We start from the raw sequence: 69493 nt of genomic DNA on the forward strand, positions 1-69493 counted from the left end.
GAATGGTGTTTTGAAAAATCGCATTGTCAAGATTTGCCAGCATACAGGTCTAAACTGGATAGTGGTGCTCCCTTTAGCATTAATGGTGTGTCGCTCAAGTGAGTTGCGTGATCTACGTATGACACCCCATGAACTGGTTACAGGAAGAAGGATGCCTATGCCTTGTTTGCGAACAAGCGGAAAGGGTCCAAGTTTGGCTCTTTTGGAAGATGAAATGAGCGCGTATGTCACATATATGGCCAATTTTCATAAAAAGTTGTCCACATATGTTTCTGACAGGCAAAGAAAAGAAGAGGTGCAGGAGAAGCTCGATGAGCAAAAACGGAGTACAGTGCAACCTGGGGACAAGGTGTTTGTGAAGGTATTTAGAAGGAAGTGGTATAACGAACGCCGTGAGGGACCATTTGAAGGTGTTCGTAGTACTGGAACGGCTGTCCAGGTTAAAGGGTCTCCAACGTGGTATCATTTGTCACATTGTGTTAAAGCGCCTAGAGAAGAGGTGGCACGCGCATAGAGCTAAGATATTGTAGGCTCAAGAGAGCAGGATGAAGATAGGGAAGAACAGACAGAAGGAGAGATTGTCCATGCTGTGGACAACGTTGATGATCGTGTGTACACTTCTGATGATGCCAGAGACGACTCTGCAATGGATGGACAGGAAAGGAGATTTGGGGACATTGATTTTCAATATGTCCCAGAAACAACAGGGAATGAAATGAACTAAACATCTGGGAGAGTAGAGAGCAGGGCCTCCCTCACCAAAAACTTCTACCTCAGAAACTATAATTGTTTCACTGAACCACCCGAACAAAAACTCTACCAACTTCCACCTTTAGAAATCAGAATTGTTGTGAACCACAGCGGTTCAATGTTTAAAGGAATAGACTCAACCCACTTTATTCAGCTAGCTAACTATGACACCATAGCTAACTAGCATGCTAGCATCCAAAAACACACAGTTTAGCACCAACACTTGGTCACAACAAACCACCAATAGTGTGTTAACACACTAAGCAGATAATTCGTGTCCGTGTCTGTTGGCTAGCTAGCAATGGCCACTGTGTTGACCTTGTTTGAAGAACGGCTAGCTAGCTAGCTTTGTGCTACCCCGGCACCGCCCGAACAACAATGCCAACCCACAGTAACTACCCACAACAGCCCACGATGCCTAGCTATGACGCCATAGCTAACTAGCATGCTAGCATCCAATAACACACAGTTTAGCACCAATACTTGGTTACAACAAACTACCAAGAGTGTGTTAACACACTAAACAGATAATTCATGTCCGTGTCTAGTTCCTTTCGTAACGCAGCAAAAATTAAACGTTGGCTAGCTAGCACATTAACATTGGAAACAACTCTCCACCGTTGCACTAAACAGATAATTACCAATAAACGTTACCAGTAGCTACCCGCTAGCTAGCTAGCATACCAAGAGTGTGTTAACACACAAAACAGATAATTCATGTCCGTGTCTAGTTCCTTTCATAACGCAGCAAAAAAATTAAACGTTGGCTAGCTAGCACATTAGCTAGCACATTAACATTGGAAACCACTCTCCACCATTGCACTAAACAGATAATAACCAATAAACGTTACCAGTAGCTACCCGCTACCCGCTAGCTAGCTAGCCTCGTGCTTCGCCGGGCTCCGCCGTAACAATACTTAAACAATACGTAAACAATACTTACCTACAATAATTGCCTACGGAAACCTACAATAACTACCTAAATAACTACCTAAATAAACTACCTACCTACGATCTAAATACATGGTTTAAGCTGATGATGGACCAGGTATGTTTATGGGAATATCAGAGTGTGATGATTATATGATGACTTTGGGTAAGCATGAACGCAAGGTTAGTGATGAGAAATATAAAGTAACTTTTTCTGTTCCATTTAGTAAGAAGAGCAGGACTTTGATGGTAAAAGATCGGCTTTTGCCTGGCAATATGACTATAGGGAATTTTCGAGATATTTGGTGGGTTTGTGGTGATAAAGCCTTTATATTCTTACCCTATGGATGGACAGGATGTTGTTACATGTCAACGTTGAAGCTTCCATATGAGGTTTTTACCATTCAGAAAGGGGAAGCACCGGACACAGCTCAATCTGATTCTAGTTCTGGAAATAGGGTGAAAAGGGACATGGCGCAATTTCATAATCTGGATGCCTACCATTGGAGGATACAGTGGGGGAAAAAAGTATTTAGTCAGCCACCAATTGTGCAAGTTCTCCCACTTAAAAAGATGAGAGAGGCCTGTAATTTTCATCATAGGTACACGTCAACTATGACAGACAAATTGAGAATTTTTTTCTCCAGAAAATCACATTGTAGGATTTTTTATGAATTTATTTGCAAATTATGGTGGAAAATAAGTATTTGGTCACCTACAAACAAGCAAGATATCTGGCTCTCACAGACCTGTCACTTCTTCTTTAAGAGGCTCCTCTGTCCTCCACTCATTACCTGTATTAATGGCACATGTTTGAACTTGTTATCAGTATAAAAGACACCTGTCCACAACCTCAAACAGTCACACTCCAAACTCCACTATGGCCAAGACCAAAGAGCTATCAAAGGACACCAGAAACAAAATTGTAGACCTGCACCAGGCTGGGAAGACTGAATCTGCAATTGGTAAGCAGCTTGGTTTGAAGAAATCAACTGTGGGAGCAATTATTAGGAAATGGAAGACATACAAGACCATTGATAATCTCCCTCGATCTGGGGCTCCACGCAAGCTCTCACCCCGTGGGGTCAAAATGATCACAAGAACGGTGAGCAAAAATCCCAGAACCACACGGGGGGACCTAGTGAATGACCTGCAGAGAGCTGGGACCAAAGTAACAAAGCCTACCATCAGTAACATTCTACGCCGCCAGGGACTCAAATCCTGCAGTGCCAGACATGTCCCCCTGCTTAAGCCAGTACATGTCCAGGCCCATCTGAAGTTTGCTGGAGTGCATTTGGATGATCCAGAAGAGGATTGGGAGAATGTCATATGGTCAGATGAAACCAAAATAGAACTTTTTGGTAAAAACTCAACTCGTCGTGTTTGGAGGACAAAGAATGCTGAGTTGCATCCAAAGAACACCATACCTACTGTGAAGCATGGGGGTGGAAACATCATGCTTTGGGGCTGTTTTTCTGCAAATGGACCAGGACGACTGATCCGTGTAAAGGAAAGAATGAATGGGGCCATGTATCGTGAGATTTTGAGTGAAAACCTCCTTCCATCAGCAAGGGCATTGAAGATGAAACGTGGCTGGGTCTTTCAGCATGACAATGATCCCAAACACACCGCCGGGCAATGAAGGAGTGGCTTCGTAAGAAGCATTTCAAGGTCCTGGAGTGGCCTAGCCAGTCTCCAGATCTTAACCCCATAGAAAATCTTTGGAGGTAGTTGAAAGTCCGTGTTGCCCAGAGACAGCCCCAAAACATCACTGCTCTAGAGGAGATCTGCATGGAGGAATGGGCCAAAATACCAGCAACAGTGTGTGAAAACCTTGTGAAGACTTACAGAAAACGTTTGACCTGTGTCATTGCCAACAAAGGGTATATATCAAAGTATTGAGAAACTTTTGTTATTGACCAAATACTTATTTTCCACCATAATTTTCAAATAAATTCATTAAAAATCCTACAATGTGATTTTCAGGATTTTTTTTTCTAATTTTGTCTGTCATAAATGATGTGTACCTATGATGAAAATTACAGGCCTCTCTCATCTTTTTAAGTGGGAGAACTTGCACAATTGGTGGCTGACTAAATACTTTTTCCCCCCACTGTAAGTCTAGGAGAGAAGTCGTGACTTGGACTTTTTCCATTGTATGGTATAACATTTTTGGCAGATCATATTGATAATATTACCCATACTTTGCAGGCTTTTGCAAACGAAACGATACAAGGGTTTAACCTTCTGTCAAATACTCAAAGAAGTCACAGACTGACGCTGTTGAAACATGACATGGCTCTTGACTATATTTTAGCCAAACAGGGTGGCTTATGTGTGGCTATGAACTTGACGGGGGACGATTGTTATACTTTGATCCCTGATAGTTCCGATAATATCACTAGTGTTATAAATGCATTGAAGAGTATAAGGGATGCGTTTGGTCGATCTGAAGGAGCTGAATGGTCAGCGAAGGCTTGGTTGCAAGATCAGTTAGGCCCAGTGGGAGCAGTGATAGTTCAGATTTTAGTAGCAGCTCTTGTAGCGCTGTGTGTGATGTTTTGCTTTTGTACTTTGTTATTGACTTTTGCGAAGGCTATGATATTGAGATGGGTTGGAGTTGTGATGCCTGGAGACAACACTCAGATGCCATTCTTAACCGTGACTGATCTAGACGGAGATGAACGAGTGGTACTGGATGGAGTGTTGATGGATAGATATCCATTTTAAATATCTGATTGTGTGATAATTTTCGCATTCCTTTGCATTTTGTTGTGATATTTAGTATTTTCTTATGAATCAAAGGGGGGAAATGGAATGTGATTCATATTATATATCATTTTTATATTATTTTTGATATTGATGTTTTAAGTTGCATGTGTTGCTTTGCAAAAGATACTGGTTGGTGTTTTCTTTTCTACCAGAAGCATATGGGGGAATGTGTAGAGGGGATTCAAATACTCAAACATGGACAATATGAAGGGACTGGAGGAAGTTGAACAAGGACGGTGTGGAAATGTTCAGATTCCATCATCGACGTTGCATTGAAAGTCGACACTGCTGAGGAGATGCAGTGTAGTGGACTACATTTCAGTGTCTGCAATGATTTATATACATATTTGCATGTGTAATGCATAATTTGTCTCATATTCTTTCTGTAGTAATTTTTTGAAGAATAATGTTTTCTGTTGTTGGGTACATGTGGGGACCTCAGATGTTTTTGTTTTTTTCGTGGATGCTTAGGGATATTGGGTCTAGGCAGGGACAGAGAGAATCCACAGGAGGGTCCGATGGGTCGACCAGCCTGAATGTGGACACGTTTTATTGTACTTTGTTTTCTGAGGCGTTCATGTGTATTCAATTGCATCATAGCTTAAAATGCATTGATAAAGATTTATAAATTGATCTGGAGTACTTAGGTGGTCACCTGGGGCAGAGGGGCCGTGAGAGAATTTTACTGTCTTGATTGATTGATGGATATTTGGAAAGAAAGCTGCCAGACAGGTTTTTCGCTCTTACACTCCATAACGATTTGTTTACACTTCATAAAAATGTGTTCACACTACATACATTTTGTTTTATTGTTAAAGTTACACAAGATTTGTCATAATCCTATTCTTTTTGTTTTCGAGACTTAATTAGTCTCGAAGGGGGGAAATATGTAGTATCTGAACATTCCAGAACTTGGCTCTGTTTGCTGAAACATCTGGAAAGTATTACTATAGGGGTCCCCTAAGACAGAGGAGATTCGGATGTGTAAAGGCCAGGGATTGGTCTATCTAAAACCACCCATCTTATGTTACATAGGATATAAATACCATGTTTGAACAAAGGACGGGGAGAATAATAATATTTGAGATTGGCTTTGTTGTTCTCCAGACTCTGCAGAAGTCTGTAAATTGATGCTGTAATCTTTGATGTAATAAACCTTTATAATCAAAGTACAGTGTCAGCGGATTCCTTGTCTACACAGCATATCAGCATCGTTGTCTCGGACACCACAAATGCTCAACAATTTTCATTATGAATCTTTCCTTTAAACTTACCCGTGAGTCTCTGTCATCATCTGGTGCAGTCAGTCAGGCTTTTAGTTTTGGAGTATTCCTTGATGACAACCCCTCCACCAGGCTTTTTCTTCAGTATGCTCTCTATTAGCTGTAAAAAACAGCAGTGAAAAATCCATTTGATGGCAAGTGAATTGAAAAATGAATTACAAACGTACATTTTTTGCTTAGTCATCAGATCTTTGACGCTTTCGTGAGGGGCTTCCATCCTCACTCAAAATGATTGTATCATGGTGTGAACCACCCATTACAGAACTGGCAGAGACAGGACTCATCAGGCAAGATTCTGAAATACACAAAGATGACAATACAGGCATGTCAAATGTATCGTTATATTGAAAGTAATGCCACAAGTAACCAAGACTTGAAATCCAACACATACCTTAAGCATCATTTTTCAGGTTGAGCTTGAAAACACCAAGATCTGGCCATTTCACCACCTCCTCAAACACATCCCCATCAACTTCAGTTCCAGACCCATCATACAGTTTTGCCTCTGATAAACTAGTAAGTGGGATCTCAAATTTCAGGAAAGACATTAAAACAACAACCTACAATTAGAATTGCAATCGTAATGGTAAGAGTAATCAGACTGACTTGTAAATGTATGAAAACAATACATTTATTTCCAATCACAAATTAAAAGTTTACCTCCAATCAAAAGGTTTTCAAGTGTCAGGTCAATGATCTTGACATATTTTTGTTCACCATTGAATTTCACCCTGATGAGCATGACTAGGTCTGAAAGCAGTTAACGGTACGAGATAAGGCCAAAATGGATGAAAAAGCAATACATTTGTATTTCAATCATGACACATTATAAGGATGACTACAAACGTTTTCACCAATACTCCTTTACTTAGCAATGCTAATTTCAAAGTATATTATGAAAATATTGGATCATGACCACAACTTGTCTGATATTACTTGAAGCAGGTCCCAAACTACAGCAAACAGACTATTCAACTCACATTCACTGTCCCGAAATATGGACACGGCCTAATTAGTCCAGTAAAATACACTCATAATTCCAGCTAGTCACTATATTATGTTGTCATGTTCTAGGAGCAATCTTACAAGACCGCCAAAATGAACTGGTGATAAAGTGAGTAGGAAACGCAGTTAGCTAGACTAGCTAGCTGCTGATGCCATGGCCACAACATTTTCTAAAAGCATTACCCACAAGTCAAAAATGCAGTTATAATTTGGCTAAATAAACAACTCACCTTAATCAGATTAGTCCTCAATATATAGTAAACAGCTGAAATATAGAGAACAAACTAGCATGAGGATAAAAAAGCTAGGTGCTGAAATGAGACACCCGCCCATGGAACCACCACGTGGAGCAGACTAACTGCACAGGACAGGGGCGAGCTAGTTAGCTAGCATGCTGGCTATCTAGCAAAGACGTGCAAAAAGTGAAACGCAAGTAACTCTAACATTAACTGCACACACACAATCAAAACTGTTAGACTTTTTATGTTACACTGCAGTCTGACAATCTATTATCAAGCATTTAAATAAAAATAGCTAAATCATATCAGTGAAATAACTGTTTAAAACTCACCTTTGCGTGGAACAAATTGGGATTTTGTTGATCCAACAATGGCGTTGAGAAAATAGGAAATTTGAATGCAGAAACTGAATTTATGGGCGGGGTTGTGATGATGTTTACACTTACTGAGTAAAAGTCGACACTAATAGAGTAAAATGTTATACCTTAGCAATTAACACCAGTTATCAGCACTGACACTAGGGGTCATTTGGCACAGCCATTTGCTAAAACAACTCTATGGGAGTCGATCACTTTTGACACAGAATTTAACACAGGTGATTTTACTACAGACCTTAATTTGTTGTGAACCTTTTTATCTTGCTGATAAATTTGTTAATTTACTCTACATAGTAAGTATAGTTTGTATTTGCAGTTATAGGCTACATCCTCATGTTAGTGAGTTTTTAGTGAGTCTGGGAATATTGAAAAAACAGACTCAATCAATACTGTAAGCAGCCACACCTCGCTCACTTTCCTGTTTGCTCTCAACACGCAGGTGTTTCTCTAAACGGTACTGTAAAAAAGGCAAGTCCTGCTCCTCTCCTCTCTACCTAACTTCCCCTCACAGTCCCTTCAGTTTCCCTTAAGTCCAGTTAGTTTGGATGCTCAGCCTACCTAAGTTATCCCTCACCCATCATAGCCCTGCCATTCCCAACCAATCAAAGCGCTTGGAAATGCGAATCTGGACACTGCATTAGCCCGCTCAGGTCAGAGGGTTATCATCGTCCGAAGGGAGAAGATGCATGTTTCTGGGGACTTTTTATTGTCGACAGTAACACGAATGTCTGAATGTTGTGCGTAATAATAAGTAATTACCACTAATTAATTCATGTTACTTTGATACGTTTCAGCCATATGTTCTACTGTATGGCTGTTAGTATTCTTTCATGTTAGAGTTGCCAATGCTGCTTTGCGCATTATTTATCGAATGTAGTATTCTTCCGTTCTGCCATAAGGGTTATTATTGCATTGGTTGCACAAGTACATTAGTGGAAGTGGTTTAATTGTTGTATTGGTAAATATAGTATTTTGCATGCTCACGCTACCACAGTGTTTGCTATAGTGGCCTTTATTAAGGTGTTGTATGGCACTGCTATGGGCAAGCTTCTAGAGTCATCCCAGACTATTTGATCCCCTGCTGATTTTGTATGTTTTCCCACGGACAAAGACATGATCAGGCTATAATTTTAATGGTAGATTTATTTGAACAGTGAGAGACAAAATAACAACAACAAAATCCAGAAAAACGCATGTAGAAAATGTTAGAATTTGATTTGCATTTTAATGAGGGAAATAAGTATTTGACCCCTCTGCAAAACATGACTTAGTACTTGGTGGCAAAACCCTTGTTGGCAATCACAGAGGTCAGACGTTTCTTGTAGTTGGCCACCAGTTTTGCACACATCTCAGGAGGGATTTTGTCCCACTCCTCTTTGCAGATCTTCTCCAAGTCATTAAGGTTTCGAGGCTGACGTTTGGCAACTCGAACCTTCAGCTCCCTCCACAGATTTTCGATGGGATTATGGTCTGGAGACTGGATAGGCCACTCCAGGACATTAATGTGCTTCTTCTTGAGCCACTCCTTTATTGCCTTGGCCGTGTGTTTTGGGTCATTGTCATGCTGGAATACCCATCCACGACCCATTTCAATGCCCTGGCTGAGGGAAGGAGGTTCTCACCCAAGATTTGACGGTACATGGCCCCGTCCATCGTCCCTTTGATGCGGTGAAGTTGTCCTGTCCCCTTAGCAGAAAAACACCCCCAAAGCATAATGTTTCCACCTCCATGTTTGACGGTGGGGATGGGGTTTTTGGGGTCATAGGCAGCATTCCTCCTCCTCCAAACACGGCGAGTTGAGTTGATACCAAAGAGCTCCATTTTGGTCTCATCTGACCACAACACTTTCACCCAGTTCTCCTCTGAATCATTCAGGTGTTCATTGGCAAACTTCAGACAGGCCTGTATATGTGCTTTCCTGAGCAGGGGGACCTTGCAGGCGCTGCAGGATTTCAGAACTTCACGGCGTAGTGTGTTACCAATTGTTTTCTTGGTGACTATGGTCCCAGCTGCCTTGAGATCATTGACAAGATCTGGGCTGATTCCTCACCGTACTCATGATCATTGCAACTCCACGAGGTGAGATCTTGCATGGAGCCCCAGGCCGAGGGAGATTGACAGTTATTTTGTGTTTCTTCCATTTGCGAATAATCGCACCAACTGTTGTCACCTTCTCACCAAGCTGCTTGGCGATGGTCTTGTAGCCCATTCCAGCCTTGTGTAGGTTTACAATCTTGTCCCTGACATCCTTGGAGAGCTCTTTGGTCTTGGTCATGGTGGAGAGTTTGGAATCTGATTGATTGATTGCTTCTGTGGACAGGTGTCTTTTATACAGGTAACAAGCTGAGATTAGGAGCACTCCCTTTAAGAGTGTGCTCATAATCTCAGCTCGTTACCTGTATAAAAGACACCTGGGAGCCAGAAATCTTTCTGATTGAGATGGGGTCAAATACTTATTTCCCTCATTAAAATGCAAATCAATTTCTAACATTTTTGACATGCGTTTTTCAGGATTGTTTTGTTGTTATTCTGTCTCTCACTGTTCAAATAAACCTACCATTAAAATTATAGACTGATCATTTCTTTGTCAGTGGGCAAACGTACAAAATCAGCAGGGGATCAAATACTTTTTTCCCTCACTGTATTGGAGCTTGCTCATGTGCAGAGTAATATAATACCTTGTGGCGCCAGGGCAGATCTCATAAACTCTCAGCCTAGCAGATTCTCACACAAGGCAGGAAGAGTGAGGGTGCCATAAATCTTGACCTTGTTGTGGAAATTCTACTCAGGGACACTCAAAGTCATAAATGAATCATTGTTTATTATCAGCGTGCTGGAGAGGTCAAAGTCAAACTTAGATGCAAAAAGTACCAGTCTGAAGTGAGCTCTCCTCTTCGGGGCAGTCCTGAAGAGAAGAGTATTCAGACCCCTTGACTTTTTCCACATTTTGTTAAGTTACAGCCTTATTCTAAAATGGATTAAATTGTTTTTTTCCCCTCATCAATCTACACACAATAACCCATAATGACAAAGCAAAAACATTAGTTTTTTTGGTGCAAATTTATCAAATAAAAAAACGGAAATATCACATTTAAATAAGTATTCAGACCCTTTCCTCAGTACTTTGTTGAAGCACCTTTGGCAGCGATTACAGCCTCAAGTCTTCTTGGGATGACGCTACAAGCTTGTCAAACCTGTATTTGGGGAATTTCACAGATTCTTCTCTGCATATCCTCTCAAGCTCTGTCAGGTTGGATGGGGAGCATCACTGCACAGCTATTTTCAGGTCTCTGAAGATAGGTTAGATCGGGTTCAAGTCCGGGCTCTGGCTGGGCCTCTCAAGGACATTCAGAGACTTGTCTCGAAGCAACTCCTGCATGTCTTGGCTGTGTGCTTACGGTCGTTGTCCTGTTGGAATGTGAACCTTTGCCCCAGTCTGAGGTCCTGAGCGCTCTGGAGCAGGTTTTCATCATGAATCTCTCTGTACTTTGCTCCGTTCATCTTTCCCTCGGTCCTGACTAGTCTCCCAGTCCCTGCCGCTGAAAGACATTCCCACAGCATGATGCTGCCACCACCATGCTTCACCGTAGGGATGGTGCAAGGTTTCCTCCAGATGTGACGTTTGGCATTCAGGCCAAAGAGTTCAATCTTGGCTTCATCAGACCAGAGAATCTAGTTTCTCATGGTCTGTGAGTCCTTTAGGTGCATTTTGGCAAACTCAAAGCGGGCTGTCATGTGCCTTTTACTGAGGAATGGCTTACGTCTGGCCACTCTACCATAAAGGCCTGATTGGTGAAATGCTGCAGAGATGGTTGTCCTTCTGGAAGGTTCTCCCATCTCCATAGAGGAAATCTGGAGCGCTTTCAAAGTGACCATCGGGATCTTGGTCACCTCCCTGACCAAAGCCCTTCTCCCCCGATTGCTCAGTCTGGCCGGGCGGCCAGCTCTAAGAAGAGTCTTGGTGGTTCCAAACTTCTTCCATTTAGGAATGATGGAGGCCACTGTTCTTGGGGACCTTCAATGGACTCCAATGAAGTTGTAGAAACATCTCAAGGATGATCAATGGAAACAGGATGCACCTGAGCTCAATTTCGAGTCTCATAGCAAAGTGTCTGAATACTTATGTAAATAAGGTATTTCTGTTTTCTATTTTTAATACATTTGCAAAAATGTCTAAAAACCTGTTTTCGCTTTGTCATTATGGGGTATTGTGTGTAGATTGATGATAATTGGTATTTATTTAATCAATTTAAGAATAAGGCTGTAATGTAACAAAATGTGGAAAAAGTCAAAGGGGTCTGAATACTTTCCGAATACACTGTACTGGTTACAGGCACGTGACATAGGCATAGTTCATAGGGTTGGTTCCGGCATGTGTCTGGCACCGTCTCCTATCTTAAATTAAAGAACATATTCTGGGCGTTCTGCCAGATGGTTGTAAGGAGGGGGTCATGCCCCCCCCCCCCCATCATATATTTACCAAGCACAGACAGGAACCAAGGATTATGTATGACACTAAGACAAGATTAACATTTTCAAGTCTCTTCACATGATGACATTTTCCAACACAACCCTTTGTTAATCCAAGTAATTTGTTTATCTCTCTCTCCAAGAGGTGAATGTTTATATTGATGCTGTGTTTATAGCCCTCTATAGACATGTTGTAAGTGTAATACAATTTGCCATTTATTAAGATACATATATGTACAGTACCAGTGTTTTTCTTTATTTTTACTATTTTCTACATTGTAGAATAACAGGGGGACCTTGCGTGCGCTGCAGGATTTTAATCCATGACGGCGTAGTGTGTTACTAATGGTTTTCTTTGAGACTGTGGTCCCAGCTCTCTTCAGGTCATTGACCAGGTCCTGCCGTGTAGTTCTGGGCTGATCCCTCACCTTCCTCATGATCATTGATGCCCCACGAGGTGAGATCTTGCATAGAGCCCCAGACCGAGGGTGATTGACCGTCATCTTGAACTTCTTCCATTTTCTAATAATTGCGCCAACAGTTGTTGCCTTCTCACCAAGCTGCTTGCCTATTATTGTACATCATATTGTACAATTTTTGTCTCCCCTTCTCGTAGGCCTAGATTAGATGGTTGCAAGATGAGTTCGTTTTTATTGATACGTTTGTCAGTGTCAGCAGAGCAGGCCTAAGCTACCCTGTGATTTGTCGTATAAAAAAATATTTTTCTAATGTTTCCAGTCATATGAAGTGTAGTAGAATTGCATGACATGTGTTCATCAAAGTCCACATTTTTCCCATGCAAAGGAAAGAAAATAAATGTATTGAGTTATATTAATAACCTAAATTATGACTATCTAATTTACTCATTACATTAGGATTATTAGGCTTACATTAGTCTGCACATGCAATGATAAATGCATATAATGCTTTATTAAAATGGTGAATTATTATGGTGAAAAAATTGCTTCCCCAAAACCTTGAACTCACACGCAGCCTATGAGAGAGACATATGCTAATAGCTAGACTACAAGCTATCTAGCTAGCTAATGTTGGCTAACTTAGTGTTGTTTTTAACACCTGGTTAGCATAACAGCTAAACTAAACTCAAAATCGAAGAGACCCTGTACTGACTGCTGTCTGGGTTTAGGTCTTGACGCATTTCTTCACTTTTCTGACAGTTATTTTTATGACGGAAGTTAGGGTCAGCGAAAGTATATGGCAAAGCAATAAGGCAATTAGTCTGGATACAGTATATAAAATAATAAAGGTTGCTGCTGAAGAAAATGTATATTTTCTCTGAAAGCTGCTGACTTTGTGACAGGAGGTGTACTGGACTGTAGCACTAAGGTACATGATGAATAAAGAGTCTATTTTCCCTGAAGTCAGATGACTTTGTGACAGGAGGTGTACTGGACTGTAGCACTAAGGTACATGATGAATAAAGAGTCTCTTTTCTCTGAAGTCAGATGACTTTGTGACAGGATGTGTACTGGACTGTAGCACTAAGGTACATGATGAATAAAGAGTCTATTTTCCCTGAAGTCAGATTACTTTATGACAGGAGGTGTACTGGACTGTAGCACTAAGGTACATGATGAATAAAGAGTCTCTTTTCTCTGAAGTCAGATGACTTTGTGACAGGAGGTGTACTGGACTGTAGCACTAAGGTACATGATGAATAAATTGTCTCTTTCTCTGAAGTCAGATGACTTTGTGACAGGAGGTGTACTGGGCTGTAGCACTAAGGTACATGATGAATAAAGTCTCTCTTTTCTCTGAAAGCTGCTGACTTTGTGATAGGAGGAGTTCTGGACTGCAGCACTAAGGTACATGACATAGAAATAGGATCATAAACAATTTAAATAAAGTTACATTAATTCAAGTAGACATGGTCTTTCAACCCTGTGCATCACTCTGAAGCCCCTTCCTTTCTTTGGTCAGCTGATTTCACAGAATAGGCCTGTATCCTGTATTCTCACCACCAGCAGTATTTACCTAGGCACTGCTTTAGCTGACTTGGTTCTGGGTTTTGACAAGAGACAAACAAACAAGTCCTTCTCTTAGGAAGTTGTTCACAAATGTTACCAAAGAACATTGGAAAAACTGGAAAATGTGCCTAGACTGATATCATATCATTGTAGTTTATTGATGCATGGGGTAAACGTTGCATGTTATGATGTGAGGTACTGAAATTTGGCATTTATCTTATCTTATTTATATTAATGTAAATATATCTGTATGTTTTTGAGAATGTGTTAACCACAAAACTATCTTTGTTTTGTTGTTGCCCTTTATAGTTTTAGTAGTAAATCATATCTTTGTAATCACAAGTTCTATGTCACCACCTGTTACATGAGTCTATTCACTTCTTGCCTACTAAGCAATCTGATAACAAAAAGCATAAATGTGTGTTTAAAAACTGTTTGCCGTTGTGCCTAGAGATTAGCTTGCCCATATTACCAACCCTATATGGCCTAAGGAAAGGGTCCCTGGGAGAATAAGTGGTGTGTCTAGCTGAGACTCCATATTGCCAATTTAACATACAAACTCAATTCATTCAAGTTAATTTCGTAATTCCTCACTTTCATAATACATTAATAATCACAATTTAAATAGCAATATGAGATGATGATATATTCTAAATGGGACAAAACAATTAAAATAACACAAATAAAGAATAGAGAATTTGGCTCCAACTGCTTCTACTGAAGAAATCTCATTTATTTGTTTGGAATCGTGCCACCTATCCTGTACCCTCTGCTGAAGAAATGATATCTCTTCTCTGAAATCAGCTGACTTGGTGAGAGGGGGAGTACAGTACTGGAGTGGTGAGGTGAGGTGGGAGGAGAATGCTGGGCTGTTCCACTATAAGACCTGCAACACACATCGGCTCTTTCTCTTTCTTCTTCTCTATTCTTCTGACTGCAGAACTGAAACAAACCATCTCCAGGAGCAGAGGTAAATTAAAAGGGATGAAAAGATGCTAAGATTTTACTTAGTCTGAATCTCAAACCGAACACTTTGAGCACTCGACCACTCGATATGCGCTAGTTGTCGAGTCACCAAATGGCGCAGTGGAAGGATCTTTATCGAGTGGGCATCCTGTGCTAGTGGTGGAGAGTCGATTCTAATATAATCGATTCCTCGACTCGTTGTTCGTTGACTCCCTGTGTCGACTCCCATTTCTGGGTGTCAAACTTCGATTCCAATTCAGTTTTTGTGCAACTACTCAGTCTCATTTATAAAAAAATGAGACTGAGTAGTTGCCATAGGCTACTTCCGAGAACACAAACTTTCGCATCTACCTGGCAGAGTCAAAACCGTGCATCCACTAATCAGAAGCTGTATATCGCAATACTTTATTTCACAATTTCTTGACTTGCAATGTCTCGCAAGTTAACTAAAGTAGGGGCAATCAATGAGTAGGCTATTCTACACGCAAACGACTGAAGACTGAAAACACACAACTTTCATGGAGAAGAGATTGAGAAAGTGAAGGCGAGGGAGAGAGAGGAGGGGCAGGCAGACAGACAGTCGGAACCTTGCGCATAGGCTATAGCTTGGTAATCAGTATCTCGCAATGTCTTGTCTTGCAATGCCTCGTAAATTCATCTAAAGTATATCAAAGTATAGATTTGGCTATTCTATAGCTTTTCTTTAGCTATTTGATAAAAGTTTATTGATAGGCCTATTTGGTCGTCAAACCAAACAAGGTGTATGTCTGCTGGCTGGCGGAAAAGTTTAATTATCCGACTTGTTCAGTAATTAAAGTTGGAAATTCAAACATTGCAGATTGTAAAATACATTTTCGATGCAACAGCATATTAATCAGCTACCAATATCTTTTTCTTGGAATATACAACTGTCTTAGCCTACCTAAACCTGGATGAACATGAGGCTTCTTTGCGCTCTTGCCCAGTTTGGATAGAAAGTTGTTGGCATAAAACCAGTCTATTAATGCCAAATAATACAGCCTAGTCTCAGAGCATTTCGTATTATTCTGTACGTAAATCCGAGAGACTCCATTTAGCAGGATATGTTCCGTTTGGTATGGTTACATAAGACAGATTCAAAAACAAAAGTAGGGTGGCTGGTCGGGGTGGATCGGTAGGCATATAATGCGAATGTCTGGCAAAGGTTTCGAGAACGAATCTCATCATGGACAACAAGTTTAGCAACCCAAAGGTTGAGAGTTCAAATCTCATCATGGACAACTTTAGCTAATTAGCTACTTTTTAACTACTTACTACTTTTTCTCTACTCTACATTAGCTAACCCTTCCCCTAACCCTAACCTTAACCCTTTTAGCTAACCCTTCCCCTAACTTTAACCTTGACACTTTTAGCCAACCCTAACCTTAACCCTAGCCCCTAACTCTATCCCCTAGCCTAGCTAACGTTAGCAAGCTAGCTAACGTTAGCCAACTAGCTAGAATTCGTAACATATCATACGTTTTACAAATTTGGAACATATCATATGTTTTGCGAATTTGTAACTTATAATACAAATTGTAATTCGTAAGATATGATACAAAATGGGTGATGGACATCCACAAATTAATACATTCCTTACGAAACATAACATATTATACTGAAAGGAGTTTCTCGGATTGACATACATAATAATACGAAATGCTCTGGGACCAGGTTGAATAATACAGTCAGTCCACCCTCAAAACACTAGCTTACTAGAGATTGTTTCATTATGCAGTGTAGCCTACAATCTATAGCTATATAGCTATATATATATGGTCCTCTGTAGCTCAGCTGGTAGAGCACGGCGCTTGTAACGCCAAGGTAGTGGGTTCGATCCCCGGGACCACCCATACACAAAAATGTATGCACGCATGACTGTAAGTCGCTTTGGATAAAAGCGTCTGCTAAATGGCATATTATTATTATTATACCGAATTTAGCTGCTATTTATACACTTTTTATAAAAATTACACATCAAATAGCCTAACAATTAGGAAGAAAGTAGTGGCTTGAGGATAAATTCAGCCACTATTTATTGTTGAACTCGGCAGGTTTTCTCTGGCTAATAGTTTATACAAATGGGCTAGAATATTCAAGGTAAATTAAATCAAATTAAATCAAATCCAACTTGAGAGACTCCCCTGTGTAATGTAAAAATCTTCCCAGTGTGAAATAGTTCCCAATCGTTCTGATCGTGTTCTGATTGTGACTTCATGCTGTAAAATTTCTCCCAGCGAGAAAATGTTCCCAGTTCAATAATTGCATGCGCTTCTCTTTATGTGGATGGCTGAGCTTGTGCGGATGCCTCCCTCTCACACCCTCCCTCGACCTTGAAAAACTATTCTGTGGGCACGCGCATATACTTCACCCATCTGCCAACCAATGTTGATCAGGAGTATTGACACTGACCAATCAGAAGCTTGTTGGGGTGTGAGGTCAGTGTATAAATACCCGGATTCACGCATCAAAGTGCTGAGGGTTGATGCGATTGAAAAGATTTGGACGCTTCTTTTTCGATTGACAGTGCATATATTTGTTAGTCAGTTAGTTAGATAGCTAAATCAAGGGCGAGGGAATGTGTGAGATAAACAGTCTTTCCTGAGACATTGTGCATTATATGTCCATTGCTCTGCACCTAATTTAAACTTAGTCTTGAATGATCCATACCAAGATATACCAGAGATAAGGGACTGTTGATATTGCAACCACACAACTCAAACGCCGGTTCATCAGTATTAACGAAATTGTGCCTTTTCTCATCCATAAACGCATCTCAAGTGCAAATACTGTTCAACAGCTCAAATCAGTAGGATGGGGGACATTTGTATTAGGAGGGACGTCTGCCATGGATCGCTAAAATAATGATTATGATCACACTTTCTCAATTTAAATATTATTGGGACACCTGTACATGTGGCAGCAAAGCACGAGTTATCAGTGTAGTCTATCGTCTAGACCAGTGGTTCTCAAACCTCTCCTCGGGGACCCCCGGACGTTTCACAATGTTGTTGTAGCCCTAAACTAATTCACCAGATTCACCTAGTCAGGGCTTGATGATTAGTTGACAAGTTGAATCAGGTGTGCTAGCTCTGGAACAGATAAAATACATGGAATGGCTGGGGGGACCAAGGAGAGGTTTGAGAACCACTGGTCTAGACACGATGTTGAAATATCTTCACGCCTAGAATAAAAACCTCCACTCCAGGCATCCATCAAAAGAGTAAATTGAATGGAGAAAAAAACCCCAGCAATTTGCAAATCTAATCCTGTGAGAATTATCCTCTGGAATAACACACATGCTTGGATAATTAAGTAATAAGGCATGAAGTGGTGTGGTATATGGCCAATATACCACGGCTAAGGGATGTCAATAAGCACGACGCAACACGGAGTGCCTGGATACAGCCCTTAGCCATGGTATATTGGCCATATACCACAAACCCAAGAGGTGCCTTATTGCTATTATAAACGGTTACCAACGTAATTAGAGCAGTAAAAATATTGTTTTTTCATACCCGTGGTATACAGTCTGATATACCACGTCTGTCAGCCAATCAGCATTCAGGGCTCGAAACACCAGTTAATAATAATTACATAACCAATGTCTCTAGTAATACTTGTCCTGTCTGAATAGGGCCATATAACACAGCAAATAGCTTTGGGACACAACATCGGGAGTCTGTGTATTGGTTGGACTCCCTGAGTTGTGTATCGTTCTGGTGGGTGGCGACAGAAAATAACCCTACCACGATATAGCCGGCGTTCACTGACTCCTGATGTTGTGTCCCAAAGTAGCCAGCAGATCCGACCCTCTTGCTCAAAGCTGCACTAGGGTCGGACAGCATTCCTGTGTAGATTAAGACACTGCAGAGCCGGCACGGGATATGGCTCATAAAACATACCTCAATCCAGGGATGACAAATATATACTCAGAATTGTCCAATTAGCCCAACTGTTACACAGATAATTTTGTATTTATTTTATTTAACCTTTATTTAACCAGGTAAGTCAATTAAGAACAAATGATTATTTACAATGATGGCCTAGCAAGAGGCAAAAGGCCTCCTGTGGGGACAGGGCCTGGGATTAAAAATACAAATAAACTAATAGAATGCCTATTTTGTTTGAAGATAGAAGGTGATGTGTAAGTACTAGAAAATGTCTCTGCTGTGCGCAGCCTTGACAGATCCCATGGGATTATGCAGCACAATCTCTACACCGATTGGGCAGCATCATGCTCATGCCAGTCCTCTCTAGAACGCAAAATGTGTCTTCCTAGTAGGACTCCGTTTCAGAGCATATTGAGAGTCGAGCAAGAGTCAACTCCTTTGATTCCAACCACAGGAGTCAGAGTCGACACCAAAAATCATGGAGTCGTTCACCCCTGTGTTGACTCAGTGCCCTTGGTAGCTTCTTCCCAGCAATCTCAGTGTGTTGTTACCTACCAACAACATAGTCACAACCAATGTTCCCTCTAAAGCTTACTACAAGCTCAGCGCAGCGTGTTGCAATGTCGTTTTTCTTCAGAAAAGGGGCGGCTTCTTGTAATACGCTCCGGCTTTCAACATACTTTTTTACTACCTGAAAATTGAGACACACCTTATCATTCCTTCTGCAGCTGTGGGGGCAGTGCTGTCACTTGGTTCCTTGATCTGATCTATAGGCTATATAGGCTATTCATCAAAGGAGCTTATTTTCCATTGATAACCAAATATAATCTCAGTGACTGTTCAAACAGTAAACCAAACAAGAAGTATCCACCCAAAATTGTATTTTGTTTAGAAGTAATAACTAGTGATTACAGGCTATTGTGAAATGGTACAAACTGCTGTAGCTAATAGCTGGCCATGTGCTTTTTTCTCGGTTACCAAAACATTATGAAATTCTATTTTTAAAAGACTTTCGCTCTGCAATATTACTGTTTGCCGCTCTTGAGACGCAGTAGCCAGTATACTTCCTCAAAATAGTCTGAATTAATCTGATAATACAAGAAATCTGTAATTAATTTTGACGTTTTTGCCAAAGAGGTCTTAGTCGTGTAATTTTACATATAACTATGATGTTTGGTGCAGTATTTCTCAAGTGAAAAATGTGCATGAAAACGAGTTGTCTATCGTTGAATAACAACAATACTTTATTGAAGAATCCATCCTGTTGACCAATCACTGACGAAGGGGCATACTTTGCCTTGCCTCAAGAAACATTTTTGTGTGCACGAACAGCCAAAAACACCCATGTGTGATATATATATATATCACACACAAAAACGGATTGGAAATCATGTAGACACCATTAGGGGCCAAGTGTTCGGTTTGAGATTCAGTCTTAAAAGGCTTTTCCAAACTCCAAGAATTTGTTGAGTTCTCACCGTTACTGAGATTGTTGATTAGTTGTATTGTTTCATATACAGTATAACATTCCTCAGTTGAAATGCCATGTACTCTGTCTACAGAGATAACTCACCTGTCAACCTTATCTTCCTTGGTTGGATTACACAACTAAAGACCATCATGGAATGCAAGTAAGTGTCAACAGATTTCATTGTCATTTCAAATGTTATTGAATGTTTAAGATTAATGACGGACACAATCATAAATATTTGGGCATGGTTTCCTGGGCCTTGATTAAGCCTACTCCCGGAGTAAAAACATTCTCAATGAAGAATAGCTCAGGCTTAATCTGAATCAGGGAAACCAGCCCTTAGTCCACTTAAAATCAGTTTAATCCCATCGGTCACAATAGTGAGAAGAAAATTTTTTGGGGGACTTTACAGGCTTTAGAGAAGTTAAAGTTAATAAGTCATGTTATGCATTATTAAGGTGTCTAGTATGATTCAGAGATGTTTCATAAGATTTCTCAAAATGGTCACAAGACCAAGGTGTACTTTTACATACTTTTTTCTTCGAAAATATAATATTTAAAGGGTCTACACTGAGTATACCAAACATCAGGAAAACCTCCCCCCTCCCTTTCGATATTCAGAACAGCCTCAATTCCCCGTTCCACAGGGATGCTGGCCCATGTTAACTCCCAACGCTTTCCACAGTTGTGTCAACTTGGCTGGATGTCCTTTAGGTGGTGGTTCATTCTTGATACACACAGGAAACTGTTGAGCATGAAAAACCCATCAGCGTTGCAGTTCTTGACACAAACCAGTGCGCTTGGCAGCTACTACCACACCCTGTTTAAAGGCACTTTAATCTTTTGTCTTGCCCATTCACCCTCTGAATGGCACACATACACAATCCATGTCTCAATTGTCTCAATACTTAAAAATCCTTCTTTAACCTGTCTCCTCAAAGTGGATTTAACAAGTGACATCAATAAGGGATCATATCTTTCACATGGATTCACCTGGTCAGTCAATGTCATGGAAAGAGCAGGTGTCCATAATGTTTTGTACACTCAGTGTATATAATATGATCAGTTCAATAAGGGAGACCAGAATGGACACACAGACAAACAATTAAACACATAAATGATAAAAGACAAAAACAACTTAAAGAAAATCAACAACAACCAAAATCATTGCAACATAAAGTATATTGCATTATTTGCCAGTGAAGCAGTGATTGATTTCAATAAATAGAGACACAGACAATTCATATAAATCTCAAGGGCCAGCAAACAATAGCCACATAGGAAAGTCATTGAGCAGGACAATGCTATCTCCCATTTGCAAGAACAAACACTGTTTAATAAGTTCCTTGGAAATAGCATGTGACCAGTTGGCCAGAGTTTTGGGTTTGGCCCCATACAATCTGGCAGTAGACCTCTTAAACTGGGCGATGTCAAAGAACACAAGTACCCAAAATCTACACAGGACAATATTTGGTTCGAACCAGCTCCTCAGATTTTTTTTTGCCTGCTGTTATAGCAGCCATAACAATTTTCCTCGCTTGATAGGTCAACGAAATGCTAGGACTGTAAGGAGGGGGACCGAGTGGCGTAGCGGTCTAAGGCACTGCATCACAGACCCGGGTTCGATCCCGGGCTGTATCACAACCGGCCGTGAACGGGAGCCCCATAGGGCGGCGCACAATTGGTCCAGCGTCGTCCGGGTTAGGGGAGAGCTTGGCCGGGGTAGGCCGTCATTGTAAATAAATAAAAATTCTTAACTGACTTGCCTAGTTAAATAAAGGTTAAATGAAGGTTAAATAAAAAACAATAGGAGAAGGGATGGGCAAACAGGGAGGCTCGTGTCTAGAATGACTATATGTCCTGGATGGGAATTGGTGAAATATCCACATAACATCATCCATTGTCTTATAACACTACCTGTGATCTGGCTGTAAGTGGAGAACATCATGGACGAGCACAATGCAATAATTGTGTATGATCTTCTATGTAGAAAAACACCCATTCACTTCCATTCATTTTGCCAAACAGTCATTTTGTGCTGAGTTGGGAAGTGGCCAACCATACCTTCTAACGAGTCCTGTGTGACCTGTGAGCATCATAGAGCAAAACAGGCGACATGTCTGTGTAAGTGAGAACCTTTCAGAATGGGGTCATAAGCTTTTCAGAATGGGGTCATAATAGTTTGTAGCTCAAACCGTTCAGACTTTACAGATGTTCTTGCGAGGAGAACTGTTTTCAGGGATCTTCCCTTGTCACAAACACCGCTCTAGCTCGCCCCATCCACTGCACAGACTCATAGTGGGTGTCAGTGGACCTTGGGCGGACACTTTTAATGTACTTCTATGTCAGCAGCCAAGGGGTCTACAGCTGCCTGGAACTCCCAGTGAGTGCTGTACCCCCTGAGCACACAGAAACCAATGACGTGCAACCAGAGAAAACCAAGGGCTGCCCCCTGGCAAGTCCCTCCACAACAGAGCACTGAAGTCAGCCTGAAACAGCTGCATTTGGGAGCCGCCTTACAACAGCACTGAAATCAGCCTGAAACAGCTGCAAATTAACAAAACAACAATAAAACATATGCTTTATTAGCTCAAACAAGATCCGTGCTCTACCCACACAGGACCTCATCATATACAGTTACCATCTTATACTCACTTTTAAATGTGATAAGTTATCTGCCTATGTTCAGTATAATTACACTTTTGCATCAACTATGATGGGCTATTTCTCTCTCTATTAAATCAATCTATAGGTTGCATTCTCTGTTCTAATGTGATGAGAAAAAAGTAGATATTCCTCTTATGCAACACTTCCTTACTTCCCATAATGTAGGTGGGTAGATGCCACCTTCACATGCAAGCAGAACTAGGAAACTCAGAAATTGCTAACTTGTTGAACGAGGCACATATATAAAATCTCAACTGGTATCAAGGACTTCTTACAGGTTAATGCAAAACCAGGGGTAATGCCGCGATCACGTGGTATTCGGAACTAAGAAACTCAGTAATTTCCAACTTGCTATGCTGAACAAAAATATAAACGCAACATTTAAGCTTTTTTCTTTCAAATGTTGTGTACAAATTTGGTTACATCCCTGTTAGTGAACATTTCTCCTTTGCCAAGAACCTGATTAAAACAGCCTGATCATTACACAGGTGCACCTTGTGCTGGGGACAATAAAAGGCCACAATGTGCAGTTTTGTCACAACACAAGATGTCTCAAGTTTTGAGGCAGCATACAATTGGCATGCTGACTGCAGGAATGTCCACCAGAACTGTTGCCAGATAATTGAATGTTCATATTTCTACAGTCGTTTTAGAGAATAAGGAAATACTTCCAACCTGCCTCACAACCACAGACCACGTGTATGGCGTTGTGTTGGCGAGCGGTTTGCTGAATTCAACGTTGTGAACAGTGTCCCATGGTGGCGTTGGGGTTATGGTATTGGCAGGCATAAGCTACGGACAATGAAGACAATAACATTTTATCGATGGCAATTTGAATGCACAGAGATACCGTGACGAGATCATGGGGCCCATTGTCGTACCATTCATCCACCGCCATGACCTCTTGTTTCAGCATGATAATGCACGGCCCCATGTCGCAAGGATCTGTACACAATTCCTGGAAGCTGAAAATGTCCCACTTCTTCCATGGCTTGCATACTCACCGGACATGTCACTCAATGAGCATGTTTGGGATGCTCTGGATCTACGTGTACGACAGCATGTTCCATTTCCTGCCAATTTCCAGCAACTTCGCACAGCCATTGAAGACGAGTGGGACAACTTAAATGCTGTATAGACCTCCTTTATCTTTTTATTCGTTAAAACACGTGTGTGAAACAGATGAGTAAAAACGTGGGATATTGTCATATATGCAAGAAAGCGTGCCTTTTGAATTCTGTCTAACGTTAGTAGCTAGAAGCCTTATCAATAATGCACCATGCAATATAGGCACTGTGCACTTCAGATGGACCAAGCGGAATAGTTTGAAAATATCCCTCTGGTGGCCCAGTTGACCTATTTTAAGAAATGCCATTGTAATTTGTTACAGGATATAATCACTGCCACCTGCTCAGGTTAGCATAGGGCTACATGTTCAAGGTTATGTTATGGGGACAGCTAACATGTAGTGTTTGATCACGTCCAACTATGTCAATGACATAAATTCACATTTTAAGATGGAGAAACAGTTTAAACAAACATTTTCTAATGTTCTCAATTATGGCCACAACGAGAAATCTGAAAATAAATCAATAATGGTGAATGATCTGATAACTGCATATATATCTCTGCATGGGATAAACATATCATAAAAACAGGGGAAAGTAAAGACAATCAATTTGTGAGAGAGACTGATGATGGGGAGAAGAAGGTATTATCCCTAGTACTAGGATTTCTAAGGCACCAGGTATCCACAATATTAAAATCTTCCAAAAAGGTCTTAATATAGCTTGAAGGTGCCCGGCATGCCGTACTGTCAGTATTAGTGGTATCAATGTAGAATCTACTGTCAGGTTAAAATCTCTCCCAAGAATGGTCACTGAGTTTGGGAAGTCTAGCAATTTAACCTTTAAAAACATTTGGCGCATAGATGGAAGACATAATTAATTTAGTACCATAGATAATAACAGAGGGATAACAATACTTCCATCAGCATACCCCAAACTTCGCATTAAGCTTCCTCTTAATTACAGCCTTATGTTTAATAACTAAGGATATCTGGTGTTTGCTTACGCCAACCCTTCCATTAAATCTATTTGTAGTTAACATTCATTCATTTTCATGGAGGACTGATATGGCAGAGAGAGTTGGTTGACTAATCAAACCATTGACCAAGTCAGTCAGGTTGAATGCCATTAAATCTCTGTGTCAAACATAAACATATTCCTCTACAGAGTAAAACTGTAATAATGTAACCCAGTCTGTGCAAATCAAGACTCCAAGGAAAAGAGGCAGGGAAGAAGCATAAATGTAAATAGATTTCAATGTAATGTGTTATTTTATTATATTAAATAGAACAACAGATTTAGGATACTTTATCTTATGTTAAAGCCTAAAAAGTAGAGATGTTGAGTCACCCCCTATTCCACTGTTATGACGAGTTTCTCTGGCATCAAGAACTTCAGGATGTAAGAGAGTAGTCGACACTCATATGGGGAGTTGATTCATCATTATTTAATTCAGTACTGGATTCAATGACAGACGGTACGTGCATAGCCTCTTGTCATATGAATGACTTCCATAGAAAGTCTCTCAGTTGATATAATGCTCTCCGATCTACTTCTGTCCCACACAGTTGCCAACCATTATTGAGTGTCACTCATCTACTACAATAGCATCCCCATACATATCGTGTGGCACCCTAGGCAGGCCAGTCCCTCACGTACTCCTTCTAAGATTATCACAAGTGGCCCCCAATCTATCTTGGCACACCGACACTCTGTCACTCACCAGTGGCCTCTATTATACATGGCGTGTCCTTGTCCTCTCTCCCACATGCAGCTCAGGAGTTTACAAACATTAATAATCTTGTATCAAACAGTCGTCATATCAACCATCCTTAAGATCTCTGAGTAAAATTAAAATAAATGACGGCTCATATAGACAGAGTGGGACTGGCTTAGAGCAAAGAATATGACCACAATGGCCATTAAATAAATGACATTATTCATGATAAACATGAACTAGTTGATCCATGCCATGAAGATAACAACAATCCTGGGGAAACATTATCGGAGGGCTAAGCCCCAACTTAGACATTTGTGTCCCTAAGGTTGTGGACATCATTCATATTGTAAAGTAAGAGGATGTTTATTGTCAAGGTACAATTTAATGTATAATGAAATGCATAGGGCATAAGAGTATAACACATGTTCATATATTTTAGGGACACGTCATCAAAAATACAAGACACCATTGCAATAAGTACCTGTATCAATCAAGGACCTCCTGCAAGGTATCAGCTGGTAACAAAGAAACAGTATCTAGATGATGAAGACATGCTCAGAAGATGTACCTTTGGAGATAGAGATCACTGTAAGATCAACAAAACCATTCTGATAGTGGGAGAGACAGGATCAGGGAAGTCATCTCTGATCAATGCCATGGTCAATTATGTCCTGGGTGTAGAGTGGAAGGATAACGTCTGGTTTGAGATCGTTGAAGAGGAAAAAGGAAGTCAGACTGAAAGTCAAACTACAGCGATCACTGTATATGAAGTCTTCGGGTGTGAGGGCCTGAGAGTCCCCTGCTCTCTCACCGTCATTGACACTCCTGGGTACGGACACACCAGAGGGATCCAAGAAGACCAACAGATCTCTGGAAAACTGTTGGAGTTGTTTAGGACTACAGATGGGATTCATCAACTTGATGCTGTGGGTTTAGTGGTGAAGGCATCTGAGAATCGACTCAGTGACAGACAGAAGTACATCTTCGATGCAGTTTTGTCTTTATTTGGCAAAGACATGGAGAAGAACATTGTAGCCCTCATCACACACTCACTATGGATGTACCCAAATAATGCCCTTGAAGCTATTACAAAAGCAAACGTTCCCTGTGCCAAGAATGACAGGAATCAACCCGTTCATTTTGTGTTCAACAACTGTCAATGTGAAGTCTTTGATGAGGAAAATGAAGATTATAAAGAATGTGTGTCTAGTCAGAAGACAGCTTGGGACAAGGGAGTAAAGTCCATGGACAAGTTTTTCGACTATAAAATGGAACCAACAAGCATAAAGATGACTGAAGGAGTTCTGAGAGAGCGCAAACAACTGGAGGCGTGTGTCAGCAACATACACGAGAGGATCCACATGATTGATCTGAAGCAGGATGAAATCAAGCAGACTCAAGAAGCACTCGATAAACACAAGAAAGAAATGGAGGAAAACAAGAACTTTAATTATACTGTTGATGTGCCGTACAAAGAAAAGGAAGATACAAAAGAAGAGAAGGCAACCACCTGCAGTGTCTGTGAGGAGAACTGTCACTATCCAGGCTGCTGGTGGGTCAACGATCTCTCATGGTGCAGTGCGATGAAGAAGAACTACTGCACTGTGTGTACTGGCAAATGTCACTACACCAAGCATGTCAAAGAAAATAAAATATATGTTGGAAAGACCAAGGAGGTTACAAGGACATATGAAGATTTGAAAAAGAAGTATAAAATAAATGAGCAAGTTACTGGGGAGAAAGGGAATGTGATCATCAGACTTCAGATAGAGTTGGAGCAGTTCACACTCCAGAAGGCCAAACTGGTGGAGGAATCCTACCAGTGCCTCGTCAAACTGGAAGAGACCGCTTTGAAGGCTCTCTCACTGTCCACTGCTGTGCATCTTGGCTTCCTGATTGAGAAGATGAAGGAGAAAGGAAACACAGAGAAGGTTCAGAAACTGGAGGAGATGAAGAAGAGAGCTAAGGAGGAACACAGGGGAACTTTAGATTACTTTAAAGCTGGTGTGAGTAAAGTGTGGCATAGTAATGCAAAGATGTGGAAAAACCACATGAACATTTAGAAAATAAATGCTGAAAAGAAAAAAGAGCAGTGTTGTTATTCATGATTTTTCTGTTCAAGAAATACTTGACAAGAGTAGTAGGTTAAGGCCCAGTTCTCTGTGACATTTTAGAGACACACTTGCATATGCCCATGCACATACAGTGGGGGAAAAAGTATTTAGTCAGCCACCAATTGTGCAAGTTCTCCCACTTAAAAAGATGAGAGGCCTGTAATTTTCATCATAGGTACACGTCAACTATGACAGACAAAATGAGAGAAAAAAAATCCAGAAAATCACATTGTAGGATTTTTAATGAATTTATTTGCAAATTATGGTGGAAAATAAGTATTTGGTCAATAACAAAAGTTTCTCAATACTTTGTTATATACCCTTTGTTGGCAATGACACAGGTCAAACGTTTTCTGTAAGTCTTCACAAGGTTTTCACACACTGTTGCTGGTATTTTGGCCCATTCCTCCATGCAGATCTCCTCTAGAGCAGTGATGTTTTGGGGCTGTCGCTGGGCAACACGGACTTTCAACTCCCTCCAAAGATTTTCTATGGGGTTGAGATCTGGAGACTGGCTAGGCCACTCCAAGACCTTGAGATGCTTCTTACGAAGCCACTCCTTCATTGCCCGGGCGGTGTGTTTGGGATCATTGTCATGCTGAAAGACCCAGCCATGTTTCATCTTCAATGCCCTTGCTGATGGAAGGAGGTTTTCACTCAAAATCTCATGATACATGGCCCCATTCATTCTTTCCTTTACACGGATCAGTCGTCCTGGTCCCTTTGCAGAAAAACAGCCCCAAAGCATGATGTTTCCACCCCCATGCTTCACAGTAGGTATGGTGTTCTTTGGATGCAACTCAGCATTCTTTGTCGTCCAAACACGATCGAGTTGAGTTTTTACCAAAAAGTTATATTTTGGTTTCATCTGACCATATGACATTCTCCCAATCCTCTTCTGGATCATCCAAATGCACTCTAGCAAACTTCAGATGGGCCTGGACATGTACTGGCTTAAGCAGGGGGACACGTCTGGCACTGCAGGATTTGAGTCCCTGGCGGCGTAGTGTGTTACTGATGGTAGGCTTTGTTACTTTGGTCCCAGCTCTCTGCAGGTCATTCACTAGGTCCCCCGTGTGGTTCTGGGATTTTTGCTCACCGTTCTTGTGATCATTTTGACCCCACGGGGTGAGATCTTGCGTGGAGCCCCAGATCGAGGGAGATTATCAGTGGTCTTGTATGTCTTCCATTTCCTAATAATTGCTCCCACAGTTGATTTCTTCAAACCAAGCTGCTTACCTATTGCAGATTCAGTCTTCCCAGCCTGGTGCAGGTCTACAATTTTGTTTCTGGTGTCCTTTGACAGCTCTTTGGTCTTGGCCATAGTGGAGTTTGGAGTGTGACTGTTTGAGGTTGTGGACAGGTGTCTTTTATACTGATAACAAGTTCAAACAGGTGCCATTAATACAGGTAACGAGTGGAGGACAGAGGAGCCTCTTAAAGGAGAAGTTACAGGTCTGTGAGAGCCAGAAATCTTGCTTGTTTGTTATTGACCAAATACTTATTTTTCACCATAATTTGCAAATAAATTCATTAAAAATCCTACAATGTAATTTTCTGGATTTTTTTTCTCAATTTGTCTGTCATAGTTGACGTGTACCTATGATGAAAATTACAGGCCTCTCATCTTTTGAAGTGGGAGAACTTGCACAATTGGTGGCTGACTAAATACTTTTTTCCCCCACTGTACATATGAAGAAGTTCCACTTTCACACACACACGGAGAACAAAGAAGAATGAACATTGAGAGAGAATTGAAATGAATTGAAGAAAAGAAGAACAAGAAGAAAAATAAATGAATTTGGACTGGAACTTATTAAGATAATAATTCAAGGTTAAATATGTAAAATGCTGAAAGTATGGGGAATCATACAGTGGGGTATATTAAAGGGGGATTAAAGGAATGCAGTAAAATGGTTAATAATGTGATAATGTTGTTTGCTTTAAGGTATGATGCATATAGACTATGTTTGTTAAGCTTAGAGGAACAAGGCCTTAGGAGGAGGTTGATAATGAAAGGTTATAATGTTGAGATGTTGTAATGATGAAATGTTTAAGTTGTCGGATATTTAAGATGTGAGTAATGTAGAAATATTTGACTAATATATAATCAACTCAAAAATATCTCTCAAAACACCGGAGCTTGTGAATCCAAGAATTAGACTTTATAGCATAACAAAGCCGAGCTTGCACCATGGAACAACTGTCTCTCTCTGGCTTAGAGATCTCTTATATACACACAAATGAAAAAACATGCGTACATTCCTAACTTATTTGAGTTCTGCCCCACCCTTCTTTTTCAACGTCCAGCTGTCACACAATGTCCACTCCAAAAGGTCATGAATGCTTTTTTCTATATGAAGCCTCTCATTCTATCATTCTATTGGCTGCGTGGCTTAGGCCCCTTCTTAAAAAAGAACTACGGTAATGCATACCATGTGTCTATAACAAGCCCATGGGCCACAGTTTGAGAGCCTCTGTGAAAGAACACATGCATTCATTTAAACATAATCATGTTTATTACTAATATTATTATTTTACCTTTGACCTCTCCCTACATTTGCCTTAATGATACATAAAATAATACCATAGTAATAAATTGAGTTGGAGTAAGATTATAATTGAGTGAAGTAGGGAATATTAATGTTGAAATATTAATGTTTAGAAATTAATGGGTTAAAAGTTAATGATAATGGAGTGTATTAAGGGTGCTAGCTTGCATTGGAAATTACCTGGTCAGAGCGGCTAGGAGGAGACATCCTGTCAAGGCGGGCATCCTGTGTAAGCAAACATCCTGCCTAGGTGGGGAAAGGAGCAATGTCCGCATTAGGTGTTAATCACTTAATGCGTCATGGGGGGTTGGCAGAAAGGAAGATGGAGGGTATAAAGAGCCATGATTTTAGAGAAGGGGAGAACTCTCTTTGAGCTTGCTGGAAGAACCTGTCGACTGCTGGAAGAACCTGTGAACTGCTGGAAGAAGATTCTTGCTGTAGCTTTTTAGCAAAAAAAATACTTTTCGATTTTTATTATACTCTTATTTTTATTATACTCAGTTAAGGTAACATTCTAGGGGGAACCCTTAAGGCTAGCCCATTGATAGAAGTGTGTTAAAGTACTGTTTAGAGTTTTTAGACGCCGTCTGAGGGACTGATCATCCTGAAGGGGGGGAGCCAAAAAACTGTTGATAGAGTTGTAGAAGGTAAGAAACCATTTACCTTGTTATTAAATATTGTGCTTCTCATAACATTGTAATCGACAACAAATATTTTGTTGGCACACCCCAATAAGGGTTTAGTTAAGGGCGCTGAAGGGGTCTATCAATTTAATTTACTGTTTATGTGTGCTTGGTGATATTGATTTGTGATTGATTGAATGATCTGAGATTTTTTATTTCTGTTTCTGGAATTTTGAATAAACTTACTTTATTGTTCTGAAACCCTGTGTCATCAAAGAGTCATAAAAGTGCATGTCGTTTTACTCTAGGTTTCCAGAATAGACTTGATTAATTTAGGAATTTTTTCACCATCTGGTTTGTTAGGTTCGGGGATCCGAGTGGCTGGTATAAAGGAACCTAACCTGAGACCCAACTACAGTTACTGAGTGCATTGGTAGGAGTCGTAGGGAGGGGCGTCTCTGGGCTAAAGCCAACCCGTTCAAAGTGTGCTGAGGTTGAAACTATACCAGACATTGACTTACCTGGCGCCGACGAAGATGGCGGCCTCGCGACTAGCTCTTAGGAAACTTTGCAGTATTTTGTTTTTTTATGTATTATTTTTTACATTTTTAGCTCAGAAAGGGTTTTGCATCATTACATAAAGCCGGCAAAAACTATTGGATATCAGAGCGGCGGTAACTCACCAGCATTACGACCAGGAATACGACTTTCACGAAGCAGATTCTTTGTTTGCTCTCCCCAGGGCAACTGAACTGATTCCAGCGGCTGACCCAAAACGTCGCCGGCGGAGGAGAGGCAGTCAGAGCGGCCTGCTGGTTCGACTTAGGAGGCGCGCACACCACCCACCGCTTCCAAGTATTCTACTCGCTAATGATCAGTCTTTGGTTAACAAGATCGGCGAACTACGGGCAAGGATTTCTTTCCAGAGAGACATGAAGGCCTGTAACATACTCTGTTTCACGGAAACACGGCTCTCTTGGGATATTCTGTCGGAATCGGTCCGGCCAGATGGGTTCTCAGTTCATCGCGCAGACAGGAATAAATATCTCTCCAGGAAGCAGAAGGGCGGAGGTGTGTGTTTCATGATTAACGACTCATGGTGTAATTGTAGTAACATACAGGAACTTGAGTCCTTCTGTTCACCCGACCTAGAATATCTCACAAATAAATGCAGACCGTATTATCTCCCAAGATAATTTTCTTCGGTTATAGTCACGGCCGTGTATATCCCCCCTCAAGCCGATACCACGACGGCCCTCAAAGACCTTCACTGGACCTTATGCAAACTGGAAACCACATATCCTGAGGCTGCATTTATTGTAGCCAAGGATTTTAACAAAGCAAATTTGAGGACTAGGCTGCCGAAGTTCTATCAACATATCGACTGTTGTACTCGCGCTGCTATAATCCTCGACCATTGCTATTCGAACTTCCGGGATGGTTATAAGGCCCTCCCCCGCCCTCCTTTCGGCAAATCTGACCACAACTCCATTTTGCTTCTCCCTTCCTATAGGCAGAAACTCAAACAGGAAGTACTCGTGCTAAGGACTATTCAACGCTGGTCTGCCCAATCGGAATCCACGCTTTAAGACTGTTTTGATCACGCGGACTGGGATATGTTCCGGGTAGCTTCCGAAAATAATTTAGACGTATACACTGAAACGGTGACTGAGGTTATCAGGAAGTGTATAGGTGATGTGGTTCCCACTGTGACTATTAAAACCTACCCTAACCAGAAACCGTGGATAGATGGCAGCATTCGCGCAAAACTGAAAGCGTGAACCACCGCATTCAACCATGGCAAGGTGACTGCGAATATGGCAGAATAGAAACAGTGTAGCTACTCACTCCGCAAGGCAATTAAACTGGCAAAACATCAGTATAGAGACAAAGTGGAGTCGCAATTCAACGGCTCAGACTCGAGACGTATGTGGCAGGGTGTACAGACAATCACGGACTACAAAAGGAAAACCAGCCACGTCGCCGACACCGACGTCTCGCTTCCAGACAAGCTAAACACCTTCTTCGCCCGCTTTGAGGATAACACAGTACCACTGATGAGGCCCACTACCAAGGACTGTGGCCTCTCCTTCTCCATGGCCGACGTGATTAAGACATTTAAGCATGTTAACCCCCGCAAGGCTGCCGGCCCAGACGGCATCCCTAGCCGCGTCCTCAGAGCATGTGCAGACCAGCTGGCTGGTGTGTTTATGGACATATTCAATCTCTCCCTATCCCAGTCTGCTGTCCCCACATGCTTCAAGATGGCCACCATTGTTCCTGTACCCAAGAAAGCAAAGGTAACTGAACTAAATGACTATCGCCCTGTAGCACTCACCTCTGTCATCATGAAGTGCTTTGAGAAACTAGTCAAGGATCATATCACCTCTACCTTACCTCTCTCCCTACACCCACTTAAATTTGCTTACCGCCCCAATAGATCCACAGACGATGCAATCGCCATCACACTGCCCTATCCCATCTGGACAAGAGGAATACCTATGTAAGAATTCTGTTCATTGACTATAGCTCAGCATTCAACACCATAGTACCCTCCAAGCTCATCATTAAGCTTGAGGCCCTGGGTCTGAACCCCGCCCTGTGCAACTGTGTCCTGGACTTCCTGACGGGCCGCCCCCAGGTGGGGAAGGTAGGAAACAACATCTCCACTTCGCTGATCCTCAACACTGGGGCCCCTCAAGGGTGCGTGCTCAGCCCCTTCCTGTACTCCCTGTTCACCCATGACTGCGTGGCCAATCACGCCTCCAACTCAATCATCAAGTTTGCAGACGACACAACAGTAGTAGGCTTGATTACCAACAATGACGAGACCGCCTACAGGGAGGAGGTGAGGGCTCTGGGAGTGTGGTGCCAGGAAAATAACCTCTCACTCAACATCAACAAAACAAAGGAGATGATCGTGGACTTCAGGAAATAGCAGAGGGTGCACCCCCCTATCCACATCGACGGGACCACAGTGGAGAAGGTGGAAAGCTTCAAGTTCCTTGGCGTACACATCACCGACAAACTGAAATGGTCCACCCACGCAGACAGTGTGGTGAAGAAGGCGCAACAGAGCCTCTTCAACCTCAGGAGGCTGAAGAAATTCGGCCTAGCACCTAAAAGCCTCCCAAACTTTTACAGATGCACAATTGAGAGCATCCTGTCGGGCTGTATCACCGCCTGGTACGGCAACCGCACCGCCCACAACCGCAGGGCTCGCCAGAGGGTGGTGCGGTCTTCCGAACGCATTACCGGGGGTAAACTACCCGCCTTCCTAGACACATACAACACCCGATGTCACAGGAAGGCCAAGAAGATCATCAAGGACATCAAACACCCGAGCCACTGCCTGTTCACCCCGCTATCGTCCAGAAGACGAGGTCAGTACAGGTGCATCAAAGCTGGGACCGAGAGAATGAAAAACAGCTTCTATCTCAAGGCCATCAGACTGTTAAATAGCCATCACTAACTGACCTGCCATTGGGTAGGCAGGGGCGAGTTGATTGTTAATCCTGTATTTTAGTTTTGACATACTGTACATTTTATGTTACCAGATAATATGCTGTATGACACTATATACATTATAAGGAGAACCATATTTCTGTTTCTGTAATGTTTTGTTTCTTAATCTGAAAATGGTTGTTACATTATCATTGAACTATATACTTAGGTGTTATTTAGCTGTCTACAATGATTATATAACTGCCTACAATAATAACAAACTTCTGTCAATGTTTTTCATATACATGAATAACCTTCTTTGTAAATTAATCTTAGTCAAGATGAAATATTTTTTTGTAACTTAAATCACGTGGTTTTAAAAAGACCCAAAAATCTCATTTTTGTTTTCATGAATTTTTACAATATAGCCTTTTACAATATAGCCAATATGGACTTTGCAGCTGGCCCATCTAGCAGAAATCGCTCAGTTCTGCCTGAAGGGCAAGAATCATGACAATAAACGTCAATTGGCCCATCAAATTACATCCATTCAACCATTCCATTAGAGTGCCCAGCACTTCCCTTCGCACCCCACCCACAGGACCCCAGCCCTATCTCCCCGATGATAGTGTTATGGGGCTGCAGGGGTTATATTTAGCCAGCCCTTTGTGAGTATACTGCACTCTTAGAAAAAAAAGGTGCTATCTAGAACCAAAAAGGGTTATTTAACTGTCCCATAGGAGAACCCTTTGAAGAACCCCTTTTGTTTCCAGGTAGAACCCATTTGGTTTCCATGTAGAACCTTTTCCACAGAGGGTCCTATATGTAACCCAAAATAGAACAAAAGGGCTTCATAACAGTTCTGTGGCTGTCCACATAGCAGAAACCTTTTTGGTTCCAGATAGAACTAAGAGTGTGGCCATGCTAGGTGGATTCCAGTGGTATGCTCAGCTCCAACACAAACCAACCAGCAGTCATTATGAAAATTCTCAGTGGGTAGAAAAATTGAGTTTTTTTTTTTTCCCCTTTTAACTTACACATTCTGGAGCCCAAGAACACTACAGGCTAATAGGAGGGATGGCCAAGAGTCGACTGACAATATCAGTTTACTGTAACAGAGCACCATCAAGTGGATGATCAAAAAAAGTGTATTAAAAAAGCACAATGCAAAGATATTGTAAAAGCACAGGCCATTAGAAGAAAACAGATATATGTGAAATTCATATACAAAATATATTATTCTATCATCTGAATGACAGAAATAATTAATAAAATATAATACATTTCAGTACATTTATAACCCAAAAATGCATTACGCAATACACAGCAGATAAAATTGCTGTAGTTGAGATAAGATCCATCATAATTACAGCATTTTTTAAAGCAGATACAGTAATCCACAATCAAACTATGATAAAAATATATATGTTCGTCAATAAAATAAAAATCATTGTTGTACTGTGTGTTGTTGTGTGTGTGTGTGTGTGTGTGTGTGTGTGTGTGAGTTTGTATAATCCATGTTCCCAGGTTTCCATCTCCCTCAAGGACCTGTAACATATCATCACACAAAGTTATTTATCCCTCCATCTCCCTCAAGGACCTGTAACATATCACTAAAAAAAGTTATGTATCCCTCCATCTCCCTCAAGGACCTGTGACATATCACCACACAAAAGTTATTTATCCCTCCATCTCCCTAGAGGACCTGTAACATATCATCACACAAAGTTATTTATCCCTCCATCTCCCTCAAGGACCTGTAACATATCACTAAAAAAAGTTATTTATCCCTCCATCTCCCTCAAGGACCTGTAACATATCACCACACAAAGTTATTTATCCCTCCATCTCCCTCAAGGACCTGTAACATATCACCGTACATTTATAACCCAAACATTCATTACGCAATACAAAGCAGATAAAATTGCTGTAGTTGAGATAAGATCCATCATAATTACAGCATTTTTTCAAGCAGATACAGTAATCCACAATCAAACTATGATAAAAATATATATGTTCGTCAATAAAATAAAATAAAAATCCTTGTTGTACTGTGTGTTGTTGTGTGTGTGTGTGTGTGTGTTTGTATAATCCATGTTCCCAGGTTTCTCCTGCTCCTCCTCTGAGTCCCTCCATCTCCCTAGCGGACCTGTAACATATCATCACACAAAGTTATTTATCCCTCCATCTCCCTCATGGACCTGTAACACATCACCACAAAAAGTTATTTAACCTTCCATCTCCCTCAAGGACTTGTAACATATCACCACACAAAGTTATATATCCCTTCGTCTCCCTCATGGACCTGTAACATATCACCACACAAAGTTATTTATCCCTCCATCTCCCTCAAGGACCTGTAACATATCACCACACAAAGTTATTTATCCCTCCATCTCCCTCAAGGACCTGTAACATATCACCACACAAAGTAATATTGTATAAATACTGTGAATAGATACAGTATACTTTGACATTGGAGCATCAGTTCCATATACTGTAAGTGTAATACCTTGATAAACCATGTATTAGAAAAATGTCGTTACTACAGCCTCTGCTGTTGAGCCTGTGTTGTGTTACGTTCATGTGCAAGCTTCAAAGAAATGACATGTCAGTAATTTAAATCAATAAATTATTTCTGGGTAACAATTAATTACCTACCTGTGATTGTTTTCATAAAAAATGGTCAGAAAAAAAAGCTTCTTAGCAAAGGGTAATTTCTCAAGCAAGAATTTAGCTAGGACTGTCTGGGAGTGGCCTGAGTGGAAAACTGAAAATGATCTCTTTCTTATTGGTCTATTAACTAATTTACCACATAGTGATGTCACCATGGAAGGCCACAACTCCATCCCACCAAAACAGGTGGAAATGTCTATCGGTCTTTTCAAAACCGCTCTTAAACTAAAATGGCATTATTATAATTTTAACAACATCCTAGTGTGGAAATATAAAACACAGGAAAATCACGTTTTTGACTGCACTGGACCTCTTAAGAGTGACAGTTGTTTGAATTCTTTGATGTACTGTCCACTCAATTATTTTTTACATTTTACATTCATGTGAACTAAGTAACCTGATTTGGTTTAGCCAATGAGAATTCTTGTTAAAGTTTTGGTCCAATTGCGTAAACTCTGGGTTTTCTGTGGCACAGGACTTTTGAGGTACTCGAAGGGGTGATGCTGCTCGAGACATGAGAACTGAGACGGACACTATCGTTGTTGAATTTAAAACTTTTACATTTGAAGAGATTACGAATTGCATTTAGTAAAGAGACTGTTGCTTAATTTAAATTTTACTTACCTGTTACAAGTGTACAGAAAGTCTTGTTAAATATCAAATAAAAATCAAATCGTATTTGCCACATGCACCGAATACAACAGGTGTAGACATTACAGTGAAATGCTTACTTACAAGTCCTTAACAAACAATGCAGTTTAAGAAAAAAATAAAAATAGCAAATAATTAAAGAGCAGCAGTAAAATAAAATAACAGTAGGGAGGTTATATACAGGGGGTACCGGTACAGAGTCAATGTGCGGGGGCACCAGTTAGTCGAGGTAATTGAGGTAATATGTAAATGTAGGTAGAGTTAAGGTGACTATGCATAAATAATAAACAGAGTAGCAGCAGCGTAAAGGAGGGGGTTGGGGGGGGGGGTGGGTGGATTGCAAATAGTCTGGGTAGCAATGATTAGCTGTTCAGGAGTCATATGGCTTGGGGGTAGAAGCTGTTAAGAAGCCTTTTGGACCTAGACTTGGCGCTCCGGTACCGCTTGCCGTGCGGTAACAGAGAGAATAGTCTATGACTAGGGTGGCTCGAGTCTTTTACAAATTTTAGGGCCTTCCTCTGACACCGCCTGGTATAGAGGTCCTGGATGGCAGGAAGCTTGGCCCCAGTGATGTACTGGGCCATACGCATTACCCTCTGTAGTGCCTTGTGGTCGGAGGCCGAGCAGTTGCCATACCAGGCGGTGATGCAACCAGTCAGGATGCTCTCGATGGTGCAGCTGTAGAACTTTTTGAGGATCTGAGGACCCATACCAAATATTTTCAGTCTCCTGAGGGGGAATAGGCTTTGTCGTGCCCTCTTCACGACTGTCTTGGTGTGTTTGGACCATGATAGTTTGTTGGTGATGTGGACACCAAGGAACTTAAAGCTCTCAACCTGTTCCACTACAGCCCCGTCGATGAGAATGGGGGCATGCTCAGTCCTCTTTTTCCTGTATTCCACAATCATCTCCTTTGTCTTGATCACATTGAGGGAGAGGTTGTTATCCTGGCACCACACGGCCAGGTCTCTGACCTCCTCCCTATAGGCTGTCTCATCATTGTCGGTGATCAGGCCTACCACTGTTGTGTCGTCGGCAAACTTAATGATGGTGTTGGAGTCGTGCCTGGCCATGCAGTCATGGGTGAACAGGGAGTACAGGAGGGGACTGAGCACGCACCAGTGAGGGCCCCCGTGTTGAGGATCAGCGTGGCAGATGTGTTGTTACTTACCCTTACCACCTGGGGGTGGCCCGTCAGGAAGTCCAGGATCCAGTTGCAGAGGGAGGTGTTTAGTCCCAGGGTCCTTAGCTTAGTGATGAGCTTTGAGGGCACTATGGTGTTGAACTCTGATCTGTAGTCAATGAATAGCATTTTCACGTAGGTGTTCCTCTTGTCCAGGTGGGAAAGGGCAGTGTGGTGTGCAATAGAGATTGCATCATCTGTGGATCTGTTGGGGCGGTATGCAAATTGGAGTGGGTCTAGGGATTCTGGGATAATGGTGTTGATGTGAGCCATGATCAGCCTTTCAAAGCACTTCATGGCTACAGACGTGAGTGCTACGTGTCGGTAGTCATTTAGGCAGGTTATCTTAGTGTCCTTGGGCACGGGGACTATGGTGGTCTGCTTGAAACATGTTGGTATTACAGACTCAGTCAGGAACATGTTGACAATGTCAGTGAAGACACTTGGCAGTTGGTCAGCACATGCTCGGAGTACACGTCCTGGTAATCCGTCTGGCCCTGCAGCCTTGTGAATGTTGACCTGCTTAAAATCAGCTACAGAGAGCTTGATCACTTAGTCATCCGGAACAGCTAATGCTCTCATGCATGCTTCAGTGTTGCTTGCCTCGAAGCGAGCATAGAAGTGATTTAGCTCGTCTGCTAGGCTTGTGTCATTGGGCAGCTTGTGGCTGTGCTTCCCTTTGTAGTCTGTAATAGTTTTCAAACCCTGCCACATCCGATGAGCGTCAGAGCCGGTGTAGTACGATTCAAACTTAGTCCTGTATTGACTCTTTGCCTGTTTGAAGGTTCGTCGGAGAGCATAGCGGGATTTCTTATAAGCGTCCGGGTTAGAGTACCGCTCCTTGAAAGCAGCAGCTCTACCCTTTAGCTCAGTGCGGATGTTGCCTGTAATCCATGGCTTCTGTTTGGAGTATGTAAGTACGGTCACTGTGGGGACGACGTCATCGATGCACTTATTGATGAAGCCAGTGACTGATGTGGTGTACTCCTCAATGCTATCGGAAGAATCCCGGAACATATTCCAGTCTGTGCTAGCAAAACAGTCCTGTAGCTTAGCATCTGCGTCATCTGACCACTTCCTTATTAACCGAGTCACTGGTGCTTCCTGCTTTAGTTTTTGCTTATAAGCAGGAATCAGGAGGATAGAGTTATGGTCAGATTTGCCAAATGGAGGACGAGGGAGAGCTTTGTACGCGTCTCTGTGTGTGGAGTAAAGGTAGTCTAGAGTTTTTTTCCCCTCTGGTTGCACATTTAACATGCTGGTAGAAATTAGGTAGAACGGATTTAAATTTCCCTGCATTAAAGTCCCCGGCCACTAGGAGCGCTGCCTCTGGATGAGCGTTTTCCTGTTTACTTATGGCCTAATACAGCTCAATGAGTGCACTCTTAGTGCCTGCATCGGTTTGTGGTGTTAAATTGACAACTACGAAGAATATACAGTGGGGAGAACAAGTATTTGATACACTGCCGATTTTGCAGGTTTTCCTACTTACAAAGCATGTAGAGGTCTGTAATTTTTATCATAGGTACACTTCAACTGTGAGAGACGGAATCTAAAACAAAAATCCAGAAAATCACATTATATATATATATATATATATACATAGTCCGCCACCCCTTGTCTTACCGGAGTCAGCCATTCTATCCTGCCGATGTAGCGTATATCCCGCCAGCTGTATGTTATCCATGTCGTCGTTCAGCCACGACTCGGTGAAACATAAGATATTACCGTTTTTAATGTCCCGTTTGTAGGATAACCGTAATCTTAGGTCATCTAATTTATTTTCAAATGATTGAACATTGGCTAGTAGGATTGATGGAAGAGGCAGTTTACTCGCTCGCCGTCGGATCCTCACAAGGCACCCCGACCTACGTCCACGATATCTCTGTCTCATGCGAATGACGGGGATTTGGGCCTTGTGGTGTGTCTGTAGGAAATCCTGTCGAATTTGCCTGAATTCACCTGCTGCTGTGTGGAGTATTTCGCCATGGTAGCTTAGCTTGCCAGATCGGGAGCTGTTTTGTTCCGAGAGACCTGAGGACTTCTTTCGTGACGCTGGACATCTCTTCTGTTGCATGCAAGGCATTTTCCGTCATGGATTATAGATAGGGATTGGCCTTGGAAGTATTGTTTCAGGGAGTATGCTACGGTACTGTGAGTAACACTGAGGTTTCCAATTCATTTGCTGAGTCATTTGGTTTTGGTTTCTATCTAAATGTATTGAGCTCCAATGCACGGTAACATTAGCTTGCTAGGTCGAAGTGTCAGTGACTCAGTTTTAACAGTGCACTCTATACCATGGGGTTATATATTTATTCCTATATTGTAATTGATTGTGTGGTACTTGTGTTACTGCAAATGTTATATTTATATATTCACGTTAAATTGCATTCTGTGTGTTGTGTTTTCTTTGAGTCATTCATTTAGTTGCATCTGAGAACATTCTGGAAACAGTAATATAAGCTTTTAGTTATCTATTAGTAATATCCCTTGCCTCTTGTTTTTCCCCTAGCGAGTCAATATCATAGAAGTTCATACACTGAGAAGTCCTTTTCACCATTATTCCCTTGCTGATCTATCCAAGTCTGTGGTGAGAGGGTTACATATAAGTATCATATTAGTATCAATAGCATATGGCTATTAGTCTTACCTGGGGCTGTGCCTGGCTTCAGTTGAGAATAGACTGAATCTGCCTCTGGTGGGGTTGATGTTTCTGTAGGAGGATAAACATCAGAATATTATATAACAGTAATATACAGCTATTCAATATGGGGTCAAAGAGGTGTGAGGTTCGGATAGGGGGAATATGTAGGGAGGGATGTCTAGTCTTACCTCTCTTCTTCTTCTTGGCTTTGGTCTTCTTTTTTAGGTCAACCTCAGCATAGGTCACATCAACAAGTCCAGCTGCTGCTGACAATGGACATTTCCAGTCAACAAATGAAGGAATTAGCTTATTGCATATTCTGCCTCTTCATCAAAACTCCCAAATTGTGAATTCAGTGACTAACTGCCAACTTGTAGAATAGGTCTTACCTGTGGCTTTCCCTGTCTTCACCTCAGAGTAGACTGGATTTTCTTTTGGATCAGCTGGCTTTTCTGAGGAGGAAGAATAGCAGAGAATTTGTAGATTTTGTTTTATTTTTAAATATATATTGTAAATGTTTTTACTGAACTTTAACACTGGAAGGGGTGATGCTGCTCGAGAGATGAGGAGAACTGAGATGGACGCTATCGTTGTTGAACTTAAAACTTTAACATCTGAAGGGATTACCAATTGCATTTAGCAAAGAGACTGTTGCTTAATTCTACTTGCCTGTTACAAGTGTATGTTTTAACTAATATTTGATACACTGCACATTATTAATTGATGTCACAGTTGAGTCACCTTTCTTTTTCTTGTCCAACTTTTTGAGTTGAATCTGGGCGTATATCACATGACTTGTTCCAGCAGCAGCACTATCTGAAACATACAGGTAATACACTAATATCTCTACTTAGGGCTCTATTCAATCTGTATTGCTGAACGGTTACAAATTGCGCGATAGAGGTAAAGGTAATTTCCGATTGAGCTGGCATATGTAGCGTTTACCTTGAATGCAGTCTCTGCTAACGTGGGAACATTGCCTTTAAATTTAAATCACGCTCTAACGCTGAACTTCCGTGATACGGACTGAATAGAGCCCTTAGTCTTAGTGTGTTAGTCATATTAAAAACATGAAGAACAGCAGCAGTAACTCTACTGTATTCATACTAAAACATAACATACAGTGTATAGTACCATTATCATTGTTGTCTGAGGAATTGATCGTATCGTAGATGTTAGCACCACCTGTTGGTCAATGAAGAGAGAAAGGTTAGTTATGTTGGTTATCCCTCAGCTTCCCTAGGGACAGAGAGTACAGTAACATGTTGTTATTCAAAGTGGATGTTGATGAGTCAGTGTATGAGGTTACAGAGAGTGGTAAAGTCTGGGCTGAGAAACTGACCATGTTGCAGAAGTGTATACCCAGCATCAGGAGCCCGGCCCAGGGTAGATCCTTGGTCCTGTTGGTGGTCCTGGTTGGTGCTCTGGGGCTGGGGGGCCTACAGGGGAGAGATACTCATGAAGAACTAAGATGATATGTTACTGAATTAACATAACTGAGAGACCGGTGTACTCACAATAATATTCTGTTAAAACAGGAACCTGTAACTAGAAATGCATACTATAATATCGGGTAATTTCTGTTTTAAACTATTGTAATTAGAAATATTTCTAACTAAACATGAACTGAAAAGTTAAATGATTAATAATAATAATCTTACCTTTGGAGTTTTTAAATCTCCACATCAGGACCAGGAGAATGACCAGTAGAACACCAGCAACAACCAGACCCACAACCACTCCTACTAGGACTGATGTAGAGGATCCAGGAGCTACGACTGGAGAGACTGGAGAGAGAACAGCACAACACCATCAGACTCTGAGAGGTAATATAGGAGTATAGACCGGTCTGTATCTTTTGACAATTTAGTTGACATATCATATTTTCTATGGGAGTACAAATCCAAACGTATGTTAACATCGACACTAAAATAACTATCACACAGATAATGAAAAGGTAACTTGAGATCATAATTGTTTTCTCACCTCTCACTGTCATCCAGCTCTCTGGTGATTCTCCCTTGTCAGTGTATTTGCATTTGTAGAATCCTTCATCTGACTTGGATACTGTAGGGATGGTCATCTCTCCTGTTGTCTCATTCTTGATGAAAACTCCATCTTTGTAGAACTCAGCCTTGATGTTTGAGCTAGTTGTCCAGTATTTACAGCGCAGAGTCACAGAGTCTCCTTCAGTCATGGGATAGGCAGGGCTCTCCAGGATCACATCATCATCTGTGTAACATAATATATAACTAATACTGTAAATCTGCATACTGGAGTCATCACCCTCAAAATATTATGAACTGGTATTTTATAAGAGATGCAATTCATTACAGAATTGAACATCCTATCAAACATTAAAATGTTGTTGTTTTTTGTGTGTGAATGTCGTACAACAGAATTACCATCCACTGTGATGTTGACAGCATTACTGTACTCTCCTGATCCAGACTCACACCAGAACACTCCACTGTCCCCTGTGTATGTGTAGCTGATGGTACATGTGGACCCTGTTGTTGATCCCCAGTTAGAGACACACCCTGACTCTACTCCTCTCTCTGTGTATCTCATCAGTCTCCAACCAGTAGAGTTCCCCTTCTCCTCACAGCTCAGTGAGAGAGACTTTGATGTAAAGTGTTGAGTTGTGTTAGGACTTATTCTGAGAGACACTGAAGGCTGCAGATCTGAAACAAAGAGAGACAGTCAAACCTATAGTAAAATAATATATATTAGACACATGAGGGTGACTTAAATATGATTCCATGCTGTTTCAATTCAGTTAGTTACCTCCTGACCAGAGAAACTGAGGTTCACTGTAGAGTGTGTCATAGACTGGGTCTCCTCTCCCAGCTCTACACACATATCCTCCTGTGGGAGTAGGACCAGCAGGACTCAGGGTGTAGAAGCTCTCTGTAGTTCCAGTACTCCTGTCAGATAGGGGCTCTACAGAGTAGGACTTGTCCAATAGGGAGGGTAACCCAGCTCTGTAGGGAACAGTTCTGTACCAGGGGAACTACCAGCCTGTAGACATCTTGTCAACTTTACAGCTGAGAGTCACTGAATCTCCAGGGTTCAGCCACTGAGGAGAGATACTCAGGACAGACTTGGGTTTATCTGTTATGAAGGAGAAGGCAGTTTTTAAACTTTTAATCTTAAAAATATAGAGTCTGGTCTGTGTCTGTACCAGTAAAACTTCCATCCATAAGACTCTACAGTACAGGTCAGTGGCACTCTGTCTCCTGTGAATACGTCCTCTTTGTCTGAAGTCAGTGTAGTCGAGGGCTGATAATCTGTTGGTATTGCAATAAGATTGAGTGGGAAGCTCCAGTGTCCTGACACACACTACGATGAGAACAACAACAACAACAAGTTAGTGATGGCGTATCAATAGTGAACTCACCAGTGACTCTGATGGCGAGGGAAACACTGAATTGAGACCACTGGGGCCGACCTGTTCTCACCCCAACACATATGTACTGACCAGCCTGGTTAGACAGTGTGGTGATGGTTTTACCATGACTCTGTTTTTGTTTATTTCTGAACCAGTGGTAATCCCAGTCTGTGTAGTCTGAAATGTCACACTGCATCCTGACTGTCTCTCCAGAGTGGAGGAGACCCTGAGGAGAGATACTCACTGTGGCCAAAGGTAGACCTGTGGAAACACAGTTAAATATTAAGACAAATGCAGTTAGTTTGCCAATAATTCCAAAGTATGATCACCATATTTGTTTTATTATTAAATGAAATTAGAGTGAGATAATGGAGGAATCTGTTATTGCTATCAAACAGCAACTCTGATTTAGACATTAATACTGACACATATATCATGAATGACTCAATATAAACAGTGTATAACTAAGAAGAGACACACATAACACATTTACTCACCATTCAGGGTGATGGTGACAGGATCACTGATGATTGATGATATGGATCTGGACTGGATCTCTCCCTGACACCAGTAGAGATCCTGGTCAGACTCAGCAACTCTACTGATGGTGAGGGTGTCTCCTGTTATAGTGTGTCTGACAGACTGGGATACTACATTATCATTCCTGTCTTTGTACCACTGATATCTCCAGCTACTGTCAGACCCTACTGAACACGTCATAGTAACTGTCTCTCCAGGGAACACAGGGTTTGGCTCTACATTCAGTTCAGCTTTGGGCAGGGCTTTGAGAGAAGAGCACAAAATGAATATGATTATTTGAACATTATTTGATACACATCTTGTGGATACATTTCTAACGATTTAGCTTTTGGAGAGTTTTGATAAAAGTACATTTTAGGTGTACATCAGTGGAGACTCCTCAGAGGAAGAAGGGTAGAACCATCCTCAGTGAATTTCATAAAAATGAAAATAGGGAAACATTAAAGTTATCCTTTTTAGATACTATACTAAATATATTCACGTCACCAAATAATTGATTAAAACAGACTGTTCTGCAATGAAGGTCTACAGTAGCCTGAGCAGCACGCTGTAGGTTAGCACTATGGTGTAGCCGAAGGACAGCTAGCTTCTGTCCTCCTCTGGGTACATTGACTTCAACACAAAACCTAGGAGGATCATGGTTCTCACCCCCTTCCATAGACTTACAAAATAATTATGACAACATCCATAGGATGTCCTTCAAACTACCAGAGCTCTTGCTCTTGCAGCATGAACTGACATGTTCTCCACCAAATCAAAGGATCAGAAAATGAATCTAGTACTTACATTTACATTTTTTACATTTAAGTTATTTTGCAGACGCTCTTATCCAGAACGAGTTATAGTAGTGAGTGCATTCATTTTCATATTTGCCCGTACTGGTCTGTACTCTAAGCATAAGCTACAGCTAGCTAGCACTGCAGTGCATAAAATGTGGTGAGTAGTTGACTCAAAGAGAGAGAAAGACAATAGTTGAACAGGTTTGAACAAATTAATTTATTCCAAAGTTATGGAGAAGAGCGAGCGAGAGCTACACTGAACAAAAATATTAACGCAACATTTAAAGTGTTGCTCCCATGTTTCATGAGCTGAAATAAAATATCCCAGAAATTTTCCATACACAAAAAAGCTTATTTCTCTTAAATGTTGTGCACAAATTCGTTTACATCCCTGTTAGTGAGCATTTCTCCTTTGCCAAGAAAATCCATCCACCTGACAGGTGTGGCATATCAAGAAGCTGATTAAACAGCATGATCATTACACAGTTGCCACTCTAAAATGTGCAATTTCGTCACACAACACAATGCCACAGATGTCTCAAGTTTTGAGGGAGCGTGCAATTGGCATGCTGACTGCAGGAATGTCCACCACAGCTGTTGAGAGAGAATTGAATGTTCATTTCTCTACCATAAGCCACCTCCAACATCATTTTAGAGAATCTGGCAGTATTTCCAACCGGCCTCACAACGGAAGACCACGTGTATGGCGTCATGTGGGTGAGTGGTTTGCTGATGTCAACGTTGTGAACAGAGTGCCCCATGGTAGCGGTGGGGTTATGGTATGGTCAGACATAAGCTACTGACAATGAACACAATTGGATTTTATCGATGGCAATTTGAATGCGCAGAGATACCGTGACAAGATCCTGAGGCCAATTGTGAGGCCCATTTTTATTTTAAGATATATGTGACAGACATATGCATTTATGAATTCCCAGTCATGTGAAATCCATAGATTAGGGCCTAATGAATTGATTTCAAATGACTGATTTCCTCATATGAACAGTAACTCAGTAAAATCTTTGAAATTGTCGCATGTTGCATTTACATTTTTGTTCAGTATATATTTCATAGTATATATATTTTTCACTTACTTAGCTAGCATCGAATGCAGCTAGCTAGTTAAGCCTACTCAAACACCCAGCTCAAACAGATAGGGATGATATGTTATCTAGCTGGCTATGGCTATCCAACACTGGAACTCTTCCAAGTTAAGGTAAGCTTTTGGTTTTATTCATTTATTGCAAACGGGACCCGCCGGTGTAATTGCTAAACTGCTTACTGCTGACTGTACACTGTACTACATGATTGTAGCGGGTTTGCTAGCACGTTAGTTCTAGTAGCTATGTTGACTATGTTGTGGCAACGATGTAGGCTGTGTGTAGCGGTTAGCCGTCATGATAAGAAGGTTTGGCTTGGAAAGGTGTTTATCGCCTCATCACAGACAGCTGATGTGTTTTGCACTGAAGTCCACAAGCGAAGGGAAAAGGTGAGAGGAGGAGAGTGCGTTGATAGATGCGAGAAGGCATGATATATACAACAAGCTATTTGTATGTGGCTGCTATGAAAGTGAACTGTGTTTGCATGTGATTAAGGGTTTATTCATTGCATCGAATCTGTCAAAAAACGCTTCCTGAACATAACGAAACTGGGAAAAACGTACCTGAATTTGTCCAATAGCAACTCTTGTTTGCAACTGTTGGAGTAATAATTACACCCTACATCAGCTAGATGCAGGCAAGCGTGTGCAAGGCAGTATTGAATGTGTCACTGTCTGTCACCTTGATTACTCAAAGTTCTCTCGAACTGTGCACCTTCGTTGTAAACTTTAATTCATAGGCTAGGTTGTAGCAACCTCATGATGGATACAGGGAAAATTAGAGTATCACGTAGTAGCCTAAACCTATCAATGTTACATTGAGCTGGGTGAATGGAATATGAATGACAGTCATCCAATATGCTGTAATAGAAATAAGGCCATGTAAAATTAAAATAAAAAGATTATCCTCCCTCATCTTAAATGGCACGACCACCCCTGGTGTACATACAGTAGAAGTCGGAAGTTTACATACACTTAGGTTGGAGTCATTAAAACTTGTTTTTCAACCACTCCACACATTTCTTGTTAACCAACTATAGTTTTGGCAAGTCGGTTAGGACATCTACTTTGTGCATGACACAAGTAATTTTTCCAACAATTGTTTATAGACATTATTTCCCTTATAATTCACTGTATCACAATTCCAGTGTGTCAGAAGTTTACATACACTAAGTTGACTGTGCCTTTAAACAGCTTGGAAAATTCCAGAAAATGATGTCATGGCTTTAGAAGCGTCTGATAGGCTAATTGACATCATTTGAGTCAATTGGAGGTGTACCTGTGGATATATTTCAAGGCCTACCTTCAAACTATGTGCCTCTTTGCTTGACATCATGGGAAAATCAAAAGAAATCAGCCAAGACCTCAAAAAAAAATTGTTGACCTCCACAAGTCTGGTTCATCCTTGGGAGCAATTTCCAAACGCCTGAAGGTACCACATTCATCTGTACAAACAATAGTACGCAAGTATAAACACCATGGGTCCACGCAGCCTTCATACCGCTCAGGAAGGAGACGCATTCTGTCTCCTAGAGATGAACGTATTTTGGTGTGAAAAGTGCAAATCAATCCCAGAACAACAGCAAAGGACCTTGTGAAGATGCTGGAGGAAACAGGTACAAAAGTATCTATATCCACAGTAAAACGAGTCCTCTATCGACATAACCTGAAAGGCCGCTCAGCAAGGAAGAAGCCACTGCTCCAAAACCGCCATAAAAAAGCCAGACTATGGTTTACAACTGCACATGGGGACAAATATCATACTTTTTGGAGAAATGTCCTCTGGTCTGATGAAACAAAAATAGAACTGTTTGGCCATAATGACCATTGTTATGTTTGGAGGAAAAAGGGAGACTTGCAAGCTGAAGAACACCCTCCCAACCGTGAAGCACAGGGGTGGCAGCATCATGCTGTGGGGGTGCTTTGCTGCAGGAGGGACTGGTGCACTTCACAAAATAGATGGCATCATGAGGAAGGACAATTATTAATTGTGGATATATTGAAGCAACATCTCAAGACATCAGTCAGGAAACGCAAAGCTTGGTCGCAAATGGGTCTTCCAAATGGACAATGACCCCAAGCATACTTCCAAAGTTGTGGCAAAATGGCTTAAGGACAACAAAGTAAAGGTATGGGAGCGGCCATCACAAAGCCCTGACCTCAATCCGATAGAACATTTGTGGGCAGAACTGAAAAAGCGTGTGCGAGCAAGGAGTATTACAACCTGACTCACATACACCAGCTCTGTAAGTGTCACGGTTTCGGCCGAGGCGGCTCCTTCTCCTCGTTCGGGCAGACTTCGGCGGTCGTCGTCTCCGGAGTACTAGCTGCCACCGTTCGATGTTTCATGTTTGATTGGTTTTGCCTGTTTGTTACACCTGTTCATTGTTAAGTGTTCATTAGGCACCCTATTTAGTTCTCTTGTGTTTGGTCAGGTGTTGTGTGTAATTGTTCTATGTCACGTGTAGATGTTGGTCCGCTGTTCTATGCTCTCTGTATTTCGTTTTGTGTGAGAGAGTCCTGCACGTTGTGCGTATGTACTTTGGACTGTTCCAGTGTATGCTTGTTTCGCCTGGGGCCTGTTGCCGTGTTGGCTTGTACTGTCGGACTTCACTAAAGACATGTGTTTATTGAATCTCTGTGTCCTGCGTGTGATTCCACGTTCCCTCAACACTCAACCCTGACAGAATTACACACCATATCTATGGAATCAGCAGGAGCACCCGCACCCACTGAGATAATGGAGGAGCGCCTTCGCGGTCAGGAGGACAGAATCAACCAAATCGGGCACGCCCTGGACCGAGTGATGAACACCCTCCATCGTTGGGAGACCAGCGGGGTACCCACACCCCCACCTACCGCACCATCACCATCGGTCAGCCCGCCCGTCCAACTTCCGGAACCCAGTGGGATTCGGCTCTCGCTCCCGAGGGCGTACGACGGCACTGCTGCCGGGTGTCAGGGGTTCCTGTTACAAGTTGAACTCTATCTCGCCACCGTACACCCGGCGCCCTCGGGACACGAGAGCGTTTCCGCCCTCATCTCTTGTCTCACCGGCAAGGCGTTGGAGTGGGCCAACGCCGAATGGAGGAGAATAGACGCCGCTACTATCACCTATGCGGAGTTCTCCCGCCGCTTCCGTGCAGTGTTCGACCATCCACCAGAGGGGAAGGCGGCGGGGGAGCGTCTATTTTACCTCCGGCAGGGGATGAGGAGCGCTCAGGAGTTTGCACTGGAGTTCCGGACTCTAGCGGCAGATGCAGGGTGGAATGAGCGGGCACTCATAGATCATTTCCGCTGCAGCCTCCGGGAGGACGTCCGCAGAGAGATGGCGTGCAGGGATACCACGCTTTTATTTAACCAATTGGTTGACATGGCCATTCGGCTGGACACCCTGCTCGCTACCCGCGGACGTTCCAGGTGGGGGTCGCCCATTCCACCCTCCAGCACATCCGAGCCGAGCCCGATGGAGCTTGGAGGTGCTGGCGCTAGAGGAAGGAGAAGAAGGAGCCCGAGGGGGGCCGTCCCCTGCACCAACTGTGGCCGTGGAGGGCACACTGCGGCTAGGGTGCTGGGGAGGGTCCCCTGGTGGAGGAGAAGGCAGGCCACACATTGGGGAGTCCTCCCAGGTGAGTAGGCGCCCCACTTACCCAGAGCTTTCTGTCGTGACACATAACTATACCTGTTTGTTTTCCACAGGTTGCACCTCGTTCCCAGCATAAGGCGATAGTAGATTCAGGCGCAGCTGGGAATTTTGTAGATCACAAATTCTGTGTAGAGTTAGGGATTCCCCTCCTTCCGGTAAATAACCCTTTCCCTGTACATGCCCTAGATAGTCGTCCGTTAGGATCTGGGTTGATTAGGGAGGTCACAGCGCCACTTAGGATGGAGACGCAGGGGGGTCATGAGGAGACGATTCAGCTCTATCTGATCGACTCTCCTGCGTATCCGGTGGTACTGGGGCTTCCCTGGTTGAGTACCCATGATCCTACTATTTCCGTGGCGAGAGAGGGCTCTTAAAGGGTGGTCTGCTCAGTGTAAGGGGCTATGTCTGGGTGTTTCCGTGGGGCGACCTCGGTAGAGAGTCCGAACCAGATGCCCGCATTGCACATTCCCCGAGTATGAGGATTTGGCACTCGTGTTTAGTAAGACAAGAGCGGCTAGGTTGCCCCCTCATAGACATGGGGATTGTGCGATAGACCTCCAGGCAGGAGCTGCGCTCCTGCGGAGCCATGTGTATCCGTTGTCACAGGAGGAGAAGAGGGCAATGGAGACATACATTGCCGAGTCTCTGAGACAGGGATACATACGGCCCTCCACTTCACCCGCGTCCTCGAGCTTCTTTTTGTGAAGAAAAAGGATGGAGGTTTGCGCCCGTGTATTGATTACCGCGGTCTAAATCAGGTTACTGTAAAATATAGTTATCCACTTCCGCTGATTGCGACTATGAAGGAGTCATTGCACGGGGCACGGTTCTTCACAAAATTGGACCTCAGGAGCGCATATAACTTGGTGCGCATTAGAGAGGGCGATGAATGGAAGACAGCATTTAGTACTACCTCCGGTCATTACGAGTATCTCATCATGCCATACGGGTTAATGAATGCTCCATCAGTCTTCCAATCCTTTGTAGATGAGATTTTCCGGGACATGCAGGGGCAGGGAGTAGTGGTGTACATAGACGATATTCTGGTGTACAGTTCTACCCGGGCCGAACATGTAGCCCTGGTGCGCAGAGTATTGAGGAGGTTGTTGGAGCATGACCTGTATGTCAAAGCCGAGAAATGTCTGTTCTTCCAGGAGTCGGTCTCCTTTTTGGGTTATCAGTTGTCTGCGTCAGGGGTGAGGATGGAGGTTGACCATGTGTCAGCCGTGCGTAATTGGCAAACCCCAACCACAGTTAAAGAGGTGCAGCAGTTCTTGGGTTTTGCGAATTACTACCGGAGGTTTATCCGGGGTTTTGGACAGGTGGCAGCTCCCATAACGTCCCTTCTGAAGGGGGGTCCAGTGCGCTTGCGGTGGTCAGCTGAGGCGGACAGGGCTTTTGGGAGACTGAAGGACCTGTTTACCTCGGCTCCAGTGCTGGCGCACCCGGATCCCACTTTACCATTCCAAGTGAGGTGGACGCGTCTGAAGCCGGTATCGGGGCTGTTCTCTCACAACGGTCCGGCACTCCACCTAAACTCCGCCCCTGTGCTTTTTATTCGAAAAAGCTCAGTCCGGCGGAGCATAATTATGACGTAGGGGACAGGGAGCTGTTAGCCGTGGTACAGGCCCTAAAGGTGTGGAGGCATTGGCTTGAGGGGGCTCAACACCCTTTTCTCATTCTGACTGACCACCGTAACCTGGAATACATTCGGGCAGCTAGGAGACTGAATCTCGCCAGGCTCGGTGGACTATGTTTCTAGCCCGGTTCGTGTTTAAGATCACTTACATCCCTGGGTCCCAGAACGGGAAGGCAGATGCCCTGTCTCGGCGGTATGACACGGAGGAGAGGTGCGTGGAGCCCACTCCCATACTACCTAAGTCTTGTCTGGTTGCACCGGTGGTATGGGAGGTCGATGCGGAGATCGAGCGGGCATTACGCACCGACCTAGCCCTCCACAGTGTCCGGTGGGTCGGACGTACGTCCCCGCCGAGGTCCGGGATCGGCTTATTTATTGGGCTCACACGTCACCCTCCTCTGGGCATCCAGGTATTGGCCGGACGGTGCACTGTCTTAGTACTAAATACTGGTGGCCAACGTTAGCCAGGGATGTGAGGATTTATGTCTCCTCCTGCTCAGTGTGTGCCCAGTGTAAGGCGCCCAGACACTTGCCCAGGGGTAAGTTACAACCCCTGCCCGTTCCACAACGACCCTGGTCTCACCTCTCGGTGGATTTTGTTACCGACCTTCCCTCCTCACAGGGGAATACCACCATCCTGGTCGTTGTGGATCGGTTCTCGAAGGCCTGTCGTCTCCTTCCCATGCCGGGTCTTCCTACTGCCCTACAGACCGCTGAGGCTCTATTTACTCACGTCTTCCAGCATTACGGGGTACCCGAGGATATAGTGTCTGATCGAGGTCCCCAGTTTACCTCCAGAGTCTGGAGAGCGTTTATGGAACGGTTGGGGGTTTCGGTGAGCCTTACCTCGGGTTACCACCCAGAGAGTAATGGGCAGGTCGAACGTGTCAACCAGGATGTGGGTAGGTTTGTGAGGTCATATTGCCAGGGCCGGCCGGAGGAGTGGGCGAGATATGTGCCCTGGGCCGAGATGGCACAGAACTCTCTCCGCCACTCCTCCACTAAACTAACCCCTTTCCAGTGTGTGTTAGGGTACCAGCCGGTTCTGGCACCTTGGCATGAGAGCCAGATCGAGGCCCCTGCGGTGGATGAGTAGGTGCGGCGCTCGGAGGAAACGTGGAACGCTGCACACGTCCATCTGCAGCGAGCCGTCCGTCGACAGAAGACGAGCGCCGACCTCCACCGCAGTGTGGGGCCAGTGTACGCACCTGGAGATCGAGTCTGGCTCTCAACCAGAAATCTGCCCCTCCGCCTGCCCTGCCGGAAGCTGGGTCGGCGGTTTGTGGGGCCTTTTAAAGTCCTGAGGAGATTGAACGAGGTGTGTTACAGGTTACAACTGCCCATTGATTACAAGAATATTAACCCCTCGTTCCATGTGTCTCTCCTCAGGCCGGTGGTAGCTGGTCCACTCCAGGACTTTGAGATAGAAGAGACTCCTCCGCCCCGTTGGACATCGAGGGGCTCCCGCGCACACTGTTCGGGCCATCCTAGATTCTAGATGCCGGATGGGGGTCTCCAATATCTCGTGGAGTGGGAGGGTACGGCCCGGAGGAGCGGTGCTGGGTGCCGAGGAGGGACATCCTAGCCCCGTCTCTTCTGATCGAGTTCCATCGTGGTCATCCTACGCGCCCTGCTCCGCGTCCTCCTGGTCGTCCCCGAGGCCGGGGGCGGCGCACGGCTGGAGCCGCACGTCAAGGGGGGGGTACTGTCACGGTTTCGGCCGAGGCGGCTCCTTCTCCTCGTTCGGGCAGGCTTCGGCGGTCGTCGTCTCCGGAGTACTAGCTGCCACCGTTCGATGTTTCATGTTTGATTGGTTTTGCCTGTTTGTTACACCTGTTCATTGTTAAGTGTTCATTAGGCACCCTATTTAGTCCTCTTGTGTTTGGTCAGGTGTTGTGTGTAATTGTTCTATGTCACGTGTAGATGTTGGTCCGCTGTTCTATGCTCTCTGTATTTCGTTTTGTGTGAGAGAGTCCTGCACGTTGTGCGTATGTACTTTGGACTGTTCCAGTGTACGCTTGTTTCGCCTGGGGCCTGTTGCCGTGTTGGCTTGTACTGTCGGACTTCACTAAAGACATTTGTTTTTTGAATCTCTGTGTCCTGCGTGTGATTCCACGTTCCCTCTACACTCAACCCTGACAGTAAGGAGGAATGGGCCAAAATTCACCCAACTTATTGTGGGAAGCTTGTGGAAGGCTACCCGAACCGTTTATAAAAGCTGAAATAAATAATTATCTTTACTATTATTCGGACATTTCACATTCTTAAAATAAAGTGGTGATCCTTCTCATGTCACCCCACTCCTCCGCACACTCCACTGGCTTCCAGTTGAAGCTCGCATCTACTACAAAACCATGGTGCTTGCCTACGGAGCTGTGAGGGGAACGGCACCTCATTACCTTCAGGCTCTGATCAGACTCTACACCCAAACGAGGGCACTACGTTCATCCACCTCTGGCCTTCTAGCCCCCCTACCTCTACGGAAGCACAGTTCCCGCTCAGCCCAGTCAAAACTATTCGCTGCTCTGGCACCCCAATGGTGGAACAAGCTCTCCCACGACGCCAGGACAGCGGAGTCACCTGACCACCTTCTGGAGACACTTGAAACCCTACCTCTTTAAGAAATACCTGGAATAGTATAAGAGTAATCCTTCTACCCCCCATTAAAAACATAGAAGAAAAAAAAAGGGGGATAAAATAGGGTGGTTGTCCCACTGGCTATCTTAAGTTGAATGCACCAATTTGTAAGTTGGTCTGGATAAGAGCGTCTGCTAAATTACTTAAATGTAAATGTAATCCTAACTGACCTAAGACAGGGAATTTTTACTAGGATTAAATGTCAGGAATTGTGAAAAACTGTGTTTAAATGTATTTGGCTAAGGCGTATGTAAACTTCCGACTTCAACTGTATACACATGGATCTAAATTTGACCAGTTTCTTACAGCAGGAAATTGATCCTGCATCAACAGGAAATGTGAATTATTATGTGATTAATAATTCATGGACATTGTTGTAGGGGTTGAGGTATTTTTCGTTAGAGCAAATCAAGCCTGAAATTTCAAAGTGGAAATTACACATTCTTGAAACCATTTAAACCTCAAATACACTACAATTTTGCATTTCCTGCGGCGCAGGACAATTCGCTCACAACAGGGTGATCAAATTAAGATCCTACACCAGTATGTAATCAGTCTCAAGCTCACCAGTGAATCTGATGAGAACGGTTCCGCTGAGTTGAGACTGCTGGGGCCAATCTCTCCTGGTCCCCTTACACAGGTACTGACCAGCCTGGTCGGGAAGAAAGATGGTGATGGTTTCACTGGACTGACTGGAAAGATGTTGGTTGTCTCTGGACCAAAGGTACGTCCAATCTGTGTACAGTGGTGACTGTCTCTCCAGTGTAGAGGGGTCCCTGAGGAAAGATGCTCAATGTGGCCAAGGGCAGAGCTGTGGAAACATAAAAATATTAAACAAATGCACCATATTTCTTCAATTATTACATGAAATGAGAATGAGAAAATGGAGGAATCCTGGAAAGATTTCAGACTTTACTTACTGTTAATTTGAACCATGTCTGGTTGTATCGGGTTAGAGTGATGAAATGCAGAAAAATACATTCAGATTATTTACTCACATTGATTGTGTCCACATAAGAATAATGCACTCAACACTGAAACACAGAAAGAGAGAGGGGGATGGAGAGAGATCAATAGAGAGATGGAGAAAGAGAGTGATAGAGAGGGAGAAAGATAGAGAGAACTGAATATGTGACATTGAGAGACTGAGAACAGTAATTGAGCTAGAAGAGCAATTAAAAAATACACTACATGACCAAAAGAGTTGGTCCCCCCCTTTGCTGATATAACAGCCTCCACTCTTCTGGGAAGGCTTTCCACTAGATGTTGGAATATTGCTGCAGGAACTTGCTTCCATTCAGCCACAAGAGCATTAGTGAGGTCAGGCACTGATGTTGGGCGATTAGGCCTGGCTAGCAGTCGGCGTTCCAATTCATACCAAAGGTGTTCGATGGGTTTGAGGTCAGGGCTCTGTGCAGGCCAGTCAAGTTCTTCCACACCGATCTCGACAAACCATTTCTGTATGGACCTCCTTTTGTGCATGGGGGCATTGCAATGCTGAGACAGGAAATGGCCTTCCCCAAACTGTTGCCACAAAGTTGGAAGCACAGAATCGTCTAGAATGTCAAATCAAATTTTATTGGTCACATACAAATTGTCCTCTGGTCTGATGAATCAAAAATATAACTGTTTGGCCATAATGACCATCGTTATGTTTGGAGGAAAAAGGGGGACTTGCAAGCCGAAGAACACCATCCCAACCGTGAAACACGGGGGTGGCAGCATCATGCTGTGGGGGTGCTTTGCTGCAGGAGGGACTGGTGCACTTCACAAAATAGATGGCATCATGAGGAAGGACAATTATGTGGATATATTGAAGCAACATCTCAAGACATCAGTCAGGAAATTTAAAGCTTGGTCACAAATGGGTCTTCCAAATGGACAATGGCCCCAAGCATACTTCCAAAGTTGTGGCAAAATGGCTTAAGGACAACAAAGTCAAGGTATTGGAGTGGCCATCACAAAGCCCTGACCTCAATCCTATAGAACATTTGTGGGCAGAACTGAAAAAGCGTGTGCGAGCAAGGAGGCCTACAAACCTGACTCAGTTACACCAGCTCTGTCAGGATGAATGGGCCAAAATTCACCCAACTTATTGTGGGAAGCTTGTGGAAGGCTACCCAAAACATTTGACCCAAGTTAAACAATTTATAGGCAATGCTACCAAATACTAATTGAGTGTATGTAAACTTCTGACCCACTGGGAATGTGATGAAAGAAATAAAAGCTGAAATAAATCATTCTCTTTACTATTATTCGGACATTTCACATTCTTAAAATAAAGTTGTGATCCTAACTGACCTAAGACAGGGAATTTTTACTAGGATTAAAAGTCAGGAATTGTCAAAAACTGAGTTTAAATGTATTTGGCTAAGTGTATGTTAACCTCTGACTTCAACTCTATCTGGTATAAAACTACAGATTCCTAATGTTTCTTAGACTCATATACAACCTGATTGAAAGCTGCAATAACCAACAACTCCAACACTCGCACTTGACTTTCTCCCCTCTTACTAGCTCTGACTATAGCTGACAGTTACTTTACTGAGGAAAAATGTACTGTGATATGTGGTTGTCCCATCTAGCGATCTCAAGATGAATGCATTAACTGTAAGTCACTCTGGATAAGAGCGTCTGCTAAATGACTAAAATGTCAATGTAAATGCTCTAGAAAGGGTAAACACAGTAAATCCAAACAACGTCATCATCTGTTGCCACATTTATTGTGCATTTATGACACTTGATATTCTATACATTTAAAAATGTCTTGTCCAATAAAGGAAATAGTTGGCTAACAACATTTATAAATACAGATAAATACATTAATCATAATGTAATACTCACAGAGCAGCATATAAAGTGAAGTGTTCTCCATTCTGAGCCGCTGGTAAGTGACTGAAGACACCAGCGTTTCCTCCGGAACCCTACAGTTCCTGTGGCTGTGACACAAATGGAGCTTTGTCAGAATTAGAAATCTACAGATCCTTAAAGACAGAGTAAAAGAGCATCTGATGTCATGTTTATCTTGACTCAACTTCCTCCTTTCTGTAAAAGGAGTGGACACAGCAACACTGTAGTTTTACTTTAGGTGGAAGAGAGAACTAATGAAACTAAAGTAAACATCTGTCAGTATCGGCCTACAAGAGAGCCTACAATAAGAGTCAAATTATGTCATTATGAAATGTATTTTTATAAACAATTTGATTATATATTATGTTATATATTATATTATGATTTTGAAAATAATGCTGGCTCTATTTAACCATCTATGATGAATGATACAGATGCAGTATCTTAATTTGACCATCCTGTTGTTGCAGGAATTTTTCTGCAAAGCAGGAAATGCAAACTTGTGTATTCGAGGATTAAAAAGGCTCCTAAAGTTTGTAATTTTTCTTTAAGATTGTAGTCTTGATTTGCCGGGTAGATGAGGGCAGTGGGAAGATAGGCCCCTAAATGGAGAGTAATCCAAGAAAGAAGACGAGTAGGCGGCCAGCACGTTGCAATAAACTTTAGTGAACTATTAGCAGAATATATTTACAAAAGAATACATATAGGAGCAGTCAGCATAGTACATCAGGATGCACAACTGCAACACGTTTCGACTACCATAGTCCACAGGAGGTTGGTGGCACCTTAATTGGGGAGGACGGGCTCGTGGTAATGGCTAGAGTGGAGTGCCAGTGTGTGTGTGTGTGTGTGCGTGTGTGAGAGATGGTACATGAATCCTCCCAACATCAGTAACCTTGCTTGTGTTGTCCTGTGTTATAACATTTGTTATACATTATTATGAGGCTATGGCATGAGGCTTATTTATTTGGCCGTGGGACTGTAGGTTTATTTGATTTTCATTACAGTTATTTTATTGTGTTGTGTAGCTGAGTCATCAGTGTTGTGTTGTTGTTTTGGGCTTCTCCCCCCAGGGTCAGGTGACCAACACAGGTGAGACAGGTCAGGAGAGGATCTACAGCCAATCAGTGATCAGAACCCTGCAGACACACTTGAAATACTAATCTAAGAGTCTCTCCCAATATGTTTCTGTGGTCTTATATTGTGCTCTACCTCTCTCTCTCTCTCTCTCTCTCTCTTTATATCTCCCCCTCTCTCTACCCATATCTCCTTTCTTTTACTTCCCTCACGTCTCTCTTCACCCTTCTCTCTCATTTATCCTCCTTCTCTTTAACTCTCTCCCTCTCTCTCCCTTTCTCTCCCCATCTCTGTCTCTCTCAACTCCCTCCCTCCTCCCTCTCCCAGAATATTGAACAGAAGACTATTGGTCTTCAGCTGAACAGTTTGTTTGAGACTTTAAAGAAAAAACAAGCTCACACTAAAGATGTCACAATGAAACTGGGCATTGAATCATTGAATCATTGGGTGCATTGATTTTTTTTTGTTGCCGCCAATGTAGTATACGAGCAACGTGATGCTGCTGAATATTTTGAGAAGATTTTAAGCATGGCCAATCCTAATGTGTCTACGGTAGACCTACTGCATCAATGAACACATGTTTTACATGCAATTCAGTATGTAGAAGTTATGAAATCTACAAGACTGACAAAAGTTTGTTTTCAGATCTTCAAAGGACATTTGAGGCACATTGTCACCTGTTCTAAACGTCACGTGAACAGTGATGAAGTTGTTCCGTTTTGGAATCTGCCACTGTCAATGGAAGATAACAACAACTACAGTGTGGTAGGGAACATAGCCTGCTTCACCTATTATGGTAACTCCAAAATGTTCTGCATACCAAATCCTTCAAATGCCATATAGTATGCAATTTGTCTTATGGAATTAAATAACAGCATATTCATTCAGTGGGAAAGTATTTACTGTATATTGGAATTTGTGAAAAAACAAATAACATTGTATCTCATTGATAATGATACCATAATTTTCTATGACGTGACAAATTGGTTTAGGCAAACAACACTATGTTGGAGGTGTAAGATACCATTTTCTTTCTTTTTTCAGAGATGGTTATGACAATTTTTTTAAGCCTTCAACTGTCAGTGGTGACAAAACAGATGCAATCATTGTGAGTTATGATATTTAGAATACTCAATGGATATCCTAAACCATTAATTGTATCAAAAGTTTCTCAAAAAGATAACACTTTGAAAAATACTGTGTTACTGGGTCTAGTGGTGTAATAATAGTGTGTTTTGTGTCTCCAGGTAAGTAAAATGGAACATCCCCCAGAGATTCTGACTCTGCTCCTCAAGAGGTTTGAGTTTGACTACCACATGATGTCATATGTAAAAAAAAAGAGTTTTGTTGAGGTGCCTCGCACGTTACAGACAATGGTAACTACCAAACTTTAGTTCTTAAACAGGTTATTATTCTATACAACTTTTTTTCTCATTAAGTTGTATAACTTAGGCACTTAAGTTGATTGCCTTTTAAAAAGAGAGAACATTAGCATTGTATGTTCCTTTATAGCCCTCCTCCTCCTCTGTACCTTACCCCTACATTGGGCCCTATCTGAAAAAGCTCAGTGATTTGCCTGTTCATGGTGGACCTTTTGATTTATCAGAACTTTGAAAAGAACTGTAACTGTGAACTCTATGCATTTGTGGACCATGTGGGGAGTCTAAGAGGTGTACATTACATTGCTGTAATCCAGTCCTATGAGGATCACAACTGGTATATGTTGGATGACACCTGTGTCAGTCAGGTAAGGGATACTTAACTTTTTTAAATCTAGGATATACTACCACAAAGACCACGCTACTCCCTCAACATCCATATACCATCCCTAGTTATAGTTGACTGCATTGCTGCTCCCTCTCTTACAGCTCAATTCAAAACCATTTGAGCAAGATGAGTTTTAGGTAAGTATAAATTTCACTTTAAGAAGATGTCGGTGTGTTTTATTTGAAAACTTGTGTTTGTTTAAACTAGAATCCTTAGTTGCTACATCCATTTTTTTAATACCCATTGATTATTGAATAATATAACTTATAAATGCCTCATGAGCTTAATGATTCTAGCTTTAATGAAGTGTAATTGTCCAATTTGGAAGGCCTTCAAGTAATTAATTATTATTCAATTACTGTAGGTCCCAGAGTGCGTACCTGCTTATGTACAGGAAATGTAAGTTAATAAATGTGAACTATCATTTGTATCTATGTGGTCCTATTTTATCCATGACATTCATGTGATTCTACTTCTCCATATGGTCAAACATTAATCTCTTTAAAAATCACAGTGAACATATGTCATTAATGTCTGACATTATGTCATTTACCCTCTGTTTCCAAGTAGATGCTCCAGATCAGATGAACGATGGAACCAACCACGAACATTCACTCAGTAACCCACAGCTCTCTATTCCTTCCTGTTCCTTTGAGATGGGAGCCAGCAGAAGAAGAGAAGAAGAAGAGAGAAAAGTTCAATCAAATCAATCCATCAATCCAGTTGACATGGTAGGGAGAACAGAAGATGTTCACAGAGGAAAGACAGGATGATAATGGCAAGGTTGTTCAAATTATTAGACAGATGAACATACAAGATAGGAGTGGAGAGGATAATGTCGCAGCTGATAAAGATGATGATAACACTGGAGAGAGAGAGAACTGAAAGGAGATGATAATGTCGTTGGCCAAACCGAACAGGAAGGTGAAGTGGCCAATGATTAGACGCAGATGAATGATGAAAGGATCAGGAAAAAAAGGGTTGTGGTCTGACAAGAAAGGGTTTTGGTGTAAAAGGAGAACCGGAAGAAAAGGTTGAAGGTGGACAGACTCAGGGAGATAAGGAAAAGAGAAAGGAGGATATTGTTGTGGATGAACGGACAGAGATGTGGATAATAATAGTAAGGGGAAAGAGGAATGGAGATGGTGCTGCAATGACAGAACCAGATAGAATAATAGAAGACGCTGAGGATGATACAACGGCAAAGAGAGGTGGTGGTGAGCTAAAGATAATAGAGGTTGGAGTGGCAGAGTTAGGAGAGGAATGTGACGTGACAACAATGATTCAAACTGACCTCAGTAAATCTCCCAGTTCTGTTGACCCGTTTGAGAGCAGACTGACAGACACCCCAGAGGAGACAACAACATATTTTTGCTTCAAGAAGGGTGGAAACAATAAATATAAGAACATGTTAGCAGGACAGAGCAGAACACATAAACCTATGACAGAGTAGAACACATAAAACTATGACAGAGCAGAACACATAACACTGTGAACAGCTTTGGGAGAAAAGGAAAGGTAGGGAACAAGATCAGTGAGCATGAAAATAAGGAAGTGGAGAAGATGAAAAGAAGAGCATGTTAAACTCAGCAAAAAAAGAAAAGTCCCTTTTTCAGGACCCTGTCTTTCAAAGATAATTCGTAAAAAATCAAAATAACTTCACAGATCTTCATTGTAAAGGGTTTATACAATGTTTCCCATTAATGAACATGCACCTGTGGAACGGTCGTTAAGACACTAACAGCTTACAGACAGTAGGCAATTAAGGTCACAGTTAGGAAAACTTAGGACACTAAAGAGGCCTTTCTACTGACTCTGAAAAACACCAAAAGAAAGATGCTCAGGGTCCCTGCTCATCTGCGTGAACGTGCCTTAGGCATGCTGCAAGGAGGCATGAGGACTGAGATGTGGCCAGGGCAATAAATTGCGATGTCCGTACTGTGAGACGCCTAAGACAGCGCTACAGGTAGACAGGATGGACAGCTGATCGTCCTCGCTGTGGCATACCACGTGTAACAACACCTGCACAGGATCGGTACATCCAAACATCACACCTGCGGGACAGGTACAGGATGGCAACAACAACTGCCCGAGTTACACCAGGAATGCACAATCCCTCCATCAGTGCTCAGACTGTCCGCAATAGGCTGAGAGAGGCTGGACTGAGGGCCTGTAGGCCTGTTGTAAGGCAGGTCCTCACCAGACATCACCGGCAACAACGTCGCCTATGGGCACAAACCCACAGTCGTTGGACGGGGGTGTTCTTCACTGACGAGTCGCGGTTTTGTCTCACCAGAGGTGATGGTCGGATTTGCGTTTATCGTTGAAGGAATGAGCATTACACCTGCACGTCTGGGACCTGTTGGATCGGAGGGTGAGGGCTAGGGCCATTCCCCCCAGAAATGTTCAGGAACTTGCAGGTGCCTTGGTGGAAGAGTGGGGTAACATCTCACAGCAATAACTGGCAAATCTGGTGCAGTCCATGAGGAGGAGATGCACTGCAGTACTTAATGCATCTGGTGGCCACACCAGATACTGACTGTTACTTTTGATTTTGACCCCCCCTTTGTTCAGGGACACATTCAATTTCTGTTAGTCACATGTCTGTGGAACTTGTTCAGTTTATGTCTCAGTTGTTGAATCTTGTCATGTTCATACAAATATTTACACATGTTAAGTTTACTGAAAATAAATGGTTGACAGTGAGAGGACGTTTCTTTTTTTGCTGAGTTTAGTAGAAAAGAGAAAACAAACAAAACATCATGGAGCGAAAGCATAGAGGTAAATAGAAAGGAAAGATAAATGAAAAATAAAAAAAGTGAGGAGAAAAAAGAAAGGGAAAAGAGGAGAGGAAGAAAGGGATCAGAGAAGTTTCCTCTCAATTTCATTTGACCCTGAAAAACATAGAATATAATGAAAATCATGATTATGATTCTGTCTAAAACATTGAGTTTATAGAGCTTTAATAAAAACGCTTTAAATGCCATACTCAACAACAACCATGGATCTTCAGTCCGTTTTTTTAGCCTGTTGGTTTTAGTCATTGTATATACTATTAGGACTCACAGAAACTGTACTGTCTTCTATATTTTTCACAGATGATATTAGATATTCCTTTGAATGTAGTCATCAGATTGATTTTTTCCAAATAATTTTGACAAGGACATGGCATAGGATTTTGGATAAATCCTTGGTGGGAAATCCTGTAATGTATGAAGTTTTTTTATTTTTAAAGAGCATGTAAGTAATGAACTTTGATGATTTGCTGAATTGAACCAAATAAAGGATTAGTGTGAGTGTCACGATCGTCAGGAAGAGAGGACCAAGGCGCAGCGTGGAATGCGAACATATTTTATTTAAATAATGATCACACGAACAAAACGATAACGTGACGTCCCTGGTTACATACACAAACCAACACGGAACAAGAAACCACACCAAATGAATGCCTAACGGCTACCTAAGTATGGTTCCCAATCAGAGATAACGAGCTACAGCCGTCTCTGATTGGGAGCCACCCTGGCCAACATAGAAATACAAAACTAGACTATCACCCTAGCACACAAAACACAAAGAAACAACACACCCTGGCTCAACATAACAGAGTCCCAGAGCCAGGGCGTGACAGTGAGAGCTGTTATGCATTTCTCTTCTAATTTCACCAAGATGGCATTGCTTGGAATTTTGTTTGTGTTGTGTTTATAGATTTGAACAGAACTAGTGTGCATCAGTTTTTATAGTGCCATTATTTCATTAACTATGGATCAATGTTCACTCAGGCTGACTAGAGGTGTATGACCACATAGTGCAGAGACCAAGGTACTGTCACGGTTTCGGCCGAGGCTGCCTCTCTCCCTTGTTCGGGCAGGCTTCGGCGTTCGTCGTCTCCGGAATTCTAGCTGCCACCGCTATATGTTTCATGTTCGTTTGCTTTTGTCTGTTTGTTTCCACACCTGTTTCTGTTTTGACGTAATTAGTGTCCTATAAGTTTCTCGTTGTGTTTGTCTAGTGTTGTGTGTGATTGTTTCCGTCAGTGTTGTGTTTTGCTCGGTTGAGCATATTTCTCCACTGTGCTGGAGCTTATTTGCACCTGTGTGTGCACCGTTACATTTTGTCGCACCTGTTAGTGCGCATTTACCTTTCGCCTTCGTGCGTGTTTTTTCTGTCGGGCTTAGTTGTCCTGTTGCCTGTGTTGGGCCAGTATTACAGCCTTTGGAACATTCAGTCTGCGTCCTGCGTTTGATTCCTACACTACACCAATGGAATCAGCAGGAGCCGAAGCAGCCCAGACGAGACTGGAAGCCCAGGTTCGGGACCAGCAAGAGCAGCTCCTGCAGATGGGGACCGCCCTGCAGGAGGTGATTACCACACTCCGAGGCTGGGGTTCGCCTCCACCGCCGCCCGCCCTGCCAGCACCATCGGCCAGCCCGCCCATTCCAGCGCCGGAACCTCGAGGAGTCCGACTATCTCTCCCGAGGGCCTACGACGGGACCGCGACTGGGTGTCAGGGATTCCTGCTCCAGGTAGAGCTATACCTGGCCACAGTGCACCCGGCACCTTCAGGGCATGAGTGCGTGTCCGCCCTGATCTCCTGCCTGGCCGGAAAAGCGTTGGAGTGGGCCAACGCGGAGTGGAGGAAGATCGACGCCACGACGATTACGTACACCGAAGTTCTCCCGCCGCTTCAGGGCGGTGTTTGACCATCCCCGGAGGGGAAAGCGGCGGGGAGCGTCTAGTCTTCCTCCGGCAGGGGAGGAGAAGTGCCCAGGAATTCGCGCTCGAATTCCGTACTCTAGCGGCAGATGCAGGGTGGAATGATCGGGCCCTCATCGATCTATACCGATGTAGCCTACGAGAGGACGTCCGTCGGGAGCTGGCTTGTAGGGACACCAGCCTCACTTTCGACCAGCTGGTTGATATGTCCATCAGGCTGGATACCCTGCTGGCTACCCGCGGACGTCCTGCGGAGGGTCCGTCCATTCCACCCTCCAGCGTCTCCGAGCCGTGTCCTATGGAGCTCGGGGGCGCTGGCGCTAGAGAGAGGAGGAGTCGGCAGGCTAGGGGGTCCATCCACTGCACCAACTGTGGTCGGGGAGGACACACCGCGGCTAGGTGCTGGGGATGGCCTCCTAGGGGAGATGACGACAGGTCCCGCACTGGGGATTCCCTCCAGGTGAGTAGGCGCCCCACTCACCCAGAGCTCACTGTTGCCCATTTTTGTATGCCTGTACGTTTTCCACAGGTAGCACCTCATTCCCAGCATAAGGCGCTGGTAGATTCAGGCGCGGCTGGGAATTTTATTGATAAAAAGTTTTGTTTAGCGTTAGGGATTCCCCTCATTCCTGTTGATGTTCCTTTTCCCGTTCACGCCCTAGATAGTCGTCCGTTGGGTACGGGCTTAATCAGGGAGGTCACGGCGCCACTTAGGATGTGTGCGCAGGGGGATCATCAGGAGATGATTCAGCTGTTCCTGATTGACTCTCCTGCGTATCCGGTGGTGCTGGGCATGCCCTGGTTGAGTACCCATAACCCAGCGATTTCGTGGCAGGAGAGGGCTCTGATGGAGTGGTCTGCTCAGTGTGTGGGTAGATGTTTGGGCGTTTCCGTAGGGGCTACCTCGGTGGAGAGTCCAAACCAGGTGCCCGCATTGCACGTTCCACCTGAGTATGGGGATTTGGCTATTGCGTTTAGTAAGGCGAGGCGACGCGGTTGCCACCCCATAGGCAGGGGGATTGTGCGATAAACCTCCAGGCAGGAGCTGCGCTCCCACGGAGCCATGTGTATCCTCTGTCTCAGGAGGAGAAGAAGGCTATGGAGATTTACATAGACGAATCGCTGAGACAAGGATACATACGGCCGTCCACTTCCCCCACGTCCTCAGTTTCTTTTTCGTGAAGAAAAAGGATGGTGGTTTGCGTCCGTGCATCGATTACCGTGGTCTCAATCAGATTACGGTGAAGTATAGTTATCCACTCCCGCTGATTGCGACCATGACTGAGTCGTTGCATGGGGCGCGTTTCTTCACGAAATTAGATCTCAGGAGCGCGGTACAACTTGGTGCGCATCAGGGAGGGTGATGAATGGAAAACAGCCTTTAGTACCACCTCGGGCCATTACGAGTATCTGGTCATGCCATACGGGTTGATGAACGCTCCGTCAATTTTCCAATCATTTGTGGATGAGATCTTCAGGGACATGCAGGGGCAGGGGGTGGTGGTGTACATTGATGACATTCTCGTGTACTCACCTACCCGTGTCGAGCATGTGGCCCTGGTGCGCAGGGTGATGCGGAGGCTGGTGGAGCACGACCTGTATGTGAAGGCAGAGAAGTGTCTGTTTTTCCAGGAGTCGGTCTCCTTTTGGGTTATCAGTTGTCTGCGTCAGGGGTGAAGATGGAGGTAGACCGGGTGTCGGCCGTGCGTAATTGGCAAACACCAACCACTGTGAAGGAGGTGCAGCAGTTTTTGGGGTTTGCAAATTACTACAGGAGGTTTATCCGGGGTTTTGGACAGGTGGCAGCTCCCATCACGTCTCTGTTGAAGGGGGGTCCGGTGCGTCTGCAGTGGTCGGCCGAGGCGGACAGGGCGTTTGGGAGGCTGAAGGACCTGTTTACCTCGGCCCCGGTGCTGGCGCATCCGGATCCCTCTTTGCCGTTCCAAGTAGAGGTGGACGCGTCGGAGGCCGGTTTAGGAGCCGTGCTTTCACAACGGTCTGGCGCGCCACCTAAACTCCGCCCCTGTGCTTTTTATTCTAAGAAGCTCAGTCCGGCGGAGCGGAACTATGACGTAGGGGACAGGGAGCTGTTAGCCGTGGTACAGGCTCTAAAGGTGTGGAGGCACTGGCTTGAGGGGGCTCAACACCCTTTCCTCATTTTGACGGACCACCGTAACCTGGAGTACATCCGGGCGGCGAGGAGGCTGAACCCTCGCCAGGCAAGATGGAGTATGTTCTTGACCAGGTTTACTTTTAAGATCACGTACATCCCTGGGTCACAGAATGGCAAGGCAGATGCGCTGTCTCGGCGGTATGACGCGGAGGAGAGGTCCGTGGAGCCCACTCCCATACTGCCTGAGTCGTGTCTGGTGGCACCGGTAGTGTGGGAGGTCGATGCTGAACTCGAGCGGGCGTGCACGCACCGACCCTAGTCCACCACAGTGCCCGGAGGGTCGGAAGTACGTTCCGCTCGAGGTTCGGGATCGATTGATCTATTGGGCTCACACGTCACCCTCCTCTGGACATCCGGGTATCGGCCGGACAGTGCACTGTCTTAGTGCCAAGTACTGGTGGCCCACGTTGGCAAGGGATGTGAGGGTTTATGTTTCCTCCTGCTCGGTGTGCGCCCAGTGTAAGGCGCCTAGACATCTACCTAGGGGTAAGTTTCTACCCCTGCCCGTTCCACAACGGCCATGGTCCCACCTCTCAGTGGACTTTATAACAGACCTTCCCCTCTCCCAAGGGAATACTACCATCCTGGTCGTTGTGGACCGGTTCTCAAAGGCTGTCGTTTGCTCCCCATGCCGGGTCTTCCTACGGCCCTGCAAACTGCCGAGGCACTGTTTACCCATGTGTTCCGGCACTACGGGGTACCCGAGGACATTGTGGCTGATCGGGGTCCCCAATTCACCTCCAGAGTCTGGAGAGCGTTTATGGAGCGGTTGGGGGTCTCGGTGAGTCTCACCTCGGGTTACCACCCGGAGAGCAATGGGCAGGTGGAACGCGTAAACCAGGATGTGGGTAGGTTTCTCAGAACATACTGCCAGGACCGGCCGGAGGAGTGGTCAAGGTACGTTCCCTGGGCCGAGATGGCCCAGAATTCCCTACGCCATTCCTCCACTAACCTAACTCCATTTCAATGTGTGTTAGGTTACCAGCCGGTTCTGGCACCCTGGCAGCAGAGCCAGATCGAGGCTCCTGCGGTGGATGAGTGGGCGCGGCGCTCGGAGGAGACTTGGAACGCTGCACACGTCCACCTGCAGCGGGCCCTCCGACGTCAGAAGGCGAGCGCTGATCTCCACCGCAGTGAGGCACCGGTGTACGCACCTGGTGATCGAGTCTGGCTCTCTACCAGAAACCTGCCCCTCCGCCTGCCCTGTCGGAAACTGGGTCGGGCGGTTTGTAGGGCCATTTAAAGTCCTGAGAAGGTTGAACGAGGTATGTTATAGATTACAGCTACCTGTGGAGTATAAGTGTATTAACCCCTCGTTCCATGTGTCCCTTCTCAGGCCGGTGGTAGCGGGCCCACTCCAAGAAGATGAGATCTTGGAGACCCCTCCGCCCCGTTGGACATCGAGGGGCACCGGCGTACTCCGTGAGATCCATCTTGGATTCGAGACGTCGGATGGGGGGTCTCCAGTATCTAGTGGAGTGGGAGGGGTACGGTCCGGAGGAGCGGTGCTGGGTGCCGAGGAGAGACGTGTTGGACCCGTCGCTCCTGACGGAGTTCCATCGGAGGCATCCGACGCGCCCTGCTCCTCGTCCTCCTGGTCGTCCCCGAGGCCGGAGTCGGCGCACGTCTGGAGCCGCGCGTCAAGGGGGGGGTACTGTCACGGTTTCGGCCGAGGCTGC

The 69493-nt window shown here is 43.4% G+C and overlaps 2 protein-coding genes and 1 long non-coding RNA gene across 4 annotated transcripts; 1 reads left to right on the plus strand and 2 right to left on the minus strand.

The window, feature by feature from the left end:
- Nucleotides 1-14740: 14740 nt before the first annotated feature.
- On the plus strand, nt 14741-27854 carry LOC123482926. Its single transcript, XM_045212159.1, has 3 exons — nt 14741-14784; nt 20254-20322; nt 26056-27854. Exons 2-3 carry the CDS (start codon nt 20312-20314, stop codon nt 27677-27679), a joined length of 1635 nt encoding a protein of 544 aa, XP_045068094.1. The 5' UTR covers nt 14741-14784; nt 20254-20311; the 3' UTR covers nt 27680-27854.
- Nucleotides 27855-41507: 13653 nt separating this feature from the next.
- On the minus strand, nt 41508-42934 carry LOC123482936. 2 transcript variants are annotated; one of them, XR_006658023.1, is made up of 6 exons: nt 42846-42934; nt 42638-42688; nt 42245-42319; nt 41893-41955; nt 41692-41766; nt 41508-41572 (listed from the first exon to the last, which is right to left on the minus strand). It is a non-coding gene; the product is annotated as an uncharacterized LOC123482936 (long non-coding RNA). The 2 variants fall into 2 exon arrangements; XR_006658022.1 differs by having other exon boundaries at nt 41692-41769.
- Nucleotides 42935-42982: 48 nt separating this feature from the next.
- Nucleotides 42983-56039, minus strand: LOC123482946 (low affinity immunoglobulin gamma Fc region receptor II-like). Its single transcript, XM_045212176.1, is given in 7 exon segments — nt 42983-42999; nt 43165-43290; nt 43490-43735; nt 43909-44187; nt 44291-45155; nt 45392-45676; nt 55802-56039. Coding segments are annotated over 5 exon segments (1080 nt in total). The 5' UTR covers nt 44703-45155; nt 45392-45676; nt 55802-56039.
- Nucleotides 56040-69493: the final 13454 nt, after the last annotated feature.

The sequence above is a fragment of the Coregonus clupeaformis genome, unplaced genomic scaffold (assembly GCF_020615455.1).
Source record: "Coregonus clupeaformis isolate EN_2021a unplaced genomic scaffold, ASM2061545v1 scaf0001, whole genome shotgun sequence".
Lineage (NCBI taxonomy): Eukaryota > Metazoa > Chordata > Actinopteri > Salmoniformes > Salmonidae > Coregonus > Coregonus clupeaformis.